The 72089-nt window shown below is 44.5% G+C and overlaps 1 protein-coding gene across 1 annotated transcript; it reads left to right on the top strand.

Moving 5' to 3' along the window:
• The first annotated feature begins 58649 nt into the window (after positions 1-58649).
• On the top strand, positions 58650-60495 carry Foxi2 (forkhead box I2). Its single transcript, XM_005320769.3, has 2 exons — positions 58650-59221; positions 59865-60495. Exons 1-2 carry the CDS (start codon positions 58660-58662, stop codon positions 60305-60307), a joined length of 1005 nt encoding a protein of 334 aa, XP_005320826.3. The 5' UTR covers positions 58650-58659; the 3' UTR covers positions 60308-60495.
• Positions 60496-72089: the final 11594 nt, after the last annotated feature.

The raw sequence follows: 72089 nt of genomic DNA, 5'->3' as shown, positions 1-72089 counted from the left end.
CGGGACCCCAGAGAACATGCAAAAGCAAAGTCATCTGATCAGCAGATGCACATCCTCCCTGATTGGGGGCTGGTGCTCCTTCCCACTTCCTCTTCCTCAGCAGATGAGAGCTCACCAACCAGCAGACTTTATAGCAGAGGTCAAATGAGGAGGGAAACCGGCCAAAGCTGTTCTCAGCCCTGGGCGGCAGGAAGGTGCCCTAGGAGGGGTGAAGGGTGTTGCTCCTGCATTGCCCTGTCCTCCAGAGGCTCCAGGGGCCCACACTGGACAGTAAGTCCTTCCAGGACAGGGACTGTGGGCCCTTCATCTCTATCACAGCAGGCAGTTAATAAAAGGGTACTAAATGAGTGGACTCCAATAAAATAAGGGGCATTTTAATTTTTCTCTGCTGGAGAGGGTGAGGCACCGTGGGCAGATCAGACACGGGTGACAACGTTGTAAAAGGCTCAGCAACCTTCAGAAGCAATTCAACAAGTTGCATTAGGACTCAAAATCTGCACACTCTATGGTTCACAAATCTCTCTTGAAATGTAGCCCAAGGTAGCATTTCTAAATATGGGGTGAGGGGGAGAGGCAAGAGGGAGGGAAGTGGGCCCCTAAAGAAGAGGAATGCACATCTCCGACAATTTAGAAATCTAAAAGTAGCTCAAAGGTTGAACAGTGTAGGAGGGGTTGAGTGAATTCTTACACAGTCTTGGAGACTTGTAGGGGTGTGTGAGTGTGCATGCGCACATGTGTGTGTGTGTGTGTGTGTGTGTGTGTGTGTGTGTGTGTTAATCTGGATAATAGGGAAAAGAAGCAAGAGAGGTATTCTAAAGGGGGTTAGGTTTTTCTGCTGGAGTCTTAGGACCTTGGGGGTTTCTATTTTTGATGTCTAACTCTAATTGCTTTTAATATTTATCTTTAAAATATATGCAGTATATTTAAGAAAGGCAAGGGAGAAAAAGAGGAAAGAAAGCTGACCTACAGACAAGCAAAATTCGTCCTTTTCTCTGTTTTAGAAATTTATAGGACACACTGTCAAATATGAGAGAGCGTGGCCCTGGTGAATTGCCTGCCTTCACATTTCTAGGAGCTTTTGTTTTATATAACCTTTCTTAGGGACGTGGGAATGCTCGCCCTGTCACAACATGCCCTACTTCCTGTTGAGGCCAGTCTGCCCATTACACACCCAGATGCACGTGGGCCAAGCATGAAGGGACTGCATTTTAGGACCACTTCAAGAACTTCAAATGATGCTCACGTCTATTTCTTTTCCTTCTGAGTTCTTTTACTGTGTTTGACATCTGAGGGAACTTTGGACATAAGCAATGATGACAATGGCCTCAGGAGTCCTGATTCTGGCCGCGGCTACACCTGTTCAGAACCTGCCCTTTCCTCCTGGACGCGTGCTCTCAAGCACTAGGGCCTGGAGGCTGTGCTCTCCTCTTCGTGAGATGAGCACCTGTGTATGTGCCTCCCAGGGACTTGGGTGAGGTCGAGTCTCCTCATCTCATCCACGACGCCCACACGGGATGTTTGGTGTGCGCATGTTGCTAAAAGAATTGCTTCCACTAACGTTATGCATCATCTACAAACATACCAAATAAGTAGGTTGGAATTTGCTAAAGAAAATTTAATTTATGATCAGTTGTTAGAATTAAGGTCTGATATACTATGATTCATCTGAATTTTTAAAAACTACCTAGATTATGAAACTGTAAATGGAAATTCAAATAGATAAGAGAGCCTGATTGTAAAAAAAAAAAAAAAACAAACAAACAACCAAAGCAAAAACATCCTTTGAAATTCTCTCTCTCCCTGTCATATCTATAACAGCTAATAAGTGAGCCATGCAAAACATATTATGCTCTAAGAGATAGAAATCTACCTCCAAGTACCTAGAATTGTGATCACAGAAGACTCTGGAAGCAAGTCTGTATCATGGAGGCAGAACACGGCAGACATTTACACAACATTCCCATACGGGAAGATCCATTTTATGCCAGTTGTGTATAGTGACCTCTGTTCTTGTTTTGGTCACTTGAAAATATAGCTATTGCTTAAAATTGCAGCTTTGCATTTCAATTTGGTTTATGGCAAATACATAGGACGTAGAGAAGTCATATTAAGATGGTGCTCACTGTGCACCTAAAGTCATCGGCTCCGGCATCCTGTTTGAAGCTCATCTGCCCTTTTCTTCATGCTTTTTTGCTGCTGTTTGGGAGTAATTTCAAAAGCAAAGCATTCAGGTAATCAAGGTGAAAGTCGTCTATTTTAATGCTATAGACACTGGGGAGGTTCCAGGTGGGCCTGCGCTGGACCCTAAGGGTGCAGGGGGGCCACATGAGCCAGAGGTGGACACAGCATTGACTCTCTGGGCCTCGGTGCCATTCATCCGCTTTTCCTTGTCTACCTTCTCAAAGGACGATTCACCTGCAACCTCCTGCAGCAAATTCCCCCAGGGACCATGTGTGAACTGTGGTTCCTGGGATGGATGGCTCCCAGCCTTACAGAATCTAAATACAAGGAACCGAGAGCAGTGTAGGAGGGACGGCCACCCACCTGTCCAGCCAGCCCTCCCTACCCAGATCTGCTTTGTGTGGAGGTTCTGAGCTGCCCACTGCCTGGAATTGCCTCTGGGCAGCAGTCTACCTGGGGAGCTGGGCTCTGGGGGACACCCGGTTATTCAGGCTTCTAAGGGAATCTCACTCCTTATTGATTGTTTCTTAAAATTGGCCCTGAGAATGCAGGTCCCTTTCCTTCCTCCTCTGTCCCAATCACTCCCCTTTCACAGAAAGAAGGACACAGCTTCCTTTGGTGACTTGCTATGGGTTGTGAAGCCCCGCAGGCACACAGGGCAACAGGAACACCCACGCCACTGTTAAGAGGGTGAGTACGTCGGTGAAAGGTACCAGGTACCAATCCCTCCTCAGTTTTGGTGTCCCTGAGCCTTAATTCTTAGCAGAAGGGAAGGAGGAGCCAACAGAGGTGTTGGTTAATGGTCAGTCGTGTTTTCTGGTCACTAAGAAAAATCTCATAGAGGTGCTACCATGACATTCCTTCTATCTCATATTTAGATAACAATGCCCCTTTTCACCTACATATATTTTAGAATGTAAGATGAATTCTCCCACATTTTAACATTTAATATTTATCCATATCCATTCCTACACATATAAGCCAACTTTGAACATCCCCATCCACTCTGCTAAACAATATACTAACAATGACATTTTATGTTTAACAATTACTTATTAAAACTATGCTGTGTTAGCCTGTATTGATGGCACAGCAATAATAGCTTAGTAATAGCCTCAGCCAGAATAAGTTTCTTCACAAAGCCTTATGAACACAATTACCTTTTTTAAAATTTAAATGCGTATCCTTCCATTTTGGCATAGAAGTATTAAAGGCTGATACATAGAAGACTTTTAATCATAAAATAGAATAGATTTACAGAAAATTCTAAGCAGAGATGAATTGAAAATGCAAGTACAAACCGAAAAAATAGAAGTATGGCATTCTAACTATTCAAGGGGAGCTTAGGTATTTCTTACGTGGCTGATGATAGATATCAAATCACTATGGTGTCAGATTTGATAAGCTCTAATAATGAAATATAAATACATATAATATTCTGAAATTTTTTTCCTGTTTGCATCATTTGCACATATGATGAATGCATTTGGTTGTTGAATTAAAAATATTTCAGGGGGTAGGTTGTTTTTCTAAGTTTTTCTTTTTTAAGAGGGAATGAGCCAGCCAACTGGGGACGACTGCTCTGGAGTGTCAGATGGTCACAGTCCCTGGGCCTCAGAGTGCTCACCTAACCGTGCCCAGCCAGGGATAGTGTGTTGGGGAGCAGAAGCTAGAGGTTTAGAGTGTGCACATGAGACCTAAGTCAGGTCTGCAAGTCCTAAGAAGATGGATTTATGCTTGGAGTCCAGCTTCTTAGGATCCGATGGATGATGAATTCAGGAAAGATGAAAAATGACCTCAGGAAAATGAGAGTTTGAAGTTCTTGACTTAGAGGGCAGCAAGATAAATTGAGTTATGTCAAATACAAAAATTTAAAGTTAGAAATATTCCAACAGAATTATAACCGTGGTTAAAGGATATTGAAGAAAAGGGAATAGTTGTGCCTTACATTCAAGAAAGAAACTTAATACAGTATTGTTTTTTGTCAAAATTAAGCACATGTGTACACCGTTTTTAACAAGTTATAGAAAAGGACATCATACAATGTCTAGATTCTCTACCTGCTGCCACACAGGGTGTATTTCTACCCACTTAACTTTTCCTAAACATTTCCAGCTTATCACTTATTTCAGAATGCCAAGGTCCAATCCCCAGGAAAAGAATTTTCTTGTTTAGAAGAATTTCAACCACAATTCTAAAATTTCAGTGATTGAATTTTAACCTGGATAGAAGCATGTTGGAAAAGCTGTTTTATGACCTGTGTATAAATTGAAACCTCTACTATTCCAGGAAACTAAACTTAATGCATATCAAAAAGCATCTATATCTTTTCTGAGATGGGCATGCTGCCTACAGAGAAAAGGTGTGTCTCCATTCCTGAATTATCCTCACCCTTAGATGAGCAGGAAAAACAAGATTTTATATTTACAAACTTAGATGGAAATATTTCTTCAACACATCCTGGAGAAGCATATTGAAAAATATTAATTATGGTTGCCACCATAATGCAGCCAGCAATGATGTGATGTATCTGACATATTTGGCCTTGAATTTTCAAACACCAAATTGATATCACCAAAAAATGCATAAAATGAATTCTAATAAATCAAAGTTTATACTATGTGTCAAGTATCTGTCTTAAATATATTCCTATTGGTAAACTATGAATCTAGAATTGGTCTTCCAGTGCACAGTTCCTAGGATAGCTCAGCACTTAGTAACTTTCCCTCTCTGAAATACTGATGTTAGGTGCTAAGTTATCGATCAGCATAACAGTGCTACATGGAATGCTGAATCTTTATGGCACAGGTGTCTGTTAACCCTCGTTTGCTGTGGGCAAGTGCTAACATGGCTGCGTGTGCGCCTGTGCCCTGGCTTCAGAGCAGACCTTGAGCCCTGACCCTGCCTGCAGAAGTCTGGCTGGGGATTTGAAACTCATAAAGTTCTTATTACTGACCCTTCTGTTGCAGGAATCAAATCCGACTCTTCCTTGGGTAAAAACAATAAGTGTCTATTACACATGACAAAAAAATAATATGACTTTCTGTGTGCACTATTGACTTGGGGATATACACTCTGCCCCTGTTTTAAAGATAGATTTTCCATAGCAGAAAAAAAGTAGAAATGATTTAGATGAAGGTGTCAGAAAGCATGAGCACTGAGTTCATATTGATCTGATCAAAACTTATGAGCAGAGGTGAAATTTGGTCCAGAAAATAGTTTGGAAAGAAATGCACTCAGTGAGTTCAGCTTTTGTCAGAAATCCTTGTCCCTTTATCGACTGACAAACGCTTAGGCCTGGTTTTAAGAACCCAGATTTCAAGGACTTCTGCTTCTTCATCAGAGAGCAGGGACTTGGCTTGCCACTCTGGGCTTGCAAAGCCTGACTGCTCCGTGGGGTGAGTGACGGTTCTTTCCACCCTTCACTCCCTGCTTTCCTCTCTTTGTCCACTTCCCAAATGTCTCTACGAAGGACAAACCATTCAGTACTCAATCAGGGAAGATGTCATTATTGGGAGCAAAGCTCTGGATTCCTAAATGCAAATGAACAACAAACAACACTGTTGACCGCAGGCAAAGAAGTCGGAGGACATAGCTCAGAGGATGCTGGAGGGAAGGCCACCCTCGACCCCGGTTACAGTAGGCTGGGCAGACCATCAGTCATCTTTATTGATAGGTAATATTTGTACATCTTCATTGTGTGCATTATGTTAATTCAGGACATGCAAACATTGTGTGATAGTCAAATCAGGTTAATAAGCCCTTCCATCTCTTCAACCATTTTGCTGTGTGGGGAGCGTTACACTCTTGTTTTCTCGTCATTTGGGAATACGTCATAGATCTTTTTAACCAAAGATTATCCTACTGTGTTAGTCAGCTGTTCCATTCCTGGGGCCAAAAGTTCTGAAGAGAACAAAGTAGAGGAGGAAAAGTTTACTTAGGAATCATGGTTCAGAGGTTCCGTCCACAGACGGCTGACTCTGTTGCTCTGGGGCCATGGTGAGGCAGAACATCACGGAGGAAGAAGGAAGCAGCTCAGGGGTTTGGCAATAGGAGCAGAGAGATCTGGTCACCAGCGACAAAATACAAGCCCCCAAGGCATTGACCTGCCTCCTCCAGCCACAGCCTGCCTGCCTGTGGTTACCACCCAGTTGCCCAGTTAATTCATTCAAGTGGATTGATTAATGCCTTGATCCAGTTTCAGCACTCGGCCCAATCATGCCACCTCTGAACCTTCTTGCATTCATTGTCTCACACATGAGCTTTTTGGGGACACATCACATGCAAACCATAACACCCACCATGCTAAAGAAGAACCAGAAGAGACTCCTCCACCCTGCTGTGCTGGTGCCCTGTTCTCTGTCTCTAGTAACTAGTATTCTCTGTCTCTAGTAACTAGTTCCTCTGCAGGGTTGGCTTACTGGCTTACACAAAGGAGTGAAAAAACACCATATTTGCCTTTCTATGTCTGGCTTGTTTCACTTCACATATGGATCTCCAGGTCAGTCTGTGTTGCTTCAAAGGACAAGATTTTGTTCCTTTTATGGCTGAAGAGTATCCCATTGGGCCAATGCACCACATTTTCCTTATCTGTTCATCTGCTGAGGGGCCTCTGGGTTGACTCTATTTTTCAGCTTCTGTGAAGAGTGCTTCCGTCTACCAGGAAGTGAGCATCTCTTTTTGACATAATGATTGCATCTCCTCTGAAGGCAAACCCAGTGATGGAATTGCTGGATCACATGGTGGTTCGATGTTTACTTTTCTGAGACAGCTCCATAATTTTTCCATAATGGCTGTGAAATTTACATTTATAGCAACAGTGTAAAAGAGTTCCCTTTTCTCTGTATCCTTAGCAGCACTTTACTTTCTCTTTTCTGTGATGGCCATTCTAGAGTGAGATGGTATGTGATTGTGGTTTCCATTGCGTTTCTCTGATTAGAGCGACTGAGCATGTTTACTCACGTTCTTGTTGCTCTTGTGTGTGTCTTTTTGTTTTCTTTAGCTTTTCCAGCCCCCTTTTAAATTAGATTTTTTTTCAATCCAACTGTTTGAATTCCTTGTATATTCTGGACGTCAGTCCCTTGTTGGATGAAGTTTTAAGTATTTTCTCCCATTCTGTAGGTTGTCTCTTACTTGTTACTTCCTCTGCTCTGCAGAAGCTTCTTAGCTGATATAATCCATTTGTCTATTTTTACTTTTGTTGCTTGTACCTTTGCCAATCCCTTATGGTGCTTCCCCCAAGTTTTCTAGTTACAATTTCATAGTTTGAGGTTTAACATTTAGGTCCTTCATTCATCTTGAGTTGATTTTGGGGTATGGTAAGAGGAAGGGATCTCGTTTCAGTCTTCAACATACACATGTCTATTTTTCCAGCATCATCGATTGAAGAAGGTCTTTTCCCCTCTCTATGTTCCTAGTGGCTTTGTCAAAAGTTACTTGAGCGTGATTGTTTTCTGGGTTTTCTACTCTGCTCCATGGTCTAGGTGTCTGTTTTTATGCCCGTGCCATTTACTGTGGTTCTGCAGTATGTTTTGAAGTTTTTGTGATGCCTCCAACCCTCTTTACCCTTCAGGATCTCTTTGGCTGATCTGGTCTTTAATGGTTCCATATGAATTTACCATTGTTTTTCCATTTATGTGAAGAAAGTCAATGATATTTTGATGGGAATTTTTTCTTGACTCTATAGATTGCTATGGGTGGTATGACCAATTTAAACAATATTGATTCTTCTGATTCATGAAAATGGATTATCTTTCCATATTTTTGTGTCCTCTATAGTTTCTGTCATCAGTGTTTGATAATGTTCATTATAAAGATCTTTCACTTCCTTAGTTAAGTTCATTCCTGAACATTTTGCTCTGTTACTATTGTGAATGAGACTGCTTTTTAAATTTTTATCTAATTAATTATTAGTTTATTAAAATACTAGTTTTTTGCATGTTGATTTTGTACTCTACAACTTTGCTGAATTCATCCATAAGTTCTAACAATTTTTAAGGAATATTTTAGGTTTTCTGTGTATAAAATAAATGTTATCTGAAAATGTAGAATTTAACTTATTCCTTTCCAATTTGGATCCCCTTAATTTTTTTCTCTTGCCTGATTCCAAAATTCCCACTACTATATCAAGATTGAGAAAAGTGGGGCTGGGACTGTAGCTCAGTGGTTGAGTGCTTGCCTTGCATGCGTGAGGCACTGGGTTCAATCCTCAGCACCACATAAATAAATAAATAAATAAATGTGAAGATATTGTGTCAATCTACAACTAAAAAAAAAAAAGAATGAAAAAAGTGGACTTCATGTCTTGTTCTTAATCTCAAATTCTTTCAGTTTTTTCTCAAACAGTATGAATAATATTAGAATGGTTTCTCATATGCAATCTTTGGTATTTTGAGTTAAGTCCTTTCTATACCTATTTTCTTGAGAGTTTTTAATCAGGAAGTAAAGTTGAATTTTTTCATTTTCTGCATCTATTGACATGATGACGTGGGATTGTCCTTCATTCTGTTGATATGTTGTATTGTAATTAGTGATTTGCATATGTTGGACCATCCTTGCATCCCTGGGCAGGATTCTGTTAATTGTATGTGGTCTTTCTCATATGCTGTTGGATTTGGTTTGGTAATATTTTGCTGAGAATTTTTGCATTTGTGTTTACCAAGGATATGGATCCATGGTCTCTCTCTTTTTTTTTTTTTTTTTTTTGCTGTATCTTTGTACGATTTTGGTATCAGAATAAAGCTGATTTTGTAAAAAAAGAATCTGGCAAAGTTCTTTCCACTTCAATTTTTTTTTTGGAAGAACTGGAATTAGTTCTTTAAAATGTTATGTAAATTCAGCAGTAAAGCCCATCAGGTTCTGGACAATTTTTAGATGGGAGACTTAATTAATGCTTCAATCTCAATACTCAATATTGGCCTGTTTAGATCTTACATTCCTTCTTGATTCAATTTTGGTAGGCTGTATGTGTTTAGGAATTTATACATTTTATTGTTGCTATGCCAGTTTTTTAATGTATATTTTTTAGTTGTAGTTGGACACAATACCTTTATTTTATTTACTTTTATGTGGTGCCAAGGATCGAACCCAGGGCCTCGCGCGTGCTAGGCGAGTGCTCTACCGCTGAGCCATAACCCCAGCTCGCTATTCTAGTTTTCAGCACATATTTGTTCATAATAGTTTTCATGATCCTTTGCATTTCTGTGGTTATCATTGGTAATGGCTCCTTTTCATCTGATTTTATGTATTTGAGGGTTCTTTCCCCTTAGTTGTCCTACCTAAAGCTTTTTAATTTTGTTTATCTTTTTTAAAAAGACAATTCTTTGTTTATCAATCTTTTGTGGATTTTGTTTCAATTTCAGTTACTTCTTCTCTGATATTTATTATTTATTTGCTCCTCCTAACTTTGGGTTTGGGTCATTATTGCTCTGTCAAGTCTCTGAGGCACATTGTTAGGTTCTTTATTTATGACCTTTCTATTTTACAAATGCATGCCTTTATTGCTATGATCTTGCCTCTCCGTATTACTTTTACTGCATCCCCTAGATTTTAGTACTTTGTGTTGTCATTTTTGCTAATTTCTAGAAATGTTCTGATTTCCCTTTTCATTCCTTCCATTGACCACTGGTCATTTATGAGCATGTAATTCAATGTCCATATATTTGTATACTTTGCATTTTTTTCTTCTTGTTGATTTGTAGTTTTAATCCATTATGGTCTGAGAAAATACATGATATGATTTCAATTTTTTAAAATTTACTGAGACTTAATTTGTGGCCTAACATAAGATCTATCTTGGAGAATGCCCCACGTGTTCTCGAGAAGAATGGTACTCTGCTGCCATTGGGTGAAACGTTCTGTAAATGTATCTTAAGTTAATTTGCTCTATCCTATGGGTCAGCTGGGATGTTTCTTTGTTGAATTTTATGTCTATATGATCTGTCCTTCCAGGAAAGTGGGGTGTCAAAGTCCCCACTGTTATTGTTTAAGAACCTCTCTCTCCCTTTATATCTAATGATATTTTCTTTATATTTTTGAGAAGTCCTGTGTTGGATGCATATGTTTATAATTGTTATGACTTCTTGGTCCTTTTATCATTAAATAAAGATTTTTGGTTTCTTTTACAGTTTTTGACTTAAAGTCTCTTTATCTGATGTGAGTTCAGCTATTTCTGCTCATTTTTGGTTTTCATTTTCATGATATTTCTTTTTTTAATGCTTCAATTTTACTCGGTGTGTATCTTTACCAATAAAGTGAGATTCTGGTACGTACGTAGCATATAACTTGGTTAACTTTCCAGGTGATCCAAACAAACCACTTTGGCTTTAGGTCCCAGCTTATCAAGTGAGGTCTGATCATCCCCATCCTACATAAATCACATGCCTTAGATGTCCCACTGCAGAGTGTATATAAATGTACTCCTAAAAAGCTAAAGCATCTCAGAAAGTATTTGCAATTAAATATTTCCTTTCCATCCACATTTTCATTTCAGAAAAACCTATGATTTAATGACAGGTGACTTGATCCTGCAGTCATTGTGACTGTGGGTTACAGAATAGATGTCACACAGATAGAGCCTTTTAGTAAGTTAGCCTTCTGCCTCAGGTGACAGTAAGCCCATTGGAACTATCCTCTCTTGAGGTTCATAAGAAAATGGAGAATTTTCTATAACTAGAAACACCTCAGAACCCTGTGGGTTGCCAGATATCAAAATCATTTTAATCAAAATTTCTTCCAACCCCAAAGCTTCACATAAGAAACATCATTCCAACTTGTATTCAATTTACATGTACAAGGACTGTCCCCCAAGTTAAATTTTTCCTAATTTACATTTTTGGGATAAATCTAGAAAACAGTCCATTGTACTGTTAGAAACCACTATCTCCATTTCCATTTCACCTCTGCTCTCTATCAATGGTAGTGGCTGGTCTCCTGAGGTGCCTGTTTGTGTGCACATGCGTGTGTGTTTGATACAAATATGACACTGTGGGAAGAAGAGGAGATTAACAGAGTATGAAATTTCTCATAACATTAGTATAACAGAAGAAAATAAGAGAATAATTACTTGAGTACATAAATAATATGCTTCACAGTTATTATTTTGCATTTGTTGAATCCATAATTTGTGTCTTTAATAAACTTCAGCATTTTCTCCAAAGTGTATCCCAGTTGCATCTATTATTCACATAACAGGAAGACTCATTATAAAATATAATTATATTACATAAACAAATTTCTAACCACTGTTAAGAAATTATTTATGAGCATGTAATACTTAAGAAAATCTTAACAAGTTTCAGTCCTGCAGATTATGTACCTTAATCTTATTTAATCCTTCTTGTTTCCATTGCTGTTGCCTATCTTTAAAAACAATGAAAATACTGCATTTTTAAATCCTGTGTTGAGATCTAGATAAGCTACCTCATGTGGTCCAAAATTTCAAATGCTGCGAAAAAGACATTTTATCTAAGTATGTAATTATCATATTGACTGATTTTCTAATTTTATTAAAAGTTAGATATATTTCTGTTAACAAAGGTTTATTAAGCAAGTTTTGTGTCATGTTATCAAGTATTTTCACAAGTTTTTTCACAAGTCAGATTTTGAACATAAGTATTTCTACTTATTTAACACATAAGGCTTTTCCTTTTCTACAGTGGCTGCTCACAGACAGAAGACAAACAGAGAACGCATGTGATTAAAACCGCATCGATGGTGTTTCCTGGTAGCCCAGGTGTTGGACGCTATTTGAATATAAATCTCTCTCCCCATCCTCCACAAACTTTACCGTACAGCAAGAAGAGCAAATGGGCCTCCCTAAATTCCATGCATCCTGCAAAATCAATTTTAAAAACCAGAGAAGCTTAAATATTTCTAATTACAAATATTAGCATCCAGTAGATCTGTTTTTTAATTTCTACCACAGACTTTTCCTAGGATCATAAGTGGAAGCTCTGGAGAAGCTGCCCAGGAATTAACAAAAGGGACTGGGATGTATGACTCTGAGAACTAGAAAGTTCCCTATGAGCATGAAAATGTGGAAAGGGATTCTTGTGTAAAAGGCCCTGATGATAAGGAACCAGCTGAAAGCAGGCACAGGCAGGTGAAGGAGGTGAAGGTGGCACGAGGCTTTGGGAGGTGAGTGATGGACAGAAAAGAAACAGGGGAAATGGGGACTCTTCAAGACAGCCCAAAACCAAAGCTACCTGCCCTTGGCCCAAGAGAAGCCAGGCCTTGAAAAATTCATCCCACATAAGAAGAGCCTGTGCTTTTAAATCCCCGTAAGCTGCCATCCACGAGCATGAAGGAAGGAGTATCAGGGATCCTTGTCTCTGAAGCTCCTCTAAGAGGACAGTAAGTTCAGGATCAAAGCACACCAGCTGACAAAACGCCCCCTCCTCTCTGCCCCAAATAGCTGTAAAGTAGAGAGATGCAAGAAAAAAGATCTGAACTGAATTAAATCATTGAACAAGTGTTTGGGGATATTAAAAAATAAGAATTACTAATATATATATATATATATATGTATATATATATATATATATATATATATATAAAACAAATGAAATAAACACAATTCTAAAGAGATTCTTATTTGTAGAGTTGTAAGGATGGAGATTCAACCAGGGATTCAGAGTTCATGTGGAAGTATCAAAACACAGCATAAACTAAAAAATTTTGAAAAATAAAAGTTGCCAAAGGGGCTTTGCTCTGCCTAATTTGAAAAACCTAATATTAACAGAAATTATTAAATAGTGAGCATTAGTTTAAAAAAAAAAGGTACCAAGAAATAAATCTTTAAAAAATTTAAAGGAATAAGTAAAACAAAAGTTGATCAAACTTGGAAAAGAAATGTATAAAAAAATCTAAATATATTAGAAATGACTAAGCCTCCTACTACCCAAGAAAGAATATATTTGAATAAAAATTTAACAGGAGACATATAGGAAAATAAATAAAAATAGAAAGGTCAGAGAGGAGAAAGTAAGATGTAAAGAGAGGAAGAGGAAGAGGAGAAGTGTTTAACTACAGGGAAAGTAGTTGAAATGGAAGACAAGCAAAGAAGAGCCAACAGAGACATAATTGGAGCCCATGCAATTGCAAATCAAAGAATGAAACAAAACTAACACTTAAAATTATAACCCAGTTAAACTTTCTTTCTTTTTTGCAACACAGAAATTTATTGAAGACACTGAAAAAAATCGAGCATTATCCTGTTAAACTTTCTGGGAAGGAAAGAAGACTTGACTACGCCACTTGGTGAGCTCCTGGGCGCCTGGCAGAACTGAGCCAGGAAAATGAACTCTGAGAAGTAAATGATTAAGTGAAATGATCAGATTATAAAGGCCAAAAAAATATTCAAAGACTACCCCCCCAAAGGATAAAATTACTCATAAGGGCAAAAAAATTCAACTAGTATTAGGCGTCCAAAGAAAGTCAATGTGCATTATCCAGGGTTGGGAAGGTGACTAGGAAGGACTGGAGCAGACATATGTTATAAGAGAGCTCACCCTGGGGATGAGGCCAGGCAGGCCACCCGGGAGACCAGTGCATTTTGCAAGTTCACTATCACTCCGTAAAGTTGGATTTTATTATGTTGTAGATTGATTTTGTTCAAAGAACTGAAGTTGAATGGTTGGCTAAATAACTGTCTGAACCCAAATTCAGATTCCACAATCATTCTTGAGGAAGTGACATGTTCTGAGGCCGTGTCTCTGCCACCACTGTCCAAGGGAAGGCAATCCAAACGTATCACTTTGGCATAAGGACTATTTGGGGCTAAAAGCAACTGAGCAGAAGCAGTTGCCAGAAGAGCATTCCACACCCCTGCTCTTTGCCTCAAGCAGGACGTGAATTTGCAAAGGTGTCCTCCTCCCTCCATCCAGGAATGGTGAAGTTGGTCACCTCAGACCCTCCTCGGCCCAGATACAGCTCCAGAGGAATCTGCACAGCCACGGCACCAACCAGCCTTCACCCACCGTGTGTTTCTCATGGACACCCTTCTTCCTTCTTTGGTTGAAGATTCTGTCTGAACCAAAACTCTAGGCCACCCCTTTGAAATCCACTTGTTTTCTGGCCCGTCTCCTATGTACAAGTGAAGTACACGCATTAATAATCTTGCTTGTTTTCCTCTTGTTAGTCTGGCTTCTGTTATAGGGGTCCCAATGAAGAACTATGAAGGGTAGAGAGAAAATTATTTTTTCACCCCTGAAATACACGACCAGTGTGCCTGGGGGTGAGGGACAGTGGACACTGGAGCAAGCCAGCCCTTCCCTTCCATTAACGTGCACCTAGGTGGTAGTGGGAGAGTCATGTTTAGGAGGGTCATCTCACCACCGAGGGCAGCAATTCCCACGCACACTGGGCTGAGCCAGCATGAACTGTATCTGGGGCAGGATGCTGAGCTGGGGACAGGACCCCAGGCAGAACCTGAGAAGCCAACCCTCAACACGCCCTGAGTTAAACAAAAAAGAAGAGCCCATCACGCTGTCCTGCCATTATTTACCTGTCAGGAGCAGAGGATAGGACCGTGTCAGTCTGTTGCATTTCAAGGATATTTCCAAGTGAAAAAGCAGGTTTGTCCAGTTGGATACGAAATGGATTCAAATTGGCATGTATTTCACTCCAGTTGTGCTTGCAGGGACTTCGAGGTCCCTGGTTATTTCACTTTGGGAGTTTTAGTTTTGGCTAAAATAACCCCAACAACTCCAGCACAACACCTTGCACATGCCTGTCTTCACACAGCTGTTGCTGGTTTTCCCAGGGACTTTGCTTGGAAGGATCGCTCAGGGCTTCAGGCGGGATGAGCTGGTTCCTGAGGTGGAGGTGGAAAGAGGAAGTAGAAAAAAGAGGGACTTGTCACCATCCAGACATGTGCCCAATTGTGGCTTGACCCAGAGGGGCTTGGTGGCCTCGGACAAAGCCCTTGGCCCCTCCTTCATAAGCGTTTTTTTTTTTCTGTGAAGGGAAGACCTAAGACCTGCCTGATCTATGTGATGGGTTGATGTAAAGACAGCCGTTAAAATGGGATAACGATGTGACTATGCTTTCCAGAGTCTAAAATACTCTAATAACACGACAGTGGTGTTGTTCTTAATCACTTTAGTGGTGCTTCAAAGTGTACAAGGCAATTCATTAGTATATTTCCTTGTATCCACCCACTGAAATAGACTTACGGCTAAGCAGAATCAATCAAAGCTGGTGTTAAAGGATGAAATTACAACAATTTAGTGTAGCCATATTAATTAACTTTAATTTTCTTTCTAGAATCAGGAAATCCTTCATTCTATAAAATGGAGTAAGTGTTGTGATGGACTGAGCAAGGGTTGGTTTTACAAACAAGAGGTGAAGAAAGTAGACATAAAGAACCAGAGGATTGGACGATTCAGTAATTTTCTTTGTAAGATAAAGAAACACAGAACAATAGAAAATTACCAATTGGTCAACATTGGTTTATTTTTCCGGATCAAGGCAGAGGAAACTTATCTTGATGCCCATCCAAGCTGGTCTATTGTGAAAGTTAGCTGTAATTTCTCTTCCCTGATTTCTCTGAAGGTCAGATAACACCTACTTTCAGTTTGCTGACACGGAGCCTTCACATAGGCGCCCCCCTTTTGATTTCTAGTCTTGTCTGTTGGGGCCTGGTGCAGAGCTAAGCCCAAAGCAAGGGGGTCTTGTAATCTCTAGTCAACACTGGCTAAAAGATGCCCCAGGTTTGACCCTGCATGACCAGCCCCTTTAAAGAATCCTGCAGGCACTTGAAGAAAGTGACAAGCCTGAGGGTCAGCAAGAAGGCAGGGCTTGAGGCTGTGTGGACACACATGGAGCCACATAGGAACCTGACTCCATGGCTTCTGAACCCAAGTGGATCCACCTGGAGTCCACAGAGATCAGAGGATAGAGGGAAGGAGGCATGTGGGAGATTCATCTGTTAAGAAGCTACTGATGGAGAATTAAAGACCATTTAAAATCTTAACCTAAATCCCCTCACCCCTCCCATTCAGTTCCTAAGCCCACGGGATCCAGAAGCAGCACCCGCTTCTCCTCGTGGACTCTCCTTCTCTACCAAGCTTTTCCGCTTGGTGTGATCCTGCTCCTCTTACCTGTAGCCAATGAAAACAATGTGTTCCGTCCTTCTCCAAATTTACATGATTAAAGAAAAGGTCCTTGGCTCTGGCTCATTGGATGCATGTCCAACTGCCACCTATCTCTGCAGCTGGTGGTTCCAGGCCCACACCCAACACCCGATCCTTTCTCTGATTCACACTGTAATGGCTCAATAAACCCTTTTATTTCAGAGATTCTTTAGTCTTGAGAGGTTTGGTTTAACACCACAGCTAAGCCAGGACAAAAATTAAAATTGTCTATAACTATTAAAATTTGATTTTTAAAGAAATTAAAACAAAGAAGATTAATGTCCCATTTACCCAAGAATGCTGCTCATTGGTTAGAAAGTTGAAATTCTATGGCTCCCCTTTGGAAATGGGTGTAGGAGATACCAAGAGTGACACAATTATTGAAAAATCAAAGAGAATCAGTTGCAGCCCCAGTAGCCAAGGCTGCACCTCCTGAAGTGGTCACTCCTCTGGAACATTCAGCATGGCTTACCCAAGATCCTGCAATTTTAGAGTTTTCTGAATGCACGATTAATATGCTTTCTTTCTTTTATCATCTGACAAAATTCAAATCATATTCTGAGATGATCTATATGGAACCTTGACTATAAAGAGCTTCATTTGTGCTTCTTTAAGCAAAGAAGACTCTGAAGTCTCTCCCTTCCTTTCACAAAGAACTCATGGGGCAGAACTGTGAGTATACATCAGAGCTAGGAGGCCGTCCATCACGGGGTGAATGGCAACTCCCAGGCTCTATTACACCATCCATCACTGAAGCAAGTGGTTGCTCTAATGATATATTAGTGTAATAATCTGCACAGAGCACATCAATGATGTATTGCTCAAAAGATGATCCTACTTAAGGGGGCGAGACTCCAGGAAGTACCTGGTACATTTGGAGATGATTGGAAGGCTTCCATGGAATCGAAAGTCAGCCAACAGGCACCATATGATGAGAGCCACTTTCTCAGCAGCACAGAGGAATACTGGTTTTAAATTAAACCACCTCTCCTCTTTGTAATAAATCTGCAGCCTTATTTGACCTTGGTGTCTCAGCTAATTCTAATTTGTAGGCACCATCTTGGTTGGTGGAGAGCAATATGAAATTTTGCTCTGGGGAGCTTTGAATCAGAAGCTAGCTGAGCTCTCGTCTGCATGTCTGTTTCTTAGGGGGCTACAGTGCAGACTATGTTAGAGATTTTCAATTAGCAGAGAATCATGGAAATCACCTAAAATGATAATCTCATTGAACTCACAACTTGGTGTTCTTGTATGATGTTTCTTTGCTTCTCCTGCTCTATAAAAATAGATTTATTTCCCTCCCCATTTCTCTTTCTTCACAGTGTTTCATGTTATTAAAAACAGAAGATTGCCTGTCAAATGTTTTATTTGCCACATGTGTGGGGCCATCAATCATCTCACTCCTTCTGTTTGCGCATGTGCACATCATTAGCTGAAATCTACTCATCATGATCCAGTGAAAGAATGCTGCTAATTAGATGAACACACACATAAAAACTAATTAAAACATAGCATTTACATCATAATAAGTGCATTTGGTAAAGAATAATAGAAGCATCGAGGTAAGTACAAACGTCCACCCTACAGATTGTTCTCTAGTGATGCAATTGCTCTTCTGGAGGAGGTGAGTTCATTAGGTAGCATCTATGGGGTTGAGGTTTTTGTCTCTGGCAATGAGTCAGACATAGAGCTTCTGTGGAGGAAGCAGATACGAAAGGTCATGTCGTAAAGGAGGGCTGCACGTCAGGCCAAGAGTTCTCCATGCTTCTGTGGGCAAGGCTGTCTGCACGCTCCTCACACGGCCTCAGCCACTTGCTCCAGGTCCACCTGGAACAAGTGCCCTGGACAACACTCAGGGCTCAGTGGTCCCTGGGCTGTGCTGGTTTCTCAGGAAAGTAGTCCAGGACCTGGGCTTAATGGATAGTGCTTTAGGCTGGTGCTAGGTTTGAGTGTGTGTGCCCCACCCCCACATTTCACAAGTTGGAACCTAAGACCCAATGTGATGGTATGAGGAGGCAGGGACACTGGGAGGTGAGTGAGACATGAGGGTCCCACCTTCATGAACAGATTAGTGCCCTTAAAAAAAAGAGCCCCTCCATTTTTTCTCTTCCATCTCTCTGCCATGTGAGGATCTGGTAAGCACCATCTTAGAAACAAACACTTGATCCTCATCGGACACCAAATCTGCTAATACCTTGATGCTGGACTTCTGGCCTACATAGCTTTGAGAAGTAAATTTGAATTATTTATAAATTACCCAGGCTCAGGTTTTCTATTACAGAAGCACAGATGAAGACCAGTTGATGATCACAGAGAGTGTTCCAAACGGGAGAGTTACATGGAGTTGCTCGTTTGTGCTCAGTTTGCCCAGAGGGGCACTTGACTTGAACAGAACTCGGTGTCAGGGAAGCTAAGGTTCGCAGAAACTGCAGGGTGGCCGGGCCCTTCCTGCCGACCTCTTTTCCTTAGCTGCCTCGTTTCTGCTCTCTTTCTTCAGTTCCTACCAGGTCTCACTCTAGTTCCTTACACGGTCATCCTGGCTTCTGGCTTCTGAGAGGAGATCAGCAGTTCCACCTCTCGTGGCCTCTGGGCTTCCCTGGCAGCCAGCCACAGAACACTGCTGAGCCCCAGTTCTCGGGTGAACACGGTAGTGGTGCTGCCGGGCATGGGCGTGCTGATGGGAGGAAGGTGAGCCAGGGCACTGTTTCCACTAGAGAACTGTCGCGCATCCAACGACCCGTCGTCTCCGTGAAACAAAATGTACCCCAGCCAACTGAGGTTGGCTCAAAATACAGAACAAGTAGATGTAAAAACCTAGGAGGAGAAGATCTAGTTATGCAATGCGAGTTTGTGACACAATAGGTGGGTACAGCCCTTTGGGAGAGCAATGTGGTAATACACATAAAGAAGATGCACCTAGGCTTCACCTGCTGGTCTCCTTGCAGGAATCTCCCCTCAGGGACATGTTCCAGGTAGAGTGCACTCTTTCCTGGCCCCCTTCCCCCAGCAGGGCTTTTGTCCACTACCCAGGTGGACAAAATAGGGCAGGCCTCAGCTCTATTCCAAAGCTGCCAACTCTGGAGTAGACTCCTCCAGTTTCACCTTGAGGGCTTCTTCCAAACTTGTATCTAACAGAACTTCACATCTAGATTAATTTTTTCACAAAATCAGTATTTCCAAAACTGCTCCTCCTCGCTCTGGTCAGGCCGGGATTCCCAGCGTTTTCATGTCTCCCAGCAGCAAGGCTTCTGCCCTGCCATCCTGCCTCTGCCCAGGCCCTTCTCCCTCCTGGACCCCAGGAGACCCGCCAGCGCTCCCACTCCCTGTCCCGCCACACCAGCCAGCCGCCCCGTGTTCCGCGGGGACTCTGCCTCCCTCTTCTCCCCAGATCACCAGACCTCTCCTCTGTTCATGTCATTTCTAGCATAAAAATTCCAATTCCTTGACTCAGCCCCAAATTGCCACCTTCCTCCTCCTCACCTCCTCCTCCTCCACCTTTTTCTCTGTTTATTTTTTTGATCTTTTTGTTTTTCAGTGCTGGGGACCAAACTCAAGAGTTTCAGCATGCCACACAGGAGTTCTACCACTGAGATTCGGCCCCCAACCCTCCAATTACCTTTTTCAACCACCTTTCTTATTACATTTCTCCTGTGTTCGTTTTCCAGAGCTGCTACAGCTGGGTGACTTAATGCCAATAATTTATTTTCTCATAGTTCTGGAAGCAGGAAATCCGAGATGGGATGTTGGCAGAACTGGTCTCTTCTGAGGGAAGAATCTGTTCCCGGCCTTTCTCCTTGGTTTGCAGATGGCTGTCTTCAAGCTCATGAACATCAGAACACCAGCATGTTGCATTAGAGACCCACTCTACCCCAGTATGACCTCATCTTAACTACCTACATCTGCGATGACCTCATTTCCAAATAGGGTTACATTTGTAGATCCTGGGGATTAGGCTAGTCCCACCCACAACACTCTCTCAGACCATTTTATTCTAACCCACTGTCAGACTTGTACTGTGCAGGAGGGAAGTCTGTGCTTTCTTGTCTCAATGCATTTTCTCAGTTCACTCCAGCTGCTAAAACCCCACTCCCTGTGTCAAGTGCATATGCAAACACCCCTTCTGTTGACGACTGAGCAGGTCCTGACAAGCAGGACCATTCCACTGGAGGAATACTAGAAGTTATTGATCACATGGTATCTAGTCTCCGCAAGGTCCCCCAAAGGCACAAAGATGCCACAGCTAGACTGTTAAAACACTTCCCGGCTCCCTGTGAACCCCATATGGTCCTCTTCTTCACCTTGGCAGTCTCCACAGTATCAAAGGGACAAATGAGGATTTCCTTACACGAGATGTTCTAGTCGTCTTCATCCTTGAGAATCCACTGTGGGTACCAACAGCACTGAATTCCACACAATATTTTGATGATCCAAAATCACCTAAATTGAACTCAGAATTGGAACTGAATCTTATCAGAGATAATTGGTATATCTGGTAGCATTCCAAAAACATTAGTTGAAACACTGATAACAAAAATCCATCATCATGAATGGATAAAAAAAAATGTGGCATATAGACAGAATGGAATTTTACTCAGCATTAAAAGAGAATAAAATCATGGCATTTGCAGGTAAATGGATGGCGTTGGAGAAGATAATGCTAAGTAAAGTTAGCCAATCCCAAAAATACAAATGCCGAATGATTTCTCTGATATAAGGAGGCTGATTCATAGTGGGGTAGGGAGGGGGAGCATGGGAGGAATAGATGAACTCTAGATAGGGAAGAGGGGAGGGAGAGAAAGGGAGGAGGCAGGGGGTTAGCAAGGATGGTGGAATGTGATGGACATCATTATCCACAGTACATGTATGAAGACTCGAATTGGGTGTCAACATACTTTATATACAAACAGAGCTATGAAAAATCGTGGTATATGTGAGTAATAAGAATTGTAATGCAAAAAAAGTACATGTATAAAGGCATGAATTTGAGTGAACATACTCTATATAAAGAGATATGAAAAATTATACTCTACATGTGTAATAAGAATTGTAATACATTCCACTGTCGTGTATTTAAAAAATAAAATCAATAAAACTAAAAAAAATCCATCATCAAATGTCTGGCTTTGTGCTACTTTTCTGCCTTAGTGCTATGAAAGGGAGGCATTATCAAAGGGATAATGGAGGGGACAGAGATCAGACAGATACGCCAAAAATTGGTCTGTGCTCATCTCTATTTATTTTTAATGTTACGGGTGAGCTTAACAGTAGCCCTCACTAAAGCCCTTCTCTGTTTCCTGACCAGTTCCTGCTGTTCTGCCTGGAGAAGTCATTTGATTGGTCATGTTGTACTTTAGATTGCTTCACACGGTCTCCCAGATGGGCCCCAAACATCTTCAAGACAGAGACCCCGTTACTGAACTCTCACTCCACCTGTGCCAGGAAAGGCTCTGCTCTCCACAGTGCAGGAGCGTGGCCTTTCCACCCACGCCCTTCTCTCTCCACGGTGCTTTCCAGATGCAGAGCCTGGAAAGGCGAAAATCCACATTATAAATGGGCTCTGGCAGCTGGAGATCTGAATGCGAATTAGGTCCCAACGGTGGGATGCATTCGAGTGCGACCTGGGAGGCAGGAGGTGGGTGGAGGCTCAGTTCTTGGTTTGGGCCCTGTCATGTTGTAGACACCGACATTAAGAGGAGGAGGCAGGAGGAACTTTCTGCTCCCAGCTCCCTGGGGGCTTCTCCTCTGGAAGACAGCGGTTCCTGTAACATCCTCTGATTCCTCCTCTTTAGTTTTTGCCACAATTGGGAGAGGACTGAATTCCTTACAATAAAGCCCTTTCTATTTAGAGTAGCCAGAGCACTTTTGGGTTGTAGTAAACCTTGACAGTTACAAACAGTAAATGAGACTCTTTTGCTCTCTTGGAATTTGTAAGCAGATCTAAGACATTAAAATATGGAAAATATTGGAATATCCTCCAGTGAGGATATTATATTATATATTAATTATATTATATTTATATTATATCATATTATGGTGTATTGATCTTAAGGAGATAACTTGTGAGATATTATAAGGACATTAAAATGTTTAAAAGTGAAGAGAAAGCATAAAAAATATCTCATTTGTTAAATATTAATCCAAAAAACAAAAACCACAAATGCATATCATAATTAAGTCCCATATAAAGTTTTATATAGAGATAAATATTAGTAAACAGAAAAATAAAATAAATGCTTTTGAATTGTGACAAATATAAGTAAATTTTTTATCAATTTGATATTTTGTTTGAAGATGATGGGAAATATTTTTGGTAAAAAGCACTTGGAAAAATGTGGAGAATCTGTGGCAGACTCTATAAGACCATCTGTTACAGTTTGGAACTCGCATGTCCCATGATGTCTCATGTGAGAAGTGTTAGGATCACAAGGACTTTGACCTCATCTGTGGGAAGGGCTACTGGGACCTAGTGGGAAGAAGCAAGTGGCAGGGCTTATCTTCTCCCTGGACCCTCCCTTTCTCTTTGTCTCTTTCCTAGCCATCCTGAGCTGAGCAGCTTTCCTCCGCCACGCCCTTCCTCTGTGATGTTCCAAAGTGGGGTTGGTCAACCACATACTGATCCTCCAAAATCATGAGCCAAAACAAACCTCTGCCGCAGTCTGGCTGGGCACAAAATCACGAGCCACTCACACCTTGTAGATTCAAACAGCAGCTCTTTATTCTCAAACTGTCACCGGCACTCTACACACAGGTTCTGGGCAAAATCCATGCTCTCCACCGGGCTCTGAATCCCAAATACTGTCTGGGAACTCAAGGATCGGGTGCCTGGAGGCAGCAGGATATGCCCTATTCCCAGCAGGATACACCTTAAACCTGGAACCGCCCTAAACCCAAGGAGCGTCCTAAACCCGATCCGTCCTAGTCCTTGAGCAAGGTCACCTTACATGCAATGTCACTGCAAATGACCTGGGTCATGCCATGCATCATTCCTACTTGGCAATGGCTCTCAGCATCTCCCCCCTTCTGATTAATTAAACAATAAGCAATGTGGCTTACGGACCGTGCCTGGTAGGTTGTCCAATTCAACAAACCTCTCCTCTTCTAAGTTGTTCTCGTCAGGGATTTTGGTCACAGCAGTGAAAAGCTGACACACCATCACAGAGGACACAATGGGCTGGAAAGTAAACCAGGGGATCTAGAACTGGGCTTAAAAATTGGATTTTACTTTAAAAGTTATGTTGATAAAATGTTGAATGAACGTTTTGCATTTGCTATGTGAAGCTGTGGACCTATTGAGCTGCATCTCAAATGTATTTGTATAATCAGCAAACCCATGCTCCCTGCACTGCCCCTGCCGAGGCTGTCCACAGACACAGCCCTCACTTTGCCTTCACACCCTGCTCCCCTCCCCTGCTGAGGTTCTCCTGCTGGCTCACAGTACCCCAGGTTCCTTCCAACTTCACACTGAAGAAGCGGACCCCAGAGAGGGTAAGGCATGTCTCAGTCACACAGCCCCGTTCATGGCACATGTGAAATTCAAGCCCCAGGCTCTCAGCATACTCTCGGTCTCTCTGAAAAAGTCCACCAAGGCCTAAGAGTTAAAGAGGACTCTCAGGTTGCAGATGGGGACACTTCCCATCAGCAAGGGCTGTGGAAATCATTTCAAGTTATGAAAGGTGGCTTTGCTGCGATAGGAGTGACTAAATAAAAAGATGCCTAGGGAAAGGAAGAGGGAGCCATGAGGAAGGAGTCAGTAATAGAAAACCGCGTTTTGTGCACAGGTGAAAACTGTATGTACACCCCTAGTTCAGCCTTTATTGTCTTTATTCATTCTGGAAGGTAGAAAAATAACTGTACATTGTGCAAATGTGCCTTCTAATTTACAGCCCACAGCATATTCTTCTTCGGGAGCAATGAAGAAAGAACAGGATGTCCCTTCTGTCCTGAGGAGCAGGCCAGCGTGCTAGCTTCTCCTTAATCTAGTTTGGAAACATTTTTATCTAAAGCCCAAGGATACCAGGGACACAGCAAACACCTAGTTCAGCCAGTGCATGCATCCCTGATCCACATCTGGCGCTGTGGATCTAAGCCAGCTCCTATCAGTCAGTGTGAACGAAGGGAACCTTTTCCGGGCTAAGCAAGACATTTCCCTAGATGCCTGTGGCACGGCTTGGACTGTCTTGGTTTAAGAAAAGCAAGTAGAGAGAAGATGAATTTTGTGCCAAGAGGCCGTGACTCATCTCTCAAGGCCAAACCCCAACCACCAACCATCCAGGAAGATGAAGATCTCTGTGCCTAAGAAGTTCCTGAGTCCCCAGGCTGGCTGGCCCTGCACGCACATCCAGTTCACCCCCTGGGTCAGAAGTCTCTAAGCACAGGTCACAAGATATCAGCCTGCAGGTGAGTTTTGCTTGACACAAAAGATATGGTTCCAATTTTAAACTCAAAATAGTTACTGCAATTTTAAAACTAAGAAATTTCATGCAAATATACGTGTTTCTGGCTTCTTTTGAGAAGTAAGGAGACCCACACCCTGGGTCTGCTCTCCTGGGGGCAGTCCTAGCAGCCAGGGCTGGGTAGTGGATGGGCTTGCGGGCTCCAGTTTGCTGGGCCTTCACACCTCCCAGGCACCTCCCCAGCACGGAGATCAAGAGTCGCCTCACATCGGGCCCAGTTCACTCCTCTCCTTTAGAAGCCGACTCTATTTGGCCTGGGGGTCTGCAGCGCCCATCCCCTCGCTTCCAGAATTCCTTACTGCGTCCAGTCTCTGTAGCTTGTGAGAAATTTAGGCCTCTCTGTGCAGTGTTGGACAATGTTAGTAAATGACCTAAAAGTCTGACTTGCTGCATGCCCTGGGAGGACATCCCCACCCTGGTGCTCAGGGTCCTCACCATCAGATACTCTGTGAAGCCCTCCCCATCCGCAGCCACGAGGGCTTCCTGCACAGCAACCCTGATAAGACACAAATCCCTTACAATGGGAACTCTCCCTTCCGTCGCCTATGTTTGGCATTTGTTGAAATATTTTAATGATTTGAAGGCTGGCCCATGCCATCAGTGACAGAACACAGTCCACATGGACAACTGGGAGCCCTCCCTGCACCCTGTCACTGTCCACCGGATAGCAGGCTCCATATGCACAGAAAACGCCCAGCCTGTCAGGAAGCTCTTCTGCAGACAGGCATGGCATGAAGCAGAGTCATCAGCCCGAAATGGAGCTTCCTCCTCTCCCCAGGAGTTCATTTGCTGCGCTCAGCTCGGAGGCAGCTTGACGAAGGGAAATGGAGTCCTCGCGTGAGCGCCCACGTCCAGTGTCCATCCAGTGTCCATCCAACGTCTCTGGCTTCACCAAGGTGGTTGGTCCCCCCAGAGCAATTAAATGCCACCACAGCCCCAGCACTCATTCGAGGCACTGGGGAATCAGGAAGAAAGTGACTTTGGGGAAGTCACTAGTGACAAGGAAGGTCCACAGAACGGAAGAAATATATTCTGCCTCATGCAAGAACATTTTTCTGGCCAGCAATGTCCTTGACTTCTTTCTCTTAAAAAAAAAAAAAAATGCCCCAGAGTCCAATCCATCTCGAGCTCTTCCGAGTTATGCAGCTTGTTCGAGTCGGGAGCTGAAAGGTGCACTTCCAAAGGCCCAGCAGGATGGAGCTCCCTGCTTCAGAACAGAGGTATTCAGTCATTGTCTAGCTGAAGCCTGGTTTGGATGACCCTGTAAGCCAAGGTTCTGACCAGGAATTGAAAATGAAGGGGGGAGGCGTTGCATCAAGTTGTGAAATGAGAATATGTTTATTTTCTGCATCAAAAAATATCTAATGAGAAGAGTGGATATCCAGCATTTGTAAACCGTCAGTTATGGACTCAGAATTCAGATCAAAATGCTATAGAATGAAAACAAGCAAACAAACCATCTAGTTTACTTATCTGCATCCAAGAATCATTCTGAATAATGACAGGTGAAACAATTGCTTTTTAAGTACAGCAAATAGAAAATTTTTAAACATTGGCTTCAACTCATGTAATGTATTAGGTCAACATTTTTCTGGAGTTTTCTTCTTTTTTTCCTCCTGAAGATATTTTTTCCTTGAAAAAAATATATAAACTATGTTGTGCTTTCCTTGCAAATAAAAATGCTCATAGTATAAATTTTATCTACTAAAGTTATCAGAAACATTTGGGCTAAAAATGATTTATTTCCCTTTTGCTACTTCAGATCTGCCTGCTCCGACTTCTCTGTTATATATCTGCCTTCAACAAATTCCTGGATCCTTGGGATAAGGAGTGTGTGGTTGCTTCTGGAAAAAAAAAAAATCTTCTAAAACCAGTGTAGACATCCAGCCTGACACCCCAGCCACACTGCAAGAGCGCCCAGCCCCAGGCCCTACCCTTTAAGGGAAAGCAAAGGGAACCCATGAGCTGAGTGGAATTGAATCCAAGTCTCCTCTGGCTGCCCTGCCACATTCAATCCATTGCTGCTTGATGTAAATGAGAACCAGCTCGAGGCAGGAGACCTCTGTGGAAGCCAGACAATAGGTGTCTTCACAGGAGGAAACAAAAATCAGCATATTGGCCCAGATTATCTCTCTTGTCACTTTGAGCTGTGAGATTCCGTGACTCTCCATTTTCCTAATATCCTTACAATTTGAAAGGAATCTGTCTACCTTCTCTGGTATAAGAATTAGTTTCCTGAGCATTGCACTAACTGAGCTTCTTCTAAGTAAAGAAATGTTACCTTCTAGGGGGAATTTATGGTGTACTGGATTATCATATTTCCCTCCTTTTAACTAATGACCTGTTTTAATTGAAGTTTCCTGGTCTTCTATAGGAGTAGATTATTACTCTGCAATAAAAGAGAATAAAATCATGGCATTTGCAGGTAAATGGATGGAGTTAGAGAAGATAATGCTAAGTGAAGTTGGCCAATCCAAAAAAAAAACAAAAGCCAAATGCTTTTTATGTTATAAGGAGGCTGTTTCATAATGGGATAGGGAGAGGGAGCATGGGAGGAATAGTCGAACTCTAGACAGGGCAGAGTTGTTGGAGGGTAAGGGAGAGGGCATGGGGTTATAAATGATGGTGGAATGTGATGGACATTATTATCCAAAGTACAGGTATGAAGACACGAATTGGTGTGAATATACTTTGTATACGACCAGAGATATGAAAAATTGTGCTCTAAATGTGTAATAAGAATTGTAATGCATTCTGCTGTCATATATAAATACAAAATAAATAAGCTAAATACAAACTCTTAGGGAGAGCTGTATTTTGTGATTGTATTATATGATTTAAAGACTTCTGGGGATTAATATAGGAGAAAATGATGGCTTTCCCTTTGGGGCCAAAAGCCACTCCAAGGGGAAGGCAAGAGGTCTCCCCTCAGGGAGCCAGGTATGGTCTGGGCCCTGGACAGCCCATCTGTGGGCTGTGATCAGCAAAGGCCAGGGACACTGCCCTGCTGAGCCTTCCTCGCATCTCACTTGAACTTGTAAATGGGCTTCCACTATGTGAGGGAATGGAAAATTCCAGCTCAAGTTCAACAAGGAAAGTTGCTTTGGGGAGGTGGGTTCTGCACAGTGCTTGTCCTGGCCAGCTCTGCCCTTCCCTTCTGGGTGCCCAGAGCAGCCCTCTCTCAGCTGGATCCCCAAGTAGAGTGTGTTCAGGGCACCCCGGCAGGCCCGCGGGTTACTGGAAGGCGGAATGGGGTGGCTCTTGGAGAACACACAGCCCGGGCTGAGCACTGGTGAGCACCCACACATTTCAGGCACCCCAGAGCATCCTGTGAGGCTGCAGGACTGAGGTCTCGGGACCTCTGTTAGGAGTCTCTTTCTCTCCACGCAGAGCCTGTGAGCCCAGCACCAACACCACCTTGAGGATCCTTACCGACAGCGTCACAGGCCTTCTAAGAGGGCTGTTTATTCTCCACATTTTAGGTCTAATAATAACATTAATGATTATTCACGGTGACACAGGTAATCAGAAACCAACTGATTGCTGGAGATGTCAGGAAGGAGTCGTCAATGTCGGGGCAGGCACGGGTCACCCTGCTCAGGAGAATCAACACCAGAACCACTGAGCTGACAAGGGCCTGAGAATGGGGTCGACAAGGGGAGGAGGATCCAGAGACCCACTTCTGTCCTCAGCCAGAGAAAGGACATCAAGTCTTGGCCAGCTGTTAAGGCCAGGAGGTCCAGGCCAGACACTAATGACCTACGTCTGCTTCATTAATCCATGCAGCCATTGGTCTCCTTAGGGAGGCTGGTCTATTGCACAATAAGATACAAAGTGCAGAAAAGGTCACCGTGGAAAGGACAGGCATGGTGAGAGCAGAAGGACTGTGTCTTGCAGGGGGTTGGGACACCTGCTCTGGGGAGTGACTTTTAAATGGAGTCACTCCACTTAAAATGGAGCAGAGCAGGAGGCCAGCCAGGGGTGGAGTGCTCCAGGAAGGGCATTTCCGAGTGGTAGATGGGAGGGGGAAGCAGATCACTAACAGCACGTCTGCGGCCTGGGACGTGAGTCAGCACAGCTGCCAAGGACATCAGAGGGGTGGCCACAGCCAGCCAGGGTGGGCCTTGTGGAATGGTGGAGTTTGTGTACAGAGAAGCATCTCAAAAACCTCAAGGAGGAGAATGAGTGGTCAAAATTTCAGGCTATAATATAATATATTATAACATAATGTAACCCAGTGGCCTTGGGAAAGCTAATTCTAAGGGGCAGGAGGTGAGCAGGGGCCAGAGAGGTGATGGCAGAGTGCAGCAGAATCCAAGGCCATCTGCTGTCGCTGTTATGTTGTCCTACCCTGGCTGCTGGGACAATGGCAGGGAACCAGGTGACCTCAGACCTAGCTGCACCCAGGTCAGAACACCCCCCACCCCACAAGCCTCCTTGTGGCCTGAGAGTCTTCTCACACTGAGCCCTGGTGAAGTCAGAGACGCGTTGTGTCCTGGGGAGCAACATGCCCTTCCTGCCCCCAGCACCACGTCCCCGGAGTCCTGTCCCAACTGTGGATAAACCAGCAGGAGGGGGCAGCTGGCTCCTCTGTGTCCACAGCACGGTCAGTGGGCAGGGCACTGAGGAGAGGAGACCTCGGCCTGTCATCCAGATGGCCTGTCCTCAGAAACCCACTGCAGCTATTTCCACAGGGCGTTAGTGTGAAGAGTCACTAAGCAGGTACCATCGACCTGGAAAGGTAGGGCGTCAACAGCTCGGGGTCCACAGGAATGATGAAAATTCTCAATATCTAGCGGCCTGGAGGAGGGTCCCTCTGGGACTAGGGCTGGACTTTTAGGGGCAGGTACTGCCTGGCCGCTGCAGTCCCCACAACCTATAGGGACGTGATGGGGCTGATTCTGTGCACGTGACAAGAACTGAACACTGGGACCAGCTGCTTATCCTGGGACACACTGACACTCATGGGAGCAGAAGTGGAGTCCTGCCTCCTTCTCCCAGCCTCACCTCCCTGCGGGTGCTCTCTGTAGGCAGCTCCTGACAGGGAGTCACGGGCGGAACAGATGTGGGGTTTGCAGAGTCTCAACCTCAGCAGGGGGAGAAGGGTGGTGTGGCTCAGAGACAATAGCAGAGTTCCAGATGATCACTTGGCAAAATGTATCTCCCAAGCTCAAATTATAAAGCATTTCCATTGCTTTTCATATATGTTTCTATATTCAAAATATATTGCATATGTATACATACACATGTATATGTTTGCAATGGCATATACATTCTTAGATAGTGTTAATAAAACATTACTTTTCCTCATTACCTAGTTAATGTATCTCTCTCCAGGAGAACATTAAGTATGCAGACTATAACTCTTACAACTCAATAAAAAGGCAAATAACCTAGTTTAAATACCGAGCAAAGGATCAGAACAGACGTTTCTCCAAAGAAAGTGAACAGCCAAGAACATATGAAGAGACACTCCACATCTCCAGGGATGTCACTAGGGAAAGGTGAATCGAGGCCACTCCACCACCCGCTCTGGCTAAGACCGGAAGGACCCACGGTGATACACGTGGGCGAGGCTGTGGAGGAAGCGGAAGGCTTGGACGCTGGAGGACAGTGCTCAGGGAGTCCACCAGGGAGTCCTTCCCGTGGCTCGGCACATAGCCGTGGGCCCCGGTGGGTCCACCCTAGCTTACATCAGGGAGACACAGACCCATGTGTCCACATGAACCCCACGCAGGTGTCTGCTGCGTCCATCATGCACTTGCAGGGCTGTCTGCTGGGCGTCACAGGTGGAATGTCCACGTGACCCTGCCTTCAGTGCCAGGAACGTTTCCGTGTCCTAGTTCTGATAGGGAAAGATTCGTTCAGTTTTCATGTATTTGCATATGTCTTTACTTTGTTTTCTCTTTTGGATAATATTTTTCTTCTGATGCTTTAAAAATATCATTCTGTTATCTTTTACTCCTAGTGATACCGAGGAAAAGCCAGCTGTCATCGGCCACATGGTTTTCCTGCATGTGGTGTGTCATTTCTCTGAGGTAGATTTCAAGGTTTTCTCTTTATTTTTGACTTTCTGAAATTCAACTGTGATGCATTTAGGTAATTTTTTTTGTATGTGTTCTGATGGACATTAGCTGATCCTCTTGGATCTGTAGGTTTAAGATTTTTGCCAGTATTAGAAAATCTCAGCCCTTATTTTTTCAAATATTTTTCCTCCTATTCTCTCTCTTCTCTGTCTGCAGTTATGTCTATTAGAGCACTGATTTCATTCCAAAGATCACAAAAGATCGAGGATCTTTGGTATTTTTTTCATCTTATTCTTCATCTTGGATAGTTTCTCTTAATGCATCTTCAGGTTTGTTGACTTTTTTTTCCTGTTATCTCCAATCAGCTGTCTCCAAGCCCATATTGCAGACTTCATATTTGATTTTATATTTCAGAAATGCTTCTCAGTTCTAGAATGACTTTTTAAGTTTTCGTAGCTCTCTCTCTCTCTCTCTCTCTCTCTGAAGATTCCTATCAGTTTATTCATAATGCCACATTTTCCTTGAAGTCCTAGGACATATTTATTTTGAAAAGGCTCATGGGCCTTTTCAAACCCTCTATATTAATTCCAACATCCGGGTCACTTGAGGGAGTCAGTTTCTACTGCCTCTCTTTCCTTTGACTATATTAAATAGAGGGGGAAAGGGTTTAGTATGACTAAGGTCATACTTTCTTACGCCTTACTGTGTCTAGAAATTTTCTTATCATATTCTAAGCAATGTGGGTGATTCCATGCAGAGACAACTCTGGATTCTGTTTTGTTTCTTTGGAGATTGAGGATATTTTTCCTAGCATGATATGAACTTGGCTGAGTTAAACTCCAGACTGACTTCTCTGGGATGGGCAGCTAAAATCTCCACTCATTTCTTTCCGCCTTCTGTCAGTTACTTCCTGCCAGGTCTCTGGTGTTGTGTTAGTCATCTTTTCCTTGCTGTGACCAATACCTGAAGAAAACAACGCAGAGGAGGAAAGGCTTATTTTGGCTCTTGGTTTCAGAGGTTTCTTCCATGGTCAGCTGGCTCCACTGTTTGGACCTGAAGGGAGGCAGGACATCATGGCAAAGGGGCATGGTACAGGAAAGCTGCTCAGCTCCTGGCAGCCAAGGAGCACACAGAAAGAGGAAGGGGACGCTCCAGGTCCCACTCCCCCATGAAGCTCCACCTCCTGCACTTTATACCACCTCCCGTACTCCATTCAGACATGGAGTGTTAATCCTTGGATGATGTTGGTACCCAAATGCCCCAACTCTGAACACCGCTGCCTTCCAAGCCAAATCTTCAACCCATGGGCCTCGGGGGGCTCTCCAGGTCCAGCCACAGCACACAGGTACCTCGGAATGAGCGAGAATCTGAGTGGAGCTCCTGCTCAGCTTTCAGGCCACCTTCTTCCACAGCCGCCTCCTTTCCAGGACAGCCCCCTCCCCACACTCTCCAGCCACTCCTGCAAGCCCCAGTTCTATTCTCTGAGTATGGAAGGCAGTAAATCTGGACTACTGCTTCATTTCCTGCTACTCCACACACTAACCTGAGGGTGTTTCCAAGCAAAAGTTTGCATAAGTATAACTCTCACCAAGTGTACCTCCTTCATTTCAAGGAGCAACCCTCTCTAATTTCCACCTCCATTTGGTCACTTTCTAGTGTATTTAAATAGTTGTTTCAGAAGTATTTTGTAGGCACTAGGAAGGTAGTGAGGTTGTAAAGCACTTGTACAAGGTCCTGGGTTCAATCCCTCAAACCACAGGGAGGATGGAGGCAAAGAAGGAAGGAAGGAAGGAAGGAAGGAAGGAAGGAAGGAAGGAAGGAAGGAAGGAAGGAAGGAAGGAAGGAAGGAAGAAAGGAACGGAGGGAGGGAGGAAGGCAGGGACTTAGCATCTGTCACATGAGGATGGATTCTTTTAAAACAGTCCACACCATTATTAGAAACAGAGCTCTTGGCTCATCTTTTTTTTTTTTTTAATTTAAAAATGTTAGAACATAACCTTCTACAAAAGATTGTCCCAACTTATATTCTGACCAACAGTGGTCGGGTTCCAACTTTCACACTTGGGTTAGCACTGGCTATTATTTAAATTGTAACCATCAGGTAGATGGAGAAAATGGTATGCTATTATATTTATTTGCATTTCTTTAACTATGCATACAATTTTCATAAGTTAATTAGTAAGCTTTCTTTGCCATGAAATTCATGGTTGTTTACGAGGCTTGATTCCTATTAAGCTATTTGTCTTTCTTTCATTTATTTTGTGGGCTCTTTGTAGAATAAAGAAGTTAGCCCTTTACCTGCCATGAAGGTCACAAATATTTCTTCCAGGTTTGCCTGTTGCCTGTGACTTTACTCAAGATATTTTTCCATGTTGCAAACTTAATTTTAGAAGTAACAAAATTCCTAATTTTATTTTATGTGTTCCTTGCTGTGCTTAAAAGACTTTCCATGTTACAAGGTTATAAATAAATTCATGTGCAAATGTTTTTGTTATTTTAGGATTTATTTTATTTCATTCTATTTTTATTTTATTTCTCAATCTGCCTAGAATTATAAGATGTAACAGATCTCTCTGGTTTTTTTCTTTCTAAAGGCCAGTCTATAACTTTCTTATTTATATTAACACATAACCCTTCTTTCCCCGATTTATTTGACATGCTTACCTCTATCCTATTATAAATTGCCTTCTGAGTTTGATTCTTTTAGCTGCTGCCCTGGCCCACTGTGCTACCAACCATTTTCAGGGTTGGGGCTTCGTTTACCATATTAATATCTTTGGGGACTAGTTTCAGTAAGCAATTACTTTAAACAGATGACATGACAGTCCAGTTCTGTGAATATTTTCTCCATTTGTGTACTGGACACAGAGTGGCTGGCTGCAGCAAGTGCCAGCTGCCTGTTGACGGTGCTCAGGTGGCAGCAGAGCCCGCCCGCCCTGCTGTCTCTGCTACAGATGTTGCTCAGAGCTACCTGTCTTGTGAGCAGCGATGACAGCTGTAGATAGAGGAACACTGCTTTGGAGTACCCAGGCAGTCTCCACCTTTTCTATGTAACGTCAATGACATGCCCCAAGTCAACATTTTATTAGAACAAAAATGAGACTAATATAAAGTATAAAGATCTGTGGAACACACTTTAGTTATAATAAATGATCATTATCAAGCTTCTATTGAAAATAATTTAATATGACAGTGATAAATTTATTCACTAAGTAAATACTACACATGCTCTACCGACCGATATGTCAAACTAAAATGTGCTAGAAATCAGAATCGTAGAGTCGAACACATTTTAAGATTACAGACTTGTAAGCAATACTGAATAGTGCATGCTCTTAGGAGACCTCGTTTCATTCAACATAAGATATTTTCTGACATTTACTCAGATGCAAAAGCATGCACTCCAGAGAGTACAACTTAGGGTTTGGGAAAGAGCCAGCTCAATCAATTATAAACATTCACAAAATTTTTATTTTTAAGTGAAACCTACTTCTTGGAGGAATGAGTTAAATCATGAAAGTTAATCAAATTAGAGATCAAACAAAAATAATAAAAGTACATACTTAGGGTCAAGGATGTGGCTCAGTGGTAGAGTGCTTGCTTAGAATGCATAAGGATATACATTCTATCCCCAGTACTTGGTGGGAAAAATCACGGATTTAAAGCCATGGAGGCATAGGATCCATTTTTCCTGTTGATATTTAATATTTTAAATTTACCTTCAAGCCTACCTTCCAGAGAAAATAAGTCAGGGTTTCAACATCAGCAAATAACAGGCAATAAACCGATCCACTCCTGCAGAGGTGACAGTTGATTGAGATCCTATAAAATGAAAAACTGAAATGCCAAGCAAAAGACATATGTCTTTCAAAAACCTTGTGTGCTCACATATACTTATGCACATGCAAATGTATATTTATGTCTATGTATATGTTTGCATACATATGCATATGTTTATAAATAGAAGTATACATATTTTAAGTCTTACCAAATGACACTTCATTTTTTATTGTATTTTATTCACTAAAGGGTACATTAACTGGCATTTTAAAATAGCATTTACTGTAATTTTGTCGAGATGCTAATGCTGCTGGAATAAACTTACAGGCCCAGAGAACATTTAATAGTGGTGGATAATGCTTAAATACATATTTCTTTCTCTATTTTTTTTAAAAAAGCACTTTAAGAACAGAATTAAAATGATCTCTAAATCAACTTTTAAATACTAATATATGGAGAGACTACTTCCAGCTGTTTTCTATAAATACTGATGTAGAAAACTCTGAGAAAGTGTTTATTTATCCCTTTATTCTTCACAAGATGAATCCACCATCTCTGAAAGGTGTTGGGTAACAGGAGCAGTCTGTTCACCCAGATAATATAGTGCCAGAGTCCAGGATTCGTATTTTAAGTAAGAACCAGACGAAGCCATTGGCCTGTATGCTAAGAAGAGCGTGTAGCAGCAGAGGGCCCATCACAAGTGCGGTTGTGGCAGGGTTTCCAGGCAGAGGGAACGAAGAGAGATGGCAGTGAGTGCCCGATGACAGCAGCCTGCCAGTATGGCCCCATCAAGAAATGGGAGATGCTGTCAGTCTGCTGGAGAATGGGAGCAGAAAGAGCTGTTTCGTGTCAGAGTAACACACCCATCACTGCCCTCGGAATGGGTAGCAGGAACCCAAATGCAGGGCTCAGTAAAAACTCCCACAGAGAAATGGGCAGAGATTCTGAAATGGGCAGCATCCGTTAACCCTGGGTCCTGGCAGGTTGTGCCTTGAAAGTCAGACTCTCTTCTCCCTGGATTCCTGTAGAAGTGGGAGCACGTGACAGCCGACTGTGGTTCCCATCTCTCCCTGTCAGAGCATTATTCATGAAACAAGAGGAAAAACTGGTGCCAACCACCTGACATTTGCATCGCCCGCAGGGGCCATGTAATAATGAGGCAGTCCAGTCCCCCCTCGGGTTCTTCTATGACTAAGCTGAGTAATAAGGAGCCACCAGTCATCCCTGAACGTGAAGGTGCTTCCAGAGTGAATGCCTGTGTATTTCTATAAATACTGATTTTTATTTCTATAAATACTACCATCCCTTGCTTTGGAACTTGAGGCCAATGCAGAGCATGCCCCATGGGCAGCTGCCTCTGGAGTACCTAGTGAGTGCTGCTCTGGCCCTTGGGCAGGCGTCTTAGTCTTCCTGCCCCGCGAGGTGAAGTCTGGAAGCCAGCAGAGAGGTTGGTGACAGTGTGAGGATTTCATGGGACCAGGGCCACCAGGGCGGAGGGAAAGGAGGAGTGGTTGGTGGGAAGATGCCTCCCAGGAAGCCTGACACTGTTTCCTGGGAGCCACTCATTGAAAGTGACTGGGACCACTAGCAACCTGGCTGGATCTGCGTCCTGTTTTGCAGTGTGGCAAATGAGCCTGACCCTCCATGACAGGCCTGGGCTGTATATTTTAATTCTTGCTTTTGATTAAACGTTGATCATAATGCATCACTTCATGATGTTTCACAACATGAGAAACCTGCAGTTACTCCTGAAAAATTTTATGACCCTCCTTTGCAGAGGAATCGATCAGACAGCAGTTTACTAACCGGGGAGATGATGGCTTGTGGTGCCACAGCCTCGGCCTCACGAGCTCCGAGAGGCTGTGATTTAGAGCAGTGCCTCTGGACTGCATCCAGCCACCCGGTGTCTTGCTTCATCTAGAAAACAGAATACAGGGCTCACCTGACTAAATGCTCTGCCATTCTTACCTGAATGTTATAGATGACTGTAGAATGCTGAGCTTCATCCAGTTCTCAAAAGGTGTGTATTTTGCACTGAAGATGCCTTCCATTTGCATAAGGTCAAAGTACATTATTACTTGATGGGTATAAAGTATAGGATCAGCTTTGACCTGCGAGTGCGGGAAATGGTAGACATTCATATCTTTAACCCTGTTATGAGATTTTTAGAGGCTCTTCTTGTCCAGCAAAGAACTGCGGAGGAGGATGCTGAATGGCTTCATTATAGATCAGCCCTCATTTTCCCAGCACCAAAGGGTGGGTGATGGCTCTGGTCATAGGCAAGTCTCAAGATTTCCATGTGGGACACATCTGTGACCTCCCAGACTTGACATGTAAGCACACCATTCATTCCAATGTGTGCATTTTAGACGATTTCTGCTTTCCATTTCTAATAAAACCATAGATTTCTAGAATCACAGCATAATGAACGAGACACAAATCTATGCGCCTCTCAAGCAATTTGAGTTCTGATGTGACTTCCAAATTGTGAGTTCTTCACTCTAATTTGCATATCTGTTCAAATCCAAGTGATTAAAAGGAGCTGTCAAGGTTGATAGGCCTAAAATTAGACCTGCCTGTTCATTTGAATGTACACATTAATGTCTCTACTTCCTATTTTTCTCCGAACCTTCAGGGAGGAGACTGAAATGCATCAACGGAGCAGGACATGTTGTCTTCTTAAAAAAAAAGGAAGAAAATTCCAAAGGAGACATGAATCGCATGTAAATCAATCAGCAGTTAAAAGCCACTCCAAAGTGTGAACAGGACATTTTTTAAAACACAGGAAAAGTAAACTTCTACCAACTTGATTTAATTCTCCCTCCAAGAACTTCAGTACAAGAGAAAATAGCAGAAATCTCTTATACTAAGAAGCATTACACATGCCTTTTTTAATCATTTTATTCAATATAACTAATCTATGAAAAATGTTTTAATTTGTGTTTTTAAACCTATAAAATGCATTCTGATTACATCATCTTTTACAAAAATTTCACATGGATTGTCTATCACAAAAATTTCTATAAAGCTCTCTTCTTAAGATATTTTCCCGATTAAAGAAAAGTAATTCAGTATTTAGAGTAACTGTGCAATCTTTGTGGACTCCTCCTTAAAATGCAGTGTGCAGAAATAGCACTTTATAAATAAGGAACTGTTAACAAACTGCTTTGTTTGGGCCCAGTTCCTTTAGTGCTAAGGGGACAGGGAAGGGCCCTCCTATGAGGTGGGCACTGCTCATGCCTCTGAGCAGTGCTGCCCAGCTCCCACCTGGAAGGCTCCGCTGATCCTGGAGCTCCAGTGCTTGCCAATTCCGCCTCAGATAACATCAGAACCAGGAGGATCCAGTCTGGCTTTGACAGCTATGTAATCAGTGACTGTGCGGGAAACATGATATGGCTGTTGATGCTTCCCAGAAAGCCGCAGTTCTGTAAGGAGTGGAACTCTGCACGCACCTTGCCTTCAGCAAAGGTTAAGCCCACGACCTTCTCTTTGGCACGAGCTAAGGCCCCTGCTGACACCAGCGCCCAGAGACACCGTGAGAGCTGGAGGTGCAGCCACCGTGGCTCCTGGTAGCATCAGTGGGCTGGGGTTGGAAGGTAACCCTGTGGCGCACAGAGTGACTTGGGCTGTTAATTCTAAGCCCCTCCATGTGGAATGTCCTTTGTAGTTAGTAATCTGATCACCTTGGTCTTAAAGGCCCTTGGAAAATAAAACCACAACTCTGTCCAGGCAGATTCTATTCCCCAGGTCACTTCTTGAAAGAATGTTTTAACTATCTGGCTTTGACTTGATGTTGAGTCTTGACATTTTTTTTTTAATCTGTTCTGAGTGATGAATTGTTCCAAGAGGAGTCCTGCCACAGGGGACGTCAGCCCACCAGTGAAGTGAGAAGTTCCATTTGGGCTCCAGCAATGAAACTGAGTCTGTCTTCAAGACACCGGTTCACAGGACATGGCTGTCATCAGTTAAGGTGTCTTGGCCAGTAAGAAAGCCATCTGCCATTCTGCAGAGCAGGTCACCCATTAGGGATGAGGGCAGTGATGGCCCCAAGTCTTACTAGGTCATCAAGTGCCAAGAGGCACTGTCACTGCCTCCATAAAGCAAGTCACCACTCACCGGCCCCTGCTGGGACCTGTGCTGGGACCAGACAGAGCCCTTCCCAAGGTCAGGAGGTCCTCTATGCACTCACCTCCTCAGCCAAGCTCTGGGGCTTAGATGGCGCTCTAATAGGAGTTTACAGATGCACGATGCGCTTTTTTGGTGGCTACATAGAATTATTCTCCTTTATATGTTAAACCAATCATTGAGCCTCAGGCCGGGCAGGTGTTGACCCCAGGCTTAGACCTGATGTCTGACAGGAATGAGTCAGGAGGTCTGAGTTCCAGGGTCACTTTATAAAGACTGTACCTTAGCTTAGATGCTCAGGCAAAACGGGGTTGATAGTTCAGGTGGAGGTAGAGATGAAAAAAATTCTGCACATGGTTCTCCTAACGCCCAAAGGATTGTTAATGCTAGAGCATGCAGCTGTGTGTGCTAATACATTCTAATAAATGAAATTCTGATTACAGAAAAAAGGTGGCGATGAAGAACAGGTCTAAAGACAGGGCAGGCCGGCATGGTGGCACACACTTGTGATCCCACCTACTCAGGAGGCTGAAGCAAGAGGATCTCAAGTTCAAGGTCTGCCCGGGCACTTTAGCAAGACTCTGTCTCAAAATAAAATAAAAAGGGCTGGGAATGTGGATGAGTGGTAGAGCATGCGTGAGGCTGGAGCTCACTCCAGAACCAGGAAACAAACAAACAAGCAAAGATAAGGTTACTTTACAATCCCACACTTGTGCAGGAGCTGTCAGACTTCCACGACCCACCCCTAGTCCATGTGTTCGCCTCAGTATCCCAAAACCATAAGATACACAGCTTTTAGTCACTAGTGCAACCAAACAGGGGGCCTGAGGGGTCAGCAATGAGGGGAGTGCCTCACTCACTCCAGGCTTGACCCAGCACCATGCAGTGGACACTGAGGTGCCACCTGCTCCACCCTCCCCTCCCCAAACCACAAGCAGACTCTGCATCCAGGCAGAAAATTAAGCACCCTTCTTTGGAATTTACCTGCATGTTTTTTTCAAAGTTTATTACTGGCGTCCTAGGCCAGAGAGGCCAGGTCCAGCCACTCACCAAAACCAAACGGAAAAGGGTGTGGAGAAAGGAAAGGAACTTTAACTGATATGGCCATACCAGGAAGGCAGCGTGAGAGCTGGCATCCCAGCCCTGTCCTGGGCCTGGCGGGACTGTAGGTTTAAATGGAGGAGGAGCTGGGCAGGCCGCCTTCTGCAGATTCAAGCCGCCTTGCTCTTGCTGTGGCCTCCCCATCCTGATCTGGTCCTGGGCCTGCAGCGTGGCTCTGCAGAGGTCCTCACCCTTCAGGGGTCATCTCCATCTGCCCCTCAGCAGGTTCATCTCTCAAACCTGTGATCCTGGGAGGGGGCATTTCAGTTTCCATGAGGGGGACAGTCTCATCGTGGGGTGATGTGACTCTGCTGTTCCTGGCAGGTGTAGGGCAGCTACTGGAGACTTCTGGGCATGGCTAGGTGTCTGAAACAGTAGTTGTACGTATTCTTAGGGGAGGTAAACTTAGGGCTAATCACCTTGTGATATCAGTTTTTAGATGAACGCTCCTTAAATGACTACATTCGGAGCTGAGAAGGTCACAGAGTTTAAGGGAAGAAAGAGACAGATGCAAATGAAGGCAGAGATGCCAAGCTTTGTCCTGCTCTCAGTCTCCCACTGGACATCGGCAGGCCTGACTAAAGAGCCACTCTGTTATTGTTTAGATGTCAGGTGTCCCCCAGAAGCTTATGTGTGGGTGATGCAAGAGGACTTAGAGGTGAAATGATTGGAATGTGAGAACCTTAACCTAGTCTGTGCATTAATCCCCTGAGGGGGATGAACTGGGTGGTAACTGAAGGCAGGTGGGTGTGGCTGGAGGGGGTGGGTCCTCACGGTGTGCCTTTAGGGTGTGTGTTTGGTGAGCTGAGCTAGGTCTTTTTCTGCTTTCTGACCGTCATGTGACCTTCTTTCCTCTGCCAAACAGTCTGCCTCATCTTGAGCACCAAGGAATGAAGACTAAACTCTCTGAAACTGTGAGCCCCCAAATAAACTTTTCCTCCTCTAATTAATCTCAGCACCCAAAACACACTGCATCTAGCAAAGGCAGTTTCTCTAATCTCGGTTATAAGTTGACATTCAGGGATCAACTCAGAAGGTGCCTTGCTTTCTGCATTTATACACACCCCCACATAAAATCCTGCCCTATCAACTTTATATTGCCTCATTGCTAAATTTAAATGATCAAACCATGATTACTCGGCAAGAAACATCTTTAATGACAGATGACAGCATGAAAAATAAAGTTTGAAATGACTAAAGCATGAAAAACATTAAAAAGGGACTAGAAGGAAACAGAGGCCACACAGGACACAGAAGATAATTTCCAATTATAGTCAGTGCGACCAAAAAGGCAGACTTTTTTAAACCCATGAAACAAAGAACAGGGAATTATAAAAAGGAACAAACAATAAGAAAGTAATCATGTTTTTTAAAGTATTAAAAATATCCATGAAAATTAAAAAGAAAAAAAAATCATTGGAAGATCAGAACACAAAACCAAGGAAGTTTCCCAGAAAGTATAACAATAAAAGAAAGAGGAGTAATAGGATGGAAATATAAGAAGACAGTAACTCAATCTAAGATGTCCAGTACATAATAGGAGTTGTAGAAAGAGCACGTAGAGAAGAATGGCATGAAAATAATTTTAAGACAAGGCACTATGACTATAAAGGACGTGAGTCAATGGAAGAAAAAGGCCCACTGCATATTCCAAATTATAAATTAAATAGAAGTCTGTGATCACAAACACCAAACACAAAGGGTAGAACTCAAACATGTCTAAGAAGAAAAAGTCATGACTGTTGATTCAAGAACTTAAAATAGCATAGGACTTCTCAGCAGCTTCTAAACATGGTGAATCGAAATTCCTAGAAAAAAACCAACCTATAAATCTACATGCAGGTGGTCTATTAATCAGTCAGGGTGGTATTTTCAATTTGTGAACTTCTCACAGTCGTTTACTTCCTACCTACCCTTTTCTGGGAAGCAAAATAAGTGATCTAACTTAATAGAAGTGAATAATTCAAGAAAAAGAAAGATAGGAGACCCAGAATGCCAGATGCCAATGTCTGGGCTTGGCACAAGATCACGAGCCACCACACAGCTTTGTAGGTTCAAACAGCAATTCTTTGGGTCTGAATCTCTAACAATTTACTTAACATCTTTTCGGTTTCTTTTTTACTAATTTCTAATCTTCTATAAAGATAACGCAACCCAATAAGATAACACAAAACAAAACCGCAACTGAATGAAACAAAAACTGAATAAAAATTCGCTGTATCAATTTTCTCTTTCTCGGGGCTAACAAACTTCAAACCTGAGCCAACCATTTTTCTCAGTTTGCCTGAGAAATTTCTAGGGACAGAAACAAAAACGAAATAAATCAAAACAAGAACACATTGTGTTTTGAAATGGTCACCCATTCTCTCGCCTTCCCTCAGGGGTGAGCAATTTACTCACCTCCAAGTTTCAGAGGTTCCCCATATGGGCCACCAAATGCCAAATGCCAATGTCTCGGCTTGGCACAAGATCACGAGCCACTACACAGCTTTGTAGGTTCAAACAGCAATTCTTTATTCCCGATCTCACACCAGCCTCCACACACGCTCAGGGGAAATTTTTTCAATCTCCCGCACAATTCACGTCCTAAAATACTTTCTCTCCACGAGAACTCAGCGGGAACTCAGGCAGCAGGCACGCCCTACTCCCAGCAGCAATAATCTTCAACCTCCAACTTCCCTAAAACTCCTATTGTCTTAAACTGGGCACACCCTAAACCCAAGGACCCGGATACTTCCTCAAACCTGCAGGATACACCCTAATCCTGGATCCACCCTGGTCATTGAGCAGGGTCACCTTTCTCAAACACACATGCAAGGTCACAGCAAATTTCCAAGGCAAGTCCATTTAACATGGGGTACGCTGGCAAGGATTTCGATGCATCATTCCTACTTGGCAATGGCCCTCAGCACCAGAAAGAGAGCGCTCAACAAGGAAGAGAAAGAAATTATCTGGATAATGGTAAAAGAAAATCCCCCAAACATGAGTAACCTCCAGCCTGACTTAGAGAAAGAAATTTAGAGGAATACTGAAAGCCTTCTCTCTCTCTCTCTCTCTTTCTCTCTCTCTCTCTCTCTCTCTCTCTCTCTCTCTCTCTCTCTCTCTCTCTCTCTCACACACACACACACACACACACACACACACAGAGTTAACTTGCTACCCAACAAGTTACACTATGTAAAGAACTATACTGACCAGCCTTTTAGAGATATTTCCAGTAGGGAAGACTTAACCAGCTATAATAGAGAACTGAGTGAAGGTAAAATAAAGTGCACGTAAAAGAAAATGTAATCACAGTATTCTGGTCAGCAGTGAATGCTAGTTGTACAATTAAAACAGCTAAAATGATTGGGGGTGTAGCTCAGTGGTAGAGTGCTTGCCCTGCAGATATGAGGCTCTAGGTCACCTGCAAAAAATAAATAAATAAATAAATAAATAAAAATGAAATATCCAAAGCACTGAAAGTTATTTAAATAAAAATTAAGCTAAGGATGCAGTCGGGGGTTAGGATAAGTGAACCAAAATCTCATCTCTCTTAAAATGAAGTCAATCATAAAGCTGATGAATTAAGCAATAATAATATTCTCATATTGTTCAAAGTAGTTAAAAACAGACAAAAGCAACTACCTCCATGGAACAGAGGGATGGGAAGGCAGACATTTCTTATTATAAGGCCCCTGTGCTGCTGTGATTAGAAACAAATGTTAATTTAAAAAGAAAAGAGGTCTAAGCTTGTGGTTTCTAGAAGAAACTTCTAAAGACCTATCACAAAAATAATTAAAAAGGGCTGCCTCTGGGGAACAGGGCTGATTATGGGAAACAGAGAGAGACAAGGGTGTTTCCCTTTAAACTGTCAGCATCCTGCTCACATTACTCCAGTTATCAAATAGAAATAAAATAACTGCAGAATCGAAATTAGCATCCTTAAGTTCATTAGAGTCACTTGAAAATAGATATCAAAATATAATCAGCACCAAAGGAAAACATTGGAGCTCACAAATCCTGAGCTCCTGGGAGGCAGCCTCTGGGTACACTCTTTCCCTGAGCCCTGGGTGCCGTCCACACTGCCCCGGGTACTCCCTGCCAGGTGTCCCCCATGTAACCCCAAGGGCGCTAAGGGTTAGCAAGGTTAGGTAATGGTCAGTTACAAGTCATGGCAGAGCAGGAGTCCGGCTGGGTACTCCCAAAGCCACCCCGCCCTTGTTAGCCACCCTGTGGTCACACCCTGCAGGGAGCAGTAGGCAAAGTGTGTCCCAGACTTTTTGGTGTCAGATGACAGCATCAGTGACTCATGCTCTGTTTCAAGGCTTACATTTCATTTCGGCTAACATTCCCATTCCCGTCTTTCATTTGTGTGGAAAATTTCCCCTCTGAACCTGGATTTTGGGTCCACGTTAGAGTGTTTAGCTGTCCTCAAGCAGAGAATACAGAGCTCCAGTTTCAGAAATATGAGTTCTTGTTGATGGAAATGTCAGAGATTTTAAAACTTAGTGACATGAGCCAATAAAACAAAGCACACTGCTAATCTGACTTCGTTGATGAACCTTAATTGTTATAAATCCTGAGGGGAAAGTCCTCCGGCCTCCACCACCCACCAGGAGCACATCGAGATAGTAAGAAGGAAACCAGACAACTGTAAGCATTGGTGAGGACCAAAGCAGGGAGCTCTCTGTAAGTTAGGACCACCAGTGTGGAAAACGCTGTCAATAGCTAATAAATTTGAACCCAAACATACCCTACAGCTAGGTAAATTCACTCCCAGAAAGTTATACAGATTTTCACCAAAAGATTTGTATAAGATGTTCATAGCAGCACCCTATCTAACAGTGAATAGGAACAATAGGAACAATACAAATATCCACCAGCAGGAGATGGATCAGTTAATTATGGTATAGTTACATAATGGAATATATCACATTTAAAAAATGAACTACAGATACTTGCAACACTACAGAAGAATTTAACCAAAGAAATGCAGATAAAAGATCTAGATACAGAATAGTACATATTAACAACAGCATTTACATGAAGTTCAAAGCCAGGCACACCCCCCCTCCTTGCTAGAAGTCAGCATAGTGGTTACCCTTCTAGACAGTTCCTTTACTGGGAGTGACAGGAGGTCCCTTTGGGCTTCTATAATGTGCTGGAACATCTTAAGTGCAGGTTGTATAGGTAAATTCATTTTGTGGAATTTACACTTCGATTTATGAACAGCTCAGCATGTTTTAGTCTGTTTTCTGTTGTTATAACAAAATACCTGAGAATAGGTGATTTGTAAAGAAAAGAATTTTATTTAAATCATATGGTTCTAGAGGCTGGGAAGTTCAAGTTTGGGGGGCTACAGCTAGTAAGGGCCTCATGCTCCTTCATCACATGGTGGAAGTGGGAATGGCAAGCAGGCGTGTGTGGAAGAGGTAAAACATGGGGGGCACCCCACTGTACAAAATCCTGCTCCCATACCTGTGAGAAGGACTCAATCTGCCTTGGTGGCCTAATCACCTCTAAAAAGCCCACCACTTCTCAATGCTGTTGTGTTGAGAAATAAGGTTCTAGCACATGGACTTCGGGAGGAAACATTCAAAAGGCGGCACAGTATACATACCAGTGACAGTTACAAAAGGGAAGAAATGAACTGAAGCAAGGAAGAATCCCCAGCACCAACACACACACCAAAAGCCTGAGCGCATAGTTGGGCGTGTTCCCTGAGAGCTCAGCATGGGTGCATCCAGACGGGCGGCTGGAGGAGGACATGGTGCACACACCTGCTGTGACCACAGGCTGCCCCCCCACACTTGTCCCAGGCTTTCCCCTTCCTGCCTTGGCCCTTCCCACCCTTCCTCCCTGTGCGTCCTTCCTCTCCGCCCGCTCCATCCTGCACCCTCACGACCCGTCATGAGCAGGAAGGTGCCTGGCATCACCTGCATCCTTCCCTGCCCTGACGCCAGCTTCACACCTTCCTCACAGGCCTGCCAGCCTCCAGGCAGCTTATGCCTTAGGACTTCAGCATGGACATACGCGGCGTGTCAGGGAGCGCCTGTGGACTGAGACTTCACAGGGGTCAATATGGTACATTGTGAGAACTACCATGAATGTTCAAGAAAACAGCACAAGGTCCAGCCATCTTGGCTGCACATGCTCCTGTAGGTAGAACAGTCTTCATGTGGAAAGGGAAGGGTCCCCCGAGGGTCCTGGGCAATCCGAGGTGAAGGAAAGCTGTCCAGGTGAAGGGGGAGAGGGCCCCTCCACTCAGGGAGCTGTCTGGAGTTCAAGGCTTGAATCTGCACATCAACCTCTGACTAGGGACTGGGGGAGCCGTCTGAAGCTAGGAGATTTGTAGCTTAGAAACGTACTGAGCCACAGCGACTTCATATGGTCCCTCTCATATGTTAAGGTGATGATAACATCTACCTCCCTGTGTCAGGCACTGCTAGAAAATCTCAACTGAGACAACCATCTGAAAGTGTTTTGTGTCCTCCAAAGCAACTTGCACATGTGGAGACACATTTTTGCTGGTAGCCGGGATAATCTTATGTGAAAACTATCACAACAACAAAGTAACTGAGCGATGGCAGCCAGGGGACTCAGGCTAACAGTCGGTGTCTCATCGGGAGAGCAGAAACTGCTGCAGGTATTACAGGGGACAGGGAATTAAGTTACAAAATTATAGGAGGTGTAGGAGGGAGTGGGGAAGGCAGCATTACAATGACATGGGAGTGACAGACAGCTGCCACTCTCTGCTGGAGCTTGTGCCCCTGGGAGCCTGCAGCCCACAGCCTCAGCTCCTCTCGCTGGGCAGGCTTCACGAGTCCTCTTCTGCAGGCCACCACCTGTGCAGAACATCCCTCACCTGCCCCTGAGGGTGAGGTGCTCCTGAGGGAGCTGGTAGGGACAAAGTACTTTCATGACATCTTTTAATTTCTTTTTTTTTCATACAAGTGTAACATGAGACCTGACATGTGTTTTCAGAGAGAGAGAACCAAGGCTCAAGGAAGCATATGGGGTATACTTGAGGGACAGGGCGTTAGTGGCAGAGGGAGGCCTAACGGCTCTCTTCCTGTCTACTGGCCAGAGTTCTTTCTGTTGTGCTTCTGAGGTGGGAAAGGTGGCGGCAGACAGGAGCAATGCACTGCGTGGGGGAGGACACGTGGCTACCAGCCCTGACCCTCGTATGCTAAGAAGCGGGCGTGGGACTTGCTCCCAGCACTGCCCCGGGAGAGCTGCTCTGCCTGCAGCTGATGCCCACTCCCTTGGCTGAGTGGAGACACAGCTGACTGTCTATTGTGACACGCTGGTTTCCTTTCCTAGTGCAATTCTCTACAGATGTGCAACCTTAGGAAACAGATGCAGGGCGTTTGGCTCTCTGCAGAGCTGCCGTTCTGTCTGTAGCTACCTAAAGGTCATTAATGACAGAGGGGATATATGCAGCATGCTAAAGAAGAGCACGTGCCTACCAGCTCTGCCAGATCTGATGGAAACGCAGAGCAAAGGCAAGCTTGACAGGGAGGGAAGCCACACCTGCCTGTGGAGCCTGGATGGGGCTCCCGTGGGCGCAGGGCACTTTACCCCGTTCTGCATCATCGCAGGAAATGCCTGAGCTGACGTGGCAGAGGACCTTCAGACAAAGCCGTGCAGATCAGAGGGCTGATGCAGGGCTACCGATTTGTTCCAGAAGCATCCCCACATCTTACATTCAAAATTGAAACTTACGGAAATCTAAAGCTCTGAAAAGTGCTCGGAGCAAGCACATTCCAGGGGTGACCTCTGAAAACGCCTCCAGTTCTGGCAAGTCCAAGAGCACAAGGAAACGGCAAAAGCTAAGAACCAAATCATAGGTGATCATAGGGGAGTGGTGACATCATTTCCTTCAGCCTGGAATCCCAGAATGAGTAAATAAAAGAATGAATGATTAATTTTTCCTCACATAAGAGTATTATACGAGGTAGTGTATTTAATTTAATATTGAACCCTAATATAATCTGTTATTAGACAATGTGTAATAAATAATATATGTCATACATAGTAATGATATAATAATATGATAAAGTTCAGTGTGATCAATATCATAATGTATCATGACTTTAATATATACGTCACCCTCTAATAACAATGGGCCAAGCTCTAACCAGATGCCAAGCAATACGTTGGCATATTATGAAAGTGCCTGAGACAATTCATCTTCCCCGACTGGAGGACACAGGCACTATCATTGCACACGCACCCCATGGGGACAGTGAGCTTGCCACAGTGACCGAGGTGAAGGTGAGAGCCAGGAGACGAGCTCCAGGCCCCTGGCCGCCCGGAGCCCACCCTCTGGCACACTGACCTCCTGGCCGCTTGGGATAGTCTCCAGGATCTTGAGTCTGGATTCCTGCCGTGAGCCCAGCTCTGCTCCAGATCTGGGAACAGTGACCGACAATGAGCAGCAGCAACGTCGGGAAGACCACGCGGGCTTCGTCGCCTCTGGAGGGGCGGCAGCCTTCAGAGGGGAGAACTGTACTCTGGACTAAGTGCCAGCACTGGAGAAAGGTGCCCTCCCCGTTAGCCTCTCCAGCAAGAAATCGGCTCCCCTGGGCACTACCCAAACCCACACCCCACCCAAAGCAAGGGGCAGAGCAAGAATTAGGAGACACTAGTGAAGCCTCAGCCACGAGGTGGCAAGAAATGGGACATGAACAGGCTGCTGAGGTCTGGTCAGTGCAGACGGAGCCAGAGGTGCATGTGGGGTGAATGCCCCAGCATCCCTGGACCTCAGAGGGCCACAGGCATCTCAAGGGGATTCACGTTGCCCTGTGCTGGCAAGTCACAGTGGCAAAGGGCAGGTCTTACTTTTACAATCTGGAAGCTAAGGGTCAAGGCTGCAACAGGGAAGGTGAGCAGCCTTCTCGCCCAACCTGGCCAGTGCACGTGAAGCTCCCTGGGGGCTCTGCCACCCACTGCCAGGCAGTGTGGAAAGGAAGGATGGGAACACCGGTCAGCTGACTCCCAGGCTGCCACCTCTGGCTGCCACCATGGACTGCATGAGTGTGGCCTCATCATCAGTGAGATTTCATGTTCTTTCCAATTACATCATTGTTTTATTTTTAAAAATCAGGAGAAAAATGCATGATGTTTAACTACAGCAAATCTTTCTCGTGAATAGATTATCTTTATTATAAACTCCTGTGCGTTTACCAGCATCATGTCAAAAACATTCAGCTTATTTATCTTGACAATTGGCATTAAAAACTTTAACACAAGCACGAACGTACGCAGGAAGACTACAGTGTCTACAAACCTGCCCTCCTTGTAGATTTTTCTTGTAAACAACTAAACTTGGGAGAAGGAAGGTTAGGTCCTCCAAGAAAATTTCACTAAAAAAAATATCTTTATTGATGACTACAGAATCTGAATGTTTCTTTAATAAGGAAGGAATGGAACTGAAGCTATCCATTATAATATAAATATGGGATGTGCCCTTATCCAAGAAGGCTATGGAGGAAATGGGCTCTCTTTCCACTAGATGGCATTAAAGCCACGTAATTACAGAAGGCTACCAAGAGGAGCGACCCAGGCACCGCCCTCAAGGGATTCTTAAGGCCCCTGGATTCACCTTTTCTTTTTTTTTTTCTTTTCTCTTCTTTTCTTTTTTTCTTTTCTTTTTTTTTTTATTGTTGGTCGTTCAAAACCTTACACAATTCTTAATACATCATATTTCACAGTTTGATTCAAGCGGGTTATGAACTCCCAACTTTACCCCGTATACAGATTGCTGTATCACATCAGTTACCCTTCCATTGATTGACATATTGCCATTCTAGTGTCGGATTCACCTTTTCATCCTCGCCTTCACAACTAGCTTACGGGAACTTGCTAATTGTTTACTTGCTGCTAAGAAGACGAACCATGCTCACAGAATTTTAAAAAGCAAAAACAGACTAGTGAAGAGACAGAGTACGAGCCTGTTTGTCACTCTGACTTTAGGCACAAGCCTGGTGCCAGAGTGTGCAAGTGCTTTCCAGGTATTGCTTCACTGAATGGGGGTGGAGGTTACTGGGAAAGCGAGGCCCAGGTTCACTCACCCACGGTCACATCGACAGTAGTAGGTAGAACCCAGGCTCAAATCTGAGTCGTCTGGTTCTGCAGGTCAACTTCTCAAACCCTGGTCCCTGTTTTCAAAGCCAACCCCGTTAGCATCCCTCATCAGTCTCTGAGAGAACCTGCCTACCTTAGGTACAAGGCAGCAGGTGTCAGCGTGAAACTCCTAAACGTCCTCGGATGAGCCCAGTGGTTGCTGCGACTTTGAAGTAGCCACGTGTGAATTCCATCACAGCAAGTTACTAAATAAGTACAGGACAGGAAATTATTATACAAGTATACTACCAGCCATGTTTCCCAGCATCTTATTTCCCAGCCAATTTAAGGCTTTAAACATAAGTGGAATCAAATGAAATGAACTAAACATAACACAAACGCAGCAAGAGACCACACAGAGAAAAGAAAGGCTTCAGTGGCTGAGGCTGGCTCTGTGTCACTGCTGGGATGTAGAAAACACAAAAATGACCCAAAGGAGCCTCAAACTCCACTCAGCAGTCTGCTAGTATTAACATCAGTCTGTTTATGGGATGAAGCAAGAAGTAATCACGATGATGTTAGTAGGAACCAAGATTTCCAAAGTAAGAAAAACAAGATGTGGGCATAAAGCTTTTTTTTAAAACCCTAAAAGCATTTAATTTAAATAAGAAGCATATTTAACTTATAGTTTTTAAAAATACATTTCCTAGCTCAGCGCATGGAAAGGTCCAGTAGAACTGCTACTGTCCCCAGGAAAGCAGGTCCCTTGGTCCCATGTTCTGGTTTCTTATTCCCACTCCCTCCAAGAAGAGCCAGGGCCCAGCAGGGAAATAGCTGGGTCCAGGATTGTACAAAGTGAGCCTGAGACAGCTCCTGTCCAAAAATCCGGAGAGTTCCCAGGACCAGAGAGCCAGCCAAAAGAACATGGGAGCCAGCACTGAAAAATGACAAAGATTTCACTTTGAACACCATAAGTATCACGAATAATTATGATTTGTTGAAATGCTAACTATATAAAGATTACAGAGTCCATAATAATGATATTGACAGAGAGAGATTCTACAAAACACAGTAAGAACTCGTGATGGATTAAGATGACTGTTTCACTAACACATCGCTCTTAACATTGGTCAGCAAGGGAAAAGAATTGTGAATTTTTTCATCTTTTCAATAGGAATTGCAGTTCAGGAAAATCAAGTCCAGTTGATGACAGAAAGCTCCTTCATTTTCTGTAGAAAATGTCAGTTAATGAATGTTAAAGAAGTAAATTAAAATATTTCCCACTTTGCAACTTACAATAAATAATTGATTCAGGCAGAGACCACCAGTGGAACATAAAGTCAATTGCAATTCTTATCTGGGGATGTATTTGCCTGGGGAGCTGGATTTTTGTGTTTGGCCAGCATCATCTCTTTACCAGGAGGGGGTGCTGATATATCCCCTTCACCCAAGGAAGTAGTGGACCAACCTGACTCCACCCCAGGCCTCCTAGTGTGAGGAGGTAGAATGAGTTGACTAGAACCTAAACAGAGCTTGAGGCTAGAAAAAAAACAAGTCAGAAACCACAGGTTAGAGGCATACCCCAAGGCCAACCAGCTAGAACCACATCTTCAGAACTTAAATCATCTTCATTTCCCAAACACACTACTTCTAATCATAAATTTGAAACAAAATGTAAGCTTATGTCCTTTCAGCATGAACCAGGAAATTAAACTGTAAACAAATCTACTTAAACACCATTTGCCTGTTTAAAAAATGATGTCCCCAACAAGGTAGGAATATTGTTTTCACACTTCATAATCTGGCGGTACTGGCTGGAGGAAGGCCTCTTTCCGTTTGCTTTGAAATTTCCTACTAGATCGGATGCTATTTTCAATAGATCTAACTTCCCCTGTTTAGGAGATGCAGGGGATAGAGTAACAAGCTAACCATCACCAGGAAGAAGCAACCAAACAAAGGGACAAACTCAGAGTGTGTTGTGCTTCGGAAAGTATCAATGCTTCTGGATGGGAAGCTTGGGTGGGAGGTAGGACTCTCCTAGAATAAAAGAAACATAAGAAACAGACAGAACTTGAGAGTCCCCATGTGAACACTGGATTCTGACCCCCAAATAAAAACGTTATTTAGGGAAAATTAAAGAAATGTAAGTATTTAGTGTATATTATGTGATGTTAAGGAATTGCTGCTGGTTAGTGATGATCATAATGTCAAGGTTTATAGAGAAGAATGTTTCTTTTTTTAGATGGATGCTGAAGTGTTTAAAAGGTAAAGAATAAAAAAATTATAATGTGTTTTTAAAGACTTCAATAACAAAATACAAATATAAGCCCAGATGAAGCACATATAGCAATTATTGGCAAGATTTAGTGTTTAGATTTTTCAGATTTTTTAGATTTTTCAGTTAAAATATATGAAATTTATAACATTTTGAAATCAGTTAAATGAGATATACTTCAAGATTCTATTTCAGTACCACCAGATTTTTCTTAGTAAAAGGACACTAGAGTATCTTTGGAGAAAAAAAAATATATTGTGAATAAAGTCTTTCTTTAGTTATGAATTAGCTTGGGGAGTGAAGAGACAGGATACATATCCACTGAAAAACTTAATATGCCAAACGCTTCCCAGGCTGAATCCCCTCACCCACGTGTGCCCCAGCCTGCTCTCTCCCAATTCGAGGAAAGAGTGCCATATGTAATCGCAAACTGGGGACACGGTTTGGAAGACAAGCTCCGAGGGTCCAGAGCATTTTTGTGGGTATTGCAAATGACTGAGAGAGCTGAGCTCTCTCCAGATTTTGAAAGTTGATCCAAGTTAGTCTCTTGCAGCCAAGTGGACTCCTGCAGACCAGCTGTCAGCATGAGTGACCACTGCCTCCCTTAGAGCCCCACACAGCAGGTGAGGAGGAGGCAGACTGCAGGGGGCAGGTCCAGAGTCACTTTCTGTGGTTGTAGAATGGAAGAAGTGGAAGGCCCTGTTTCCTTGCTGGCTGACTGCTGGGGCCACACAGCTTCCAGAGACTACTCATATCCCTCATGTGGCCCCTCCGTCTTGAAGCCAGGGACCACGCATGGAATCCTGACTCCTGCTTCAACTGCCCACGGCTGGATTCTCTGCTTTAAAGGGCTCACATAGCTGGTGTCAGGCCGGTGAGACAACTTCACATCTTAAGGTGTTGCCTGAATAATCAGGGGATCTTGGGGGAGCATCTTTAGAATTTTATGGCCACTGACAGGTGAGTGAATGATGTTGCCCTTTGTGAAGATGCTCTGGAGAAAAAAGTCTTGGGGAGTGGAAGACCATGGAGTCAGTGTGGCACATGCTGCGTTCCAGAAGACAGCCACATGGGTGGTGGGAATTGGCTAGTTAGGGTGGGGTCTTCACTGGGTGATTTGGCAATGTCTGAGGACCTTCTGAGTTGTCACAGTGCAGAGGGTATTTATCACCTATATATAGTGGGTGGAGACGAGGGACACAAAATCCTACAAAGCCCAAGGCAGCACAGATCATCCCACCCAACATGTGAGTAGTGCCATGGCGGAGAAACCCTGGACCAATGTCTAGAAGTTGCTGCCTCAGAGCAAGCAGGGAAGGCCCAGATGGAGCCCTGCAGCTCCCCAGCTTAGAACCAGCAGCCGGGCTCAGCGCCAGAGAAGCCAGGGAAGGGTCCAGGGTCCACCACAGGACGGAGCTGAGAAGAAGGTGAAGAAGGGGTGTTGATTCTAGAACGTCTGGAGAGCTGCCCCGTCAAGCCAGGAGAAGGAGCCACCACTGGATTTAGGGTGGCAGAGGCCACCGAGGCTGAGCCAGAGCAGTTTCATTCATGGCATGTGGCTGCTCTGGTAGAGTGAGGAGTCTCTTGAGAGGAAGACAGGGGCAGCTGCCGGAGGAGAGCCTTCTAGAAGTCAGAATGCTGAAAAGAAGCCAGAGCCTAGAGCCACCGGAATAGGGATGTGGCAGGAGGTGAGGTCTGAAAGATGGAGAGAGCTGGGAAAGTGCCTGCTGGGGGAGGGCTGAGAGGGAGGGAAAGCCAGGTGTGGCCATGAGGAGCCGTGCACCTGGGCACAGGGCCCTGCCAGTGACCCCTCCCTAAATGCTGCATCCTGTGAGCCTCTCCTGCTGGACCAGAGTCCTGGCTCCACCTGGCGAGAGCCTGGCCTGGGGAAAGAGAAGGGTCACTGCTGCAACAGGTGTGGGCACAGCTGCAGCTGGGCTGGGAGCTGTTGATGGAAGGCCCGTCCTGGAGGCCCGTCCTCTAGGTGGGCAGCAGCTCACTTTTAAGAATCAAGAAGAGTAGCAGCCAGAGGTCCAGAGAGGCCAGGGAGGCTGTGCTGTTGAGAGAAACCCAGCAGGAATCCCTAGCAGGCCTCAATCTTTTCCCTTGTTATTTCTTCTCCCTGCAATTTTTTTTATTACTCTTTGAAAAATTCTCATCAGAGTTCCATCTAAGAGTGACTCAAGTGTTGAAACATTTTCCCCCAAAATGACTGTACTCTATCTACTGAAAGTCATTTTGAGTCCAGTCTGTTGAAAGATAGGGAAACTATTACAGTGGAAGATGGGCACTGGGCTCGGAAAGCAAAGGAGAGTGATAAAAATACAGGCACTTGGGCTTGGCACAAATGGAAAAGATTGTTATGAAGTCAAATTGAGGGAAATTACATGAAAATTCATGGTTGTTTTTCTTGTTTTTTCCCCCTTATCCTACAAGTGTTAAAGAGTCCAGTATTAACAAAAGAAGTGCTGTGAAAATTAGAGAGAATTTGTAAAGAACTGCCACCTTCTTTGGATTCCTTTCCTTTCAAGAGGTGATCCAACCTATTCTTAAAAATTCTTATTTAATTTTCACAGTGCAGTTTCTCTTTCTGGAGAATTTTTTAAAATTAAACTTATGGCTATTTGATACAGGAAAACACAAATTTTTATGTATTAATGGAGTCCCAATACGAGTATATATAAATACACGTTATCATAAGAAACCTCTATCTTCTCAAACATTTGCCACTTCTTTACAATGAAAACATTAAGATCCTTTCCTTGGCTTTTTGATGTACAGTACTCAGAACTGTCTACAGTCACCTTGCTGTGAACAGCACACGGCAGTTCTTTCTTCTGTCTCACCCACCTTAGTCCCAAGGTCAACCTCTCCCCACCCTCCCTCCCCAGCCCTTATAACCACCCTTCTACTCTTAACCTCTATGAGATCAACTTTTTTATACTCCACATGAGACCACGTACTTATGTTTCTGTGCCTGGCTTATTTTATTTAACTTAAAGATCTTCAGTTCTATCCATGTTGTCACAAATGACAGGGTTTCACTTTTAAAACTGAAAATATTCCCAGTATCCACTGTGTGCATGTGCCAGCTTCTCTTTCTCCATTCGCCAGCTGATAGAGGCTCAGTGGCTTCCATTTCTTGTGAACATGGAGGAACAAGGTCTCTGACATGCTAATTTCATTTCTCTAGATATGCACACAGGAGTGGGTTTTTTCCCATAATGGCTATAATAAACATTCTTATCAACAGGGTGAGGGACTTTTAGCTACCTCCTCATCAGCACTTGCTTTATTTTGATTTTTGATAACAGCCTGGAGTGAGTAATATCTCACCATGGTTTTGATTTGCATTTCTCTGATGACTAGTGACACTGAGCATTTTTTTCATATACCTGTTGGCTTTTCCATATACCTATATGTCTTCTTTTGAAAAAATATCTACTTAGGTCTATCACCTATTATTCAATGTTTTATTTGGGATTTTTTTGTGGATTATTCTTTGTTGAATTTTTGAGGTTCCTTATATCATTTGGGTGTCAATTCCTTGTCAGATGTATAGTTTTCAAATATTTTCTTCCATCCTCTGGGTACCTCTTCACTCTGCGGGTTGTTCCCTTTGCTGTACAGAAGCTGTTTAGTTTGATGAAATCCCATTTGTCTATTTTTTGTCTTCATTTCCTGTATTTTGGGGAATCTTGTCCAAAAAATCCTTCCCCATTTCCATGTCCTGAAGCATTTGCCCTCTACTTTCTTCTAGTTAGGGGTCTTACATTCAAGCTTCCTATTCATGTTGAGTTGATTTTTGTCACTGGTGAGAAAGAGAGGCCTAGCTTTCTTCTTCTGCACAGTGTTCCCAGCTCCATTTATTCCAAAGGCTGTCCTTCCAAACTGTGCTCTTAGCATCCCTTGTCAAAATCAGCAGCTGTGGACATGGGAGTTCACCTCCAGGCTCTCTGTTCTTTCCGCTGCTCTGTGTGTATGTTTATAAGCCAACACCAGGTTGCTGGGTTGACTACAACATTTTAACAATGTTGCACTCTAACACTGTTGCAGTTAACTGCAGATAGAATAAAATCTTCCTCTCAAATCATTGTGTCACTGCAGCAAGACAACTGTCCTTTAATTTCAAAGACTTGCATAATCAAATCCCCCCAGAGGGAGCAGTTTTCCTGCCAGGCACTTGACATCAGCTGTTGGAAGGAAGGAACGGCCAGTGAGTTCTTGCAGGTTTGAGAGCGGCCACCCAGGAGGGCAGAGCTGTGCCACTCCTGTGATGTCCCACCCTCACAAAGCATAATCTCTTGAAAAAATACCTCCTATTCTGCAGATATTTCCCAGTTCCAGAGTGTGGGGAGCCATCTCAGATCCATGGTTCACTCAGGGAAGGACTACCTGTGGGAGGAGGTGGGTATTTACCTGCACTGAAGCCTGGGGGGCCTAAAGAGCATCCCTGAGTCATGCCTGCAACCACATTTCCAGATGGAAAAGCACTTCCTTCAAGGGGTGGTTACTAAAAAATCTCCTCTTGTCTGCACAGAATGGCAGCAGGTTAGAACACTGAGGACACCCTAGAAATACCAAACTGAGAGGCAGGTGGCAGGTGGCACTGGCTGCTGTTTTTACAGAGGCAACAACAGAATGATCCCACCTGTGAAGCCAGGGAAGTGTCAAGTCTTCCTGAGCGCTCTCATTCGCTCTGCACCTGTCCCTGCAGTGATGGGGGGGGGTGTCTCTGAAAGACATCTCAGAACCTCACACTGGCCGTCCATTGACAACAATTAGAAACCTCTGGAGAGGGGAACAGAGCAAGGGTGTACTGTTTGACTGAAGAGTCTGGGCATTTCTTTCCCACCATGGGCTGGGAACTGTCTTCAGTCTATCTGCCATTTCCCAAGGGATTTTTAAACGGGGGGGGGGGGGGGGGGGATCAACCCTGCAATAGAGGGACTCTCCCTTTCTCCTGTCATTTGCTAGATTGTCTCATCAATTGGTTGCTTCAGAGCCCTGGTTGGTGGCACAGGCCTGTCGTCTCAACGACTCGGGAAGCTGAGGCACAAGGATCACAAGGTAAAGGTCAGCTGGGCCACAGAGTGAGACCCTGTCTCTAAACAAACAAATAAATAAATAAATAAAGGGCTTTCACACGAGGCTTGTTCCTGAAGCCTAAGGCTACACCACCAGTGAATGCCTGAATTCCAAAGCCAGGCTCTCTCTTCATCCACTCACCAGCCCCAACCCGCCAGCCCCCTCTTTTGCAAAACTCAGGGAGAGTCAGACCTATGTGTTTAAAATCAATCGAAATTAGTTTGCTAGACAATCCTTAGTCCCATGAAGAATAAGAATTGCCCAGGGCAACCCAGTTTCAGCAAGTTTGTCTCTAACACTGTGGGCAATGAATTTTGCAGGAATGGGATTCATCTCTTTATCTCTCATCTCCAGGCAAGAATGTTTGCCTCTGCTTAGTAGGCTCAGACTCTGAATTCCTGATGCCAGGACTCTTCCTAGATTGACCAAGGGACAGCCAGGCGTTTCAGCCTCTGCTTTGGTTGCCTCAGAGCCGGAACTACCTGGAACAGAGACCTGGTTAGCCCCAGAGCTGGATAGTAAGAGACCTGGGGGAGCAGAGAAGCCAACAACAGCCTAGCACCTTGGGAGCCAAGCAGCTGGGATGCCTGAGAACTGCTGCTGAAGCAACCCCAGGGCCCAAGAAGGGCTGACCTGCAGAGAGATGTCCTCCTCCCTCCCCCCTCTCCCTCTCCCCCTCTCCCTCTCCCTCTCTCTTTTAGTGCTCCCTGGACACAGGCCATAGCGGGAACAACCCTGGCAGGTCCCAGACTCCCAGACCTTGGAAAAAGCTGGGACGGTAAGGGATTGCCAGTGTGGTTTTAGGGCCTTGGTAAGCTTGTAAATTCGCGGTCTTCGCGGGTTTATGGCCCTGGATTCCGTACGCCAGCGACTCTGGCCAGCGACCCTGTCCACACCGATCTCGTTTTCTCCACAGAGCCACCTCCCCATGTGGTCCGGCCCGATAACGCCCACGGACTTCACCCTGATCTTTTGTGCAATGCGACCACCTTTTGTTGCCTGCTGGGTGGAGCCCCCAAGGGAGTGATTTGGAGGGAGCAGGGATTCCCCAGAGAAAGCAAGGGAGCAGCGAACTGGAAGGAGATCCTAAGCCAAACCACAGCGGCTCCGGAGACTGGGGCTGGCGGCCCAAGAAGCCAGAGGAAGTCGGGATCTGCTAGATTCCCGGGGACCCAGGATCCCTGAGCTAAAAGCCCTGAGTCTGGCCCGAGACCCTGCTGCACCGGGAGGTGGAATCACAGGGGCGGCGCGTTGGGGTCGCGTCAGGACCAGGGCGGGGCAGAAAGCTGACCCCGGGGCGGAGACGTGGACTTCGCCCCTCCAAAACTGGCTGGGGAGGAAACTTGCCACCTACACTCACTCAGGGCTCAGGCCCGTCGGCATTTAAAAGCCGGGGGGCGGGGCGGGGCTGACAGCACCTGGCGCTGTTGCTGGATGGAGCACCCATGAGTTTCCGTGCTGAACCGCCAGGCCAGGCCCGGGAGAGGCTGGACATGGCCGCGTACTGCGACGGACTGGGCGCCTGCTCGAACCCGCGCGGCCAGGCCCGGGCCACCGCAGCGCACCCCCCGGGCTATGCACGCGGTGACCTGGGAACTGCAGGCGGTGGCCCGCGCCTGTGGGTGAATGCGCCCGCGCTCAGCCCTGCGCCCTACGCGTCGGGCCCTGGACCCGCACCACCGTATGCAGCCCCCGGCTACGCAGCCCCGAGCCCTCTCCTCGGCGCAGCGGGCGGCCTGGCGGGGGCCGACCTCGCGTGGCTGAGCCTCTCGGGCCAACAGGAGCTACTGAGGCTGGTGCGGCCGCCCTACTCCTACTCAGCGCTCATCGCCATGGCCATCCAGAGTGCGCCACTACGGAAGCTGACGCTCAGCCAGATCTACCAGTACGTGGCCAGCAATTTCCCTTTCTACAAACGGAGCAAGGCGGGCTGGCAGAACTCTATCCGCCACAACCTGTCGCTCAACGACTGCTTCAAGAAGGTGCCCCGCGACGAGAACGACCCGGGTAAGAGTGGCGCGACGGGTGCCGAACTCTGCGGCTTCCCGCCGCTGGGCAGTTGGCACTTAGGGGTGGGGGCGACCTCGGAAAATCTCAGTCCTCGTCGCACAGTGGAGAGAGGGGAAAGGAGAGACGTCTTGGGTATGGACAGGCTGCCAGATGGCCCTAGAACCCACAGGCTCACAGATTTCCAGTCCCGTGCTTTTTTCTAAATTTCTGTGCGCTCCTTAGGAGAAAGAAGCAGGACTGCTAGCCAGCTGGTGACCGTGGTGGTTACTTAACTACTCTGAGCCTCAATGCAGTCGCCTGTAAAATGCGGAAGACAATGCATAAGCCCCAAATTGACAAAACAAATGTCACGTCCCTTCGGAAAGCGCTCTGGTTTAGGCTGGATATATGATGATCCCTGACCTGGTGGTAGAGTCCAGAAGATTCAGCATCTCGCAAGCCTTCTCTCCCGCCAAGCATTTCTCGGGGTGGGGGTGGGGGTCTGCTTCTTCCTTTCTAGAATATCTAAATTATTCCAGTGGACTGTGGAGGTACAAAGTGCCACTTCGAGTTTGGGACGGAGAATAGAGATCTTGACCCCCTGGAGGGGCAAGTCGTCCATCTCCAGACACTTAAACGTGGGCCCTCTCTTCCCCTGCAGGCAAAGGCAATTACTGGACCCTGGACCCCAACTGCGAGAAGATGTTCGACAATGGGAACTTCCGGAGGAAGAGGAAGAGGAGAGGGGAGGCCAGTGCCGCCGCCCCCTCAGGAGTTAGAGACCCAGGGGGAGACCCCGCGCCTGCGCTGGAGCCCCAGGGCGCAACCTCCCCCGACCTGCAGGCCTCGCCGTCCCCGCCCGCGCCCGAGGCTGCCGCCTGTTTCTCCAGCTTCTCCTCGGCCATGGGCGCCCTGGCCGGCAGTCTAGGGGCCTTCCCCGGGGACCTGGCCCGCGACTTTCCCTTCGGGAGGCCAACGATGGTGCCCACGCAGAGTCCCCAGACCCCTGGCCCCATGCCGGGCTTTGCCTCTGGCCATCAGACGACTGCCGCCGGCTTTCGCGTCAGTAACCTTGTCTACAGCCGGGAAGGGACTGAAATCTGAAGGGGGCCTGTCCAGAGGTGCTGAGCCCAGACAGGGGATTCCAGCCTGGAGCTGACCCTGCCAGCAGTGGCTTGGGAGGATGCCCGGAGCTGGGGTAGCCAGCCCCACAGAGAGCTAAAGGGAGCCACGCCTCCCTCACCCAGGAGACCCTTCCTGCAGACAGGCTCCCTGCTCCACTGGCAGACCCTGCCACAGGGGCCCGCATCCCGTGACCTCCAGGAATGAATTCGCCTTCGAGGTCGATGTTTGGATCAGCTCCAGCCCTGCAATGGAGAGCCTGGCCACCCCCCCCCCCCCAAGAGCCTTTGTATTGATGGAAAGTGTACTGCCTTAGCCCTGGGGACCCAGGATGGCCCCAGGCTGGGGATTCCCTCACTAGGCCAGCAAAGCTGGGCCAGGGGCTCTGAAAGAGGGCTCCAGAGCCAGGAAATGGGGGTGGGTCCCGTAACTTTTGACCACTCTGGCCAGGAGTGCGCAGGGAGGAAATTCCTGGGGCTGCTGGGGTTGGAACTCCTATAAGCAGGGACTAATGTCTGGAGCTACCTGGGATGGCCAAGAGGGGCCCCTGGGTACCAGCTCCATTTTCTGTCCCTCCTGACCAGGCATCGCACATGGGCAGACTACAGCAACAGGTTGGCACCCTGGAATCCCCCTCACCCCATCACACTCACCAGAGCTCACCTCAGGCAGATCTGTGGCCACACCTGCTTTGGGTCTCTCTCCCCTTCTGCTTCTCCCTCTACCCCAGATTAGGCCAGAGATACCCCTGCCCCAGCTCCTGAGGGCCTCCTCCTGTTTGAATTTAACCCTTTAATCCCTGACTCCCACTCGTTTTTGGTTTGACTGAGAAGGTATCTTTGTGACAGGCAAGGAGTCCGTGGTCATTGGGAAGAGGAATTGTGGCCTCTCTACTCCAACCTCGAGGCCCTGGGGTCCCCAGGGTAGTGGCCTGTCATGCCTATTTGTGGCATCTGGCACTCTCTGGAGGTGTGGCCACTGGGGGGGCAGGACTCAACCCTTCCCAGCTGCCCTGCACTCCAGAGTGGGTGGGAGACACACTGTTCCTGGAGGAGGTCAGAGAGGGTGAAGCTTGGACATTGGAAGCTATTCACATTTGGTGGGTGGCCCTTTAGGGAGCCCAGCCTTGCCTCCACCCAGCCTGGGTGTTGGTTTTCCTGGGTAACTAAAGCAGCCTCTGGGCTGTCCCCACACTGCTGCTGTGCTCCTGGTGAGCAAGGAGTAGGGGGCAGGGCGAGAATCTGGAGAAAGGCCAGGTGCCAGGTCCAGGTCTCTTCTAGGAGGCAGACCAAGCCAAGAGTTGGAGTGCACTGAGCTCTGGTCACATACTTTCACTGTGCCCTGCTGGCTGCAGTTCTAACTCTTCAGTGTGTCATTTTGGCTGCTGCTTGCCATGAAGAGGTGAGCAGGGTGCTGGTTATTTGGAGGTCATGGTGTTCCTAACCAAACTGACAACCAACCCATAATCTCCCTCCAAATGATATGCAGTTCAAAAAGTCCGGGAAGAAAAAAAAATATCCTTAGCTTATGAATAAGAATTTTATCTTTTAAGCCTATTTTAAAAGACAACATGTTAAAATGAACACCAGTAATAGCGGGCATACCCATGCTCTTCCATATAAGAGCCCCACCACTATCCTTGGCATCCCCGCTTTAGACTGCATTTGCTAACAAGTTGGAAAGAAATACTTTTTTTAAATTAAAATTTTGAAATGGTGGGAAAATATAGTTCGACAATCAATGGAGCTTTTAGAAAACTGGCTGGCAAATAAATATGTAGGCATGTTGTACCACAGCTGATTGATTACTAGGAATTGGTGGAAAGCTGCTATTTTTTATCACTGGATTTTTCTGTAAAAATTGAGAAAATTTTTTTTTGATGTTTAAATGTTGGTCAGTAATTTAAAGTCCTATAACACTAATATTTAATGGTATTTGAGGAAAAATCCTAGTTAAAAATGATTCCAGTAGTACAGGGTGTATGGGAATTGATGGAGTCAGATGCCAAATAGAATTCATTCCTCCTTCACAACAGTTCATGTGTCTGGGTTTCTATTCAAGGCGGGGGACCCACACAGATGCAGTGCAAGGGCCCTGGGGACTCAGCTTCATTTTCCCAGAAGGGAGAAACTGCTGAAATCCAAATTAGTAAGCAGAGCCAAGCAGGGTGTGAGCACCATGTAGTTAAATGCCCCTTCTTTGGCTTGGGTCTGGCTGAGCTTGGTCCAGGCTGCATGCCTGGGGAAGTTTGGGTCCACTTGGACAGGGAGGGCACAGCTGCCAAGAGGTCAGGAGGATGTAGTCACCTGGCTTGGGACCCCACGTGGCACTCAAGTCCCATTTTCTCTCCCACTGTCTCCTTTTGTTGCCTCTGAAATCATGAAGCCTCTAAAGAATTCCAAGTTATTTTGAGGTCATTATGAGCCTTTGGCACAAAGAGCACTTGGGCTGTGCCTTATGGACACATGGTGGTAGCCACCACCACGGCCTTGTTTCACCTGGAGAAGAGAACTCAGTGGTGCCCGGGCATTCCACATGCAGAAAGGAATCCCAAAATTCAGAGGGAAAAGGCAATTAAGAAGTGCCTGGTACTGAGCAATTTAGAGTTCTCTCCATGGACACACAGCAGTGGTGATTTTCAGGTGACTGAAAACCAAAGAGCATAATAAAGTTAGTTGTCATCTTACCTGGTCACTGAGTAAAGAAAAATCCCTATGCAAGAAGAGCCATCCATGATCAAGACACAAACTTTCTTAGAAGATGAAGTAATGTTTTAAAAAGTGAAACATGGATTTCAAGATATGAGTTTACTTTTGCATATCGATCAAACATTGAGTGTTTGTTTATAAAGAACATAAAGTTTTGCATTTTAGCAATGCTGCCTTGGTGTATTAATCAACTTTCGGTCTTTTAATTTCCTAAAGTATTTCCAGTGCCATCAGGAGACATTTGACATTCAAGGTTTTGACACTGCAGCAATTGCTATGGCTTCAGTGAAACAGGAACGTGAAGTTCATCCCCATTTTATAGATAGAAAACCCAACTCAGAGGGCTAAGTTATCTGCAGAGGCTCATCTGTGAGGAGCTACAAAAGGCTCCTGACACACATAGCCTTCAGATGGCCCATATTCAGAAATGCACCTGTATGTATGCACATGTTTGCACGTGCGTGCACACACACACCACAGCGCCCTGACCTGGTCAGGATCCTCTAGGGAGAAGTCATTGGTGATAGCAACCTGCCTTGCTGCCTGAAGGCAGAGTACTGTCTTTGACAATGTCACATTTGTATCTAGAGTTTGGGTGGGAGAGGAACATGCGGAAACATCATGGAATGAAATAGTGGCTGAGTCCCATACATCCTAACAAAATGCAACAAATTCAGTAAATCTTTTGGAGTGCCAACTTGAATGCAGCTTTGCACTCCCGCAGAGAGTAACCAGGGCCCACTGCTGCCCTTACAGAGCCTCCTTTCACTGGCCGAGACAAAGGAATAAGCAAGTAAGGTGGCTAGTGGCCATTGACTCCAAAACAATGACTCCATGATCAAATTGTAAACCATCTCCTTTGCAAACACACAATTCCAAGTACCTTCTTTTGTCGTTAGAGTACACCTTACACCTGGCTGTGTTCGCCACACTCTGCCAGCTGCTTGATTTCTTGGTTCCTGGTCACTTTGGTGTGATTCAGGTGGGCACTTGAGCACAGCCCCTGGCTACTCTGCTTACTTCTCCAGAGCAGCTTTTAGGGACAGTAACCTGAAGCCTGTCTTCTTAATTGGAAGAGCTGTCACCTGGTGATGACAGAAGCTGGCCCTTCCCTGGGCTCCTGGGTGTGATTCCTTTGGAACATACTGGATCCCTGGGTTGTAGTTTGGAAATACTGTCTGTCTATCTCATTTTTTTTTTTTTTTTTTTTGGTACTAAGAATTGAACCCAGGGGCACTTAACCACTGAGCCACATCTTCAGCTCTTATTTTTTTAATATTTTTATCTAGAGACCGGGTCTTGCTGAGTTGCTTTGCACCTCGCTAAGTTGCTGTGGCTGGCTTTAAACTCACCGTCTTCCTGCCTCGGCCTCTGGAGCCGCTGGGCGTGTGCCACTGTGCCATGTGCCACTATGCCAATTGCCACTGTGCCGTGTGCCACCGAGCCGGGCTTGGGGATTCTTTTGATGCCATTCGAATCTGACCCTGAGGTGAGGCCCATAGGGTGGGTCCCTCTACATAAGCTTCACTTGGCGCATGAAAGCAGTCCTAACCGTGGTAAATCCTGAGATAGACTTACCACGTGGTAGAGATCCCAGGCCGGCGCCTCCTGGCCCGACTTTGAAGAGCAGCTAGACAGGTGGACCTTCATCTGAGGCATTTTCCAACTCCCCCTTCCCCTCCACTCCTGTGCTCCCTGATCTAAGGGCCCTCGTCCAGGAGGGGACAGGCCATACCTCCCCAGCAGCAGGGAGGATTTGAGGAGAGCAGTTCAATCATGCCACAGGTCCATGGGCCTGGGCTCAGCAGGACTAAAAGACAGGAGACACACGGAGGAGTATGTGTGACAGGTGATTTTACTGCGCTCTGGAAGTGCAGAGGAGCCTGCCTGTCTCCAGGCCCCTAATTGTCCCGCAATCCATCACGGGCACTCAGGCCTCGCCCTGCACGCACCAGTGCTTGGGAGCCGCCTGGGGCGCACATTAGCCTCAGCACCTGACCAAACAGCTGGGGAGCCTTTGACAGAACCTGGCCTTGCTGGGCCAGGGCCACTTTACTCCAAGAAGCCCCAGGGCAGGTCAGGGTGGGGAAGACTGTCTTCTAGATGGAGCAGAATTAATACTTTAATGAAAGGTTTCTGTTTCAGGATTCTTGGAAACCCTGCACCTTGGTTCTTCAAGTTCCTTTTGTGAACCTGGGTGAGGAGGACCTCCTGCCTGCTTTATATGCATTCTGTTCTTTGATTTATTATTTTTCACTTTTTGCTAAAAAGAACTGATCCCATTAGATATATTTTTTTAATTGACGGAAATTGAAAGCAATTTGGTATGTTGTTTTAACGATGCAACATGTAAGGAAGAAATCAAAGGGAAGTAAAGAGGAAAAAACTTTTTAAAATATTTTTTTCTGTTGTAGATGGACACAATGCCTTTATTTTATTTGTTTATTTTTATATGGTGCTGGTAATCAAACTCAGAGCTTCACACATGCTAAGCAAGTGCTCTACCACTGAGCCACAACTCCAGCCCAAGAGGAAAAACTTTTAAAGAGTAGTTTGTCATAGTTTGTAAGAGATTTATGACCCCTTAAAAATTTCGGTCATTCATTATTGCTTTAATTTTTTTCTATAATGTACTGATTAATATAGTTAATACATGAACAAAAAATTAAGAAACACAAGAGATATAAGAATCTACAACAGTATTTTTTTTACTAACAAAGTTGTTTTCTTTAACACTGGAAGGAATGTTTTCATTTTCAGACTTTGAATGTATAAATCTATTAGTACATAAGCATACCTGGGCATTCATTGCAGAAACAAGTTAAAATGAGATTTATAGCAGGAAAGAGTGGTAAGTTTCAGGTAACTAGCAAGATAAATGTTTCCACATTCTGACCTGTTGAGAGGAACCCTAGCGTTGATCTCAGATTTCACAGGGGCTCATTCATACAGCAAAATTCCCTCCACCACCTCCTGGGGCATCTGCAGTAAAGAGTCTTTTCACAGAACTGAGTGTAGGTGATAAGTCATTGCCGAGACCCCACATCCCGTTCACCATCCAGCAGCCCAGTCTTTGAGTAAACCAGACCCAGGGCTGGGCTTTGGGGAAGGGTTATGTTCAGTTTAGAGGCGAGAGTGTCATGTTTTACAAATGCTCTTGCAATACAGACTGAATGAAATCTCTAAGATGGAGCAAAGGGTGAAGCTGAGGCTTTGCAGCAGGCACATGAACCCCTGAGGTTGAGATAACCCCATCTAAGATGCAGCAGGCAAGCTTGGGAAAAGTCAGGGTGACAATGAGGTCTATGAAGTGCCTACTAAGAGCAGGGGCTTTTAAACCAGTGAGTTCACCAAACACTAGTAGTTAAAGTGGGTGTTATGAGCTTATCTTTATAAATGAGAAAACTATAGCTGGGAGAGGTTAGGTGACTTGCCCAGGGGAAGAGTCCAAAATTTGAAGCCACTCTGCTCTGACCTCAAAGTCCATGCTTCTCTCTCACGGTCTGGCCCACTTTTCTATGTAATGAGTGGCCAAGAAACACTATGTGTTTGGTCTCAAACTCCTCTTTAGAGAATTTAAGCCTTTATATCCAATTCCTATGCAAGATCAGACACAGAAACAGAATCTACTTTGGATTTGGTTATTAGCAAAAATGATTTAGTAGGCATGATTTTAAAAATATAAATATGAGTAACCTTGTTCTTTATTATAAAAATGTAACTAAGTAGGTAGGATTTTAAAAATTAAAGGAGGCCACTAAATTAATACAATCTGTAGCTTCCCATCAGGGGAGGAAATAAGAAATTGCTGAAATAATTTAAAATTATTTATCTTGCTTAGTGCCTGCATTTGTATGGCTCAGGAGCTAAGTGTGGTTCCTATATATTTTAATAATTAAAAAAAACTCAAGAAGAATAAGAGTATCTCACAGCAAGTGAAATTAAAACTTCAACGTCCATCGATACAGTTTTAGGGACCACAATATATTTGTTCTTTGACATGCCATCAAGAGCTGCTTTGGCACTCCATGGACAGAGCTGAGGAGCTTTGTCAGACCAGTATGGCTCTTTCGGGGCCACGCAAGCCATGAGCCCCAGCTAGAGTGGCACCTGCAGCCTGATATCTCGGGGGCCACGTGTGCAGACCTGCCGTGACTTTTGCTTTACCAGCTCTTCCTCACCGTGGCCAAACAAGAAGAGAAGGCAGGCTTCAAATGCTGCAGCCTCAGGGCCTGGTGGTGTGGGGGTCCTTTTGTTACCGTGGTTGTCACAGGATGATGTCACATCTGCTGAAGAACACTAGGCACCAGCCTGTGCCTTTGTCTCCAGGCTCCTTCCTGCTGGAGACTCCTGGTGCCTCCTAGGAGGGAAATCAGGAGACACAGACAGGCTACAGCAGATTTTCTTCACAAAAATAAGACAGTGAAGTCGGGTGAGTTTCCAAGTGTCCCATTTGTCAGCAAGTGAAGGAGGCCTTTCACCATGTGAGCTAATAAAATCATATTTGACTACAGCAGTCAGACAAATGTGCCCAGAAAAAATAAATTTGCTTGAGATGATTAGCTGATTGCCCTCGACGTTGTTGACATAGATTGTGATTTTTCACATCATCAGCAAACATTTTATGAAACTTTGCCCTGGTTTTTGCCCATTGGCCTCCACAGCATCAAATGTCTACCATCTGCCCTTTACAGAAAAAGGTGCTGAGCCTTGACGTATCAGATGGCAGGGAAGGAGAGCAGCACAGGATGTGTTGTGGGCGGCAAGAAGTCAGTCCAAATGCACAGCTAATTGTGAGAGACGCTCAGGGTTAAACTTCTAAGAGATGACAGAGGATGAGGGTGGTGATTTTTTTCCTCCAGGTATAAGTTGCTAACAAGAAATAGGCTCAAATTAGAACCTCAAAGAAAACAGAAAGACAGGAAAAGGCACAGTAGAAAATTCCAACCAAGAGTGCTATCGTGTGAATTGAAAGAAACTGAATTTAAATCAGAAAAGTTAACACAGATAAAGAAGAAACCAAAATAATAATACAAATAATTAACCATCAGGAACATGTGGCAATATATACAGCCAACAGTGTAGGTTCCCAAAGAGCAAAGAAAAACTGAAATAAGTAAATTTAACCTATCTACAGAGTTAGCGTTTGAACCTACTTTCATGTAGTAGATTAACAACATAAAAAGGAGAAACATTAGTGAAGATATTGATTAGAACATCAAAATTATTGAACTTGTTGTTATACATACAGTTAGAGTTATGGACCAAATATGATAATGATACAAATTCTTTATGGAGTGTTTTATAAGTTAACCACAGACTAGGTGATAAAGGGAAATCTCTACAGCTACCAAAAAAAATTTGTCATGTAGATAATGTTCTCTGATAACAAAGCAATTAAATTAGAAACCAACATTGGAAGACTCGTATGAATGGATATTAACATAAGTTCTTAAATGCTTTAAATTTTTTTAGTTAAAGAGGAAGTTGAAACAAGCAAGTATGAAAGTGCTTTTGAGATGTTTCTTAGAAGTAAATATTTAGTGTCACACTTATCTGATGAATTTATCTAGCTAAAAGGACGTTAGAATAATTGAGCTGTTGTCCACAGGACAGATGGAGAAGAGACAAAGGGAGTCAGCAGCGATGTCAGGAACAGCATCGCCAGTCTCTCCGGCTGTCCTGCCCCTGGAAGGACAGAGCTGACTGCACACCTTTCCGCTGCTCCTCCACTGCCTCACCGCGGGGACACCAATACCTAGCGTGGCTTTCATTTGCTGCAGATGGTACCTGATGTCCACATCTGCGTCTTCAAACTGACCTCACTCCTGAACTCCAACAGGTACCTTAACTACCCAGTGACGCGTCCACACGAATGACCTCTGAGCACCTCCAACTCAGCACATCTGAAGTAGAATCCACCTCCTTAAGGATGACGTTTCAGTGCAGAAGCTGGAACCGAAGGACGTTCTAAGGGACCAGGAGGTGAGGCAGGGGTGGGGTCAGAGGCTGGCCAGCGGACTGACCCCAGGAGGAGGCAGGAGGAAGAGGTCAAAATGGGCCTTAATTCTGCACTGTGTTTAGAGGGAGCATAACAGGTAGGGGCAAGGGAAAAATGGGGACCAGAGAGTGGATAATAGACAAGAGAGTCTCAGAGAGGAAGAGGCTGCCCAGAGCATGGGAGAAGGTTGACCTCAAAGAGAGAAGGCCACCTCCTCCTTTGCCACCAGAGGGAAAGAGGTAAGAAGACCTCAGGTGGGTGGGGACTTCCCCTGGAGGCTCTTTCCCCTGAGAAGCAAAAGGTGACAAACCTGGGAAGAGGTGGAAATGAAGTGGGGGGAGTGAAGGAGGAATCGAACCAGAGGAAGAAAGTCCTGAAGAGGGAACATGGAAAAGAACAGAGCGGCAGATGAAAACGAGGTATCCCTAAAGGTTTCACCTAAAGGTCCAGGGGAGAGCAAGGACAGTCTCCTTGTCCAGGTCTGAATGCAGCATACTCAGAGGGGCACACGAAGGAGACCTCACCTATAAACTAAAACCTATGTTGATTCCCTTCAAATAATTATTTGCACCTAAACACTAGGATCAAAGTTGTCTCGGCTCACATCACTTTGAAATTCAAGCAGCTCAGAGCTGGAAAGACCCTGGGGACCGTCACTGTAGGGATGCCAGGGCACCGCTCTGTCCCCTTCCTCAGCCCCTGGCAGACATTAATCCACCCTGGCTCTCCCTGCCCTGAGTGGACTCACCTTTAGAATTCTGCCATCACGTTCCTTCGGGAAGCCACATCTGCCAGGATTCACCTGGAGAATTAAATCTGTTTCCAGCCGCAATAGTGAAAATGAACACTGAGAGAGGTCATTTGTTTAAAGGATGACTGCCTGTGAGTGGCAGAGTTGGGCAGAGATTCCAGGTCTTTCCACCCAGTCCACATGCTGCCATGCTGGTCTGCAGTGGGCGAGGAAGGTCACAGCTCTGTATTTCAGTACGAAATGGCATACCTGGAGGAGATCCTGTGCTCCCTGAGTGTTACAGTTCTTGAATTTTGTAAAAATTAGACAGACATCTTGGGAAAAAGCAAAGAAACCTTAAGAAAACTTGCAGAGTGCTATTGGCTGGATCAGAATTGATCTTACCTCGCTGCCCAGGCATGTCCTTTGTGTTGGAAATTTCACAGGAGGGTCTCTGACCCTTTACAAACCATATTGCTTTTTTTAAGTGCAGTTCCAAACCCGCTGATGTTTGCTGACCTATTTATAATTCATCTTAAAAAACAGGCCACTCTGTACTTCAAATGCTTTATTGATTACATAAATTGAAGTCATCTTTCAAATCAACAACATACGTAGTAGAAATCTCCTCTTTTAAATTTCCGTGCTGAGGATGAAACCCAGGACCCATGCTAGACAAGTGCACTTGAGCGACACCCACAGTCCCCGTGAAATCTTGACTTTAAGGAAACTGCAGAATAGAGGACTAGACGCCACTGATGTTCTTTTCAAAATATAAAAGAACAAATTTTAAAGCAGTGTGTCTGCAGGCATTTTGGTCACACTGACCTTTGAGAGCTATTTGTTTTGGGATATGATTAGTAGGAACTACATAATTTGTAAGAAATAGCTCCCTCTGTTCCCTGATGCCTGAAGATGCGCACATCAGTGGGTGGTAAAGAGACACGCTGGCCGGCCTCCAGGTGCCTGCAGCCTCAGGTGCCTTTCTATATGAACTTTTAATTTGTCAAGGTGTACAAAATAATCAGTTGGATTTTGATTGAAATTGCATTGAACCTATAGGGCAGAGGTTGGGAGGAGTGGACATCTTCCCGGTATTTTTCAGTTCAGCACATGAAATATTTCTCCACTCACTTAGGTCTTCCTTGCTTTTTCCCCCCCTCAGAGATTTGTAGTTTTCTGCATCTCAGTCTGTATCTACTTGTTATTGTTACATTTATACATAAATTTATTTTTGCTGCTATTACAAATAGCATTTGTAAATTTAAATTTTAACAACTTAAAGTCCAAATGTTCACATTGCTGGTATATACAGCAAAGTAATTGATGTTCAGTGACCCCATAGCCTACGAACTTGCTACATTGACTTTGCAGTTTCAGGTTTTTTGGTGTTTTTTTTTTAATTGTTGATTCTCTTGGCTGATCTACATGGACAGACCTGTCATTCAGAAGCAAAGACAGTTTTGTTCCTTTCTTCCCAATCCTTATGCTTTTTACTTCTTTTCCTTGTTTAATTGTTTTATGTAGGACTTCCAGTACAAAATCAAATACAAGTGAGGAGAGAGGACATTTTCATCTTTTTCTGATCTCACCATTAAATACAATACGGGTTATGGATGTTTGTAGATGTTCTTTATTAAATTAAGGAAATTGCCTGCTATTCCTGACTTTCCTGATAATTTTTAATCATGAATAAATGGTAGATTTTGTCTTATGCTTTTTCTGCACCAGTTGATATAAGCATATGATTTTTCTCCTTAAGCTTGTTGAAATGACAGAGTCTTTATATTTAAAGATTATATTGATTGACATTTAACTTTCAAAACTAGTCTTGTAAACCTGGGATGAATCTTTTGTCTGTGATATATATATGATTATTTTATATATAATTATTATATATATATAATAATTAATTATATAATTATTATATATATATAATTATTTTAGACATTGTTGGACTCAATGTTCTCATACTATGTTGAGAATCTTGCATGGGATTGTCTATGAGACATTGCTCTATAATTTTCCTTTTATATACTCTTTATTTGGTTTTGGTTATTAGAGTGATCTTAGCCTCACAGAACAAGTTAATAAATATTCCTGTTCCTCTTTTCTGGAAGGGGTTAGAAAGAATTGGCATCAATCCTTCTTTAAATGTTTGGAGAAACTCAAAAGTGGAACCATATGAACATAATGCTTTCTCTCTTGCAAAGTTTTAAAATGTTGACTTAATTCATTGAATAGACATAGACCTGTTCAAGTTATTTATTTCATCTGGTAAGTTTTCATAGTTTGTGTCTTTTAAGGAATTGTCCACTTAACCCA

Source organism: Ictidomys tridecemlineatus, chromosome 1 (assembly GCF_052094955.1).
Source record: "Ictidomys tridecemlineatus isolate mIctTri1 chromosome 1, mIctTri1.hap1, whole genome shotgun sequence".
NCBI lineage: Eukaryota > Metazoa > Chordata > Mammalia > Rodentia > Sciuridae > Ictidomys > Ictidomys tridecemlineatus.
This window is presented reverse-complemented; position numbering and strand designations above follow the sequence as displayed.

Bases quoted from the DNA above. Each gene is read 5' to 3' on its own strand.
- Foxi2 (XM_005320769.3), top strand. From the start codon at position 58,660: ATGAGTTTCCGTGCTGAACCGCCAGGCCAGGCCCGGGAGAGGCTGGAC. The intron at 59,222-59,864 runs GTAAGAGTGGCG...CTTCCCCTGCAG, and splicing joins CCGCGACGAGAACGACCCGG to GCAAAGGCAATTACTGGACC.